Consider the following 67,081-nt stretch of genomic DNA (forward strand, 5'->3'; position numbering starts at 1 on the left):
CATAGTCAAACAACACAAATTATAATGCACAGTGGAAGCAAAAAGATAGATTTATTTCAACCAAAGAAAATGTAATATCCAAGTATCACAATGTAGCTGAAATAGATCCACAGGCGGATCAAAATAAAAAGGAGAAACTGTTCAACAGATAATGGCATCCGAGCTTGCGAGACTCTAACGATGCTAAGGAGTGGCCAGCCTATTACGTGTAGAACCTGCACTTAATCTTTTTGGGGAAAATACGTCAGTTTACACTGGTAAATACAATTTAACTGACTCAATTTGAAAATGTTTTAAAAATTGATTTGAATGCACATGGCACAAAACTTTTTATAACTTGGGATAATTAATCAAATCTAAACTTGTAAAAGAATTACATGTTTGATATGCGTTTAGTCGCCCGGTTCGTGCCGTGTTTAAGATCAATAGACACACCACATAGTATAAATCCGCGGCGGGAAACCAACGGTTATACCTTAATAATATGGACACATTGTCGGGTGTACGCCTACACCCGCGTGTCAAGGTCGTGGCCATTTCTTGAATGATGCCAAGGATATCCGGGACATGGTCATTAAACTCCCAAAGTCATAAAACAAACAAAACCAATTTTTAAACGGGTCACATTGATAATACCCAACTACTAATGAGTTAGGGTCAATTGCCCGACCAAGCGGTATTTTATATACCGTACCCCAAGCCCGTATAAGGGAAAATAAGTTAAAAGTATTTACCTGAGCAAGTATAAACCACAATAAGCAAATGCAAGTGTCTTTTACTGGTCTCCTATTCTGGAACGAAGGTTTATAATAACCTATTAGAATCCTAACGGGTCTTTTATTTAGCCGAAGCTTAGACCGGTTAGTTTCAAAGGATAAATACGGTTTAATCGCATGGAAGGCGAAAACCGGGAAGGAATGTGATTTGAGACCCAACAAGTTTGGAGACTTGTATAATATGGGTAAACTAAACACATTCTGGATTTTAAGACAAAGATGATACGGTTTGACCCGTTTCGGCTAATATGTGTAAACTAGTTACATAAACCGATCCGAACGCGGAAGTGCGTAACGGGTAACCGTATAAATCATATACAAGTTTCCTGAGATTATATGCACCAAATATGTTGTGATATCAGTAAGATATGTCCTATTATGCCCAAAATAATTTTAAACTCAAACTACGCCTCATAAGGGCATTTTGGTCATTTAAAAGGGTATAAAAGAGTTTAAATGATATTCTGATTTACAGGTCTGAATAAATCAGTAAATATACTCATTTTACTAAGTTATAACAGTAGGGTATTACTCATATGTGAATTCTATTATTTATAACCATCCTATGCACCAAAAGGGCATTTTGGTAATTTCATATAAGCCTAAAAAGTCAAAACTAGAAACCTGAGTTTACAACTTTAGTTTACTGTTAAAACATAAAAATTTACTGAGTATATCAGTAGGTATCAACCTTAATACATACAGACTAGTTTTGGTACATACTATGTCGTAAAAATGCCTAAAAAGGCGATTTGGAGCCAATTCCGGGTTTTGTATAAAAAGCTGATATTTTTAACATTCCAGAAGGCTCAGAATAATTATTTTAACATAACAAATCAGTAGAAAAAGGTTTGGGGTCAAAAGGATTTATAAAACTCATTTTATAGCCCAAAAGGGCAAAACCGGCATTAGCCGAATTAAGCTTAGAACACTAAGTTATGCTCAGCCTAAAAATAAGTAAAAATCTTTAAAATTCCCAAAATATTATTATATATCAGTGGGTATAAAGTTTTGATATAAAAATCGGGTTTAGATAGGCTACATGCTAATTATGCTAATTAATTACTAAGAAAGCTTCTAATTACGCTAATGAGCATAACTCTTAATCTAGACCTCAAACTGATGTCAAATTTTGGTTACAAGTCTATAATTCAGGAACTAAGATGTCTACCCTTTTATATTTTCAAAAGTCATATTTTATGGACATTTGGGCATAATGGTCAACATATTGCATTTAACGGAAATTTGCATAATAATTAGACAACTAGTGAACTAAGCCGTATAATCACAGAGGATTATACTAACATATTACTCGGTCCAAAAGAAGCTCTAAGGCAATCCTAAACTTGACCAAAACGGGTCAGAACTGGAAGTCAAAGCGAAAGTCAAACTATGCGACTTTCGGTTCCAAACCGGGTCTAAACAGAAAATTGTCGAGTTGAACATGTTGGGACATTAGTTACCAAGTTATTTTAATGATCAAACAGGTTGCATGTATCCTACATTGCTAATTATGAGTTAATTTGGATTTAAGCATTCTGTTGACTTTTTAAAGTATACTTTGACTCGACAATTAACATGGTTAGAGTGGGAATCTGATAATACCCTTTTAAGGGTTTGTTACCCACATAATTACCTACTTATAGGTATTTTAATTCGAGATTTGACTGAGTAATTATGGACTAATCTCGAAGTCAAACCTTAATTACGACGGTTTGACTTTTAGCTTATTGGCTAAGCTAAACTTAATTATGAATGATTAGGATTACTTACAAAGATCCTAAATAGGATTAGGGACTTAATGAGAACTTGTTTACTGTCCAGAAATGCTCCAGAGAATGCCTTGAGTGCAAATGAAAATGAACAAGTTCTTGTGTCACTACTCAAGTCCTTATATAGTGAACAAAGGAGCTTAAGATCAAGACATGGAAGTCTAGGATGGTTACAAGATCACCCCAGGTGTCCCTATGTGGCTAAATACTGCCTAGCAAGTCCCTTGTTTCGAAAACCATGACATTAAGTCGGTGTAACAGGCTGAACAGGCAGCTGTCCATTTTCTGCTGCCAGCGACAGGCTTACGGACCGTAAGCCTAAGTCCTTGCGGTCCGTATGCTCCTCTTGCGGACCGTATGCTGAAATGGTTGTGGTCCATAACCGACCTTTGCTGAAATCGCCCAGGTATGAACCTTACGGACCGTAAGCCTAGGGCAATACTGTAACACCTCGAAAATTCCTGTCCAATAAAATAAAGACACGTGTCATGTGGGACAAACGTGTCAGGAACCCGGGTCAAATAAAGATGTATGGTAGGAAAAAAAGGGGCGTCATGTTATTAAAGATACCTCTGAACGACCCAAGGGCGACATGTTATTAAAATACCTCTGAACGACCCAAATTATAAAATCCCAAGATCCTTAAATTGTTTGACAAACATCTTTTATATATTAACCGGTTGTTCCTAAATAAATAAAATTCCATCTTTTATATGGAAATTGGGTCATTAAGGTTATTACTACTAAAATGCTGATTTAAACCTTTGTATAAAGGAAATTTAAAGTAGTTAACTAACATAATTAACCCTCGTGAGAATCCAAGACTTGAAACCTTGAAGTTTCCGTCAATTTAAACTTTCACAAGATGCCAAAGTTGTAAGAGCATGCTAGGCATGCAATGGCTGAGCAAACTGGTCCCTCAACTGAAAAAGATGGCATGAGATTCGGAATCCACGAAGTTGCATGGTCAAGGCTTGAAGTTTGTAAAATTTTTGTTTTCTGGCCACCGGTTACGGACCGCAAGGCCCTGGGCTTACGGTCCGTAAGGTGCATACCTGGGCGATTTCAGCAAAGGTCGGTTACGGACCGCAATCATTTCAGCATACGGTACGCAAGAGGAGCTTACGGACCGCAAGGCCTTAAGCTTACGGTCCGTAAGGCTGTCGCTGGCAGCAGGTTTTGAACAGCTGCCTGTTCAGCCTGTTGCACCGACTTAAAATTGTGGTTTTCGAAACAAGGGTCTTGTTAGGCAGTATTTAGCCCTCTAGGGACACCTGGGGTGATCACACAACAATTGTAGACTTGCATGTTTTGATCTTATGCTCATTGGTGCACTATATAAGGGACATGAGTTGTGACCATTTGGGCATTCTTTTGCATCTTCACTCCTGGAGCTCCTGGACAGCTATCATGTTTTCTTAGGCTCCATAAACCTTCTTAGGACTCTTGTAAGTGTCCTTAACCTCCCTTAACCCTTTTTAGCTTAGTTAATTAGCTAAAAGTCAAACCATCGTAATTAAGGTTTGACTTCGAGATTAGTCCATAATTACTCAGTAATATCTCGAATTAAAAATACCTTTAAGAAGGTAATGATGTGGGTAACGAACCCTTAAAAGGGTATTTCTAGAATCCCAATCTAACTATGCAAATTGTCGAGTCAAAGCTTACTTTAAAAAGTCAACAGAATGCTTATATCCAAATTAATACATAATTAGCAATGTAGGATACATGCAACCTGTTTGATCACTAATATAACTTGGTGACGTGGGCGCGGTTATATACACATTTATTTACAGTATTTACAACCGCGCCCGACGAAATGTGTTTTATATTTATAAAAATGGTTTATACCTTAACATTAAAACACACACAACAAAGGACAAGTGTAGCCCGTCATATATGCAGCAAAGTATTGGTAAGAGCCAGATATCGATCCATGGAACACGGGCGTTATAATGTACTGAATCTTTGTCATTAGATTACCAGATAAAAGGATAGGTGAATGGTTGTTTATCTAAGTTATCTAAATTACATCTAAAACATAAATATACTACTATCTTGTTTCATAAACAACCTAAACATGCTATCTATCATATATGTCACAAAAGCACTTAATCAATTTTCCAATTTCAAGACAGTTAGTCATCCGCTAGGAGTTTTCTAACATGATGATTCTTCGGAAAGTTAACACGATAAACACTTGTTAACCACCTAAAATCATTCTTTAGCGAGCTATTGATATTCATTCATGTAAATCTTTAAAGATAAATTAGTCATCCGCTAGGAGGTTCTAACCTCACTTATCAAAGAAAGCAATACCGATGGTCACAATACAGCCACGAGGATAAGCATTTAAGTAGATCATATAACAACATATTTCACCTTTACAAGTCTTGAACACAAATCTACCATGCCAGCAATTTCAGACCAAAACTACTAAACAAGGATCATAAACCGCATGCAAGAACATGTAATCAACACCATATAATTCGTTAGAACCCTTACGTGCAAGAAAGCATTCCTAATCAAAATAAGATATATCTTGGATAAAACCAATACCCCTCTCGAGTTTCATGGTGTAAACAAGTTTACAAACAAGTGATTAATCAAGAAATAGTTACCATCCCACTAACCACAGATTCATTATCCAAATTAATCAAACATAATCAGGAACTCAACATAAATGAAACGTTCATTATATAATCATGAAGATTCAACAAGAAAAAGTACTTAAGTTTCATACAAACAAGATTACAACATAAAGTTCATTCAAGAAACAAGTTTATAACTATTATTACATAAACTACATTAAACATAAACTAACATCAGCTCAATACTTGCAAAATGATCAGAATACATGTTCAAGAACAAGGAATCGAACCATAAACAAGCAAGGAATTGATGGGTTGGATCGGTTATGCTTCCACTCGATCTTTAAGCTTCAAATGGGTCTGATCAGGACTGCTTCGTAACCCAGAAATCGCTCAGAAACATGGAGAAAAACCCAACATTTTGATCAGTAGCGAATGCTGCTATTTATAGGCAATTTTCAGTTTGGCACGGCCGTGCGGTCAGGTCTTGTCGGGTGACGTCAGTTTCAGCGATCCCGAGTCAGCCAAGTGGACTAGTGGACAAGTTGCCTGAGTCATCAGATCGGCACGGTAGTGCCGCTGGTGGCACGGTAGTGCCGCTAGTGCCACTCCTCAAAAATGTTGGTTAGAAGCCTTGATTTGGCATTGGCATGGTAGTGCCGCGGGTGGAACGGTAGTGCCGTTCATCAGAAATGTTGGTCAGAAGCCTTGATTTGGCATTGGCACGGTGGTGCCGCGGGTGGCACGGTAGTGCGACCCGAGAAACAGTCGGCACTCCTAGTCGCACTAGCAGTGCTTCCGAGATCGTAGCAGCGGCACGGTAGTGCCGCCGGTGGCACGGTAGTGCGGCTCGAGAAACAGTCGGCACTCCTGGTTGCACTAGCAGTGCTTCCGAGATCGGAGAAACGGCACGGTAGTGCCGCCGGTGGCACGGTAGTGCCAAACGTGGCAGTAATCAGAATTTTGCCCGTTTCATCAGAAATGCATCAGAATTTGTCCGTTTTCATCAGAATTTTCCTTTATGCTCCGTTTAAGACCTGAAAATATAAAAGTACCGATTTCGGTACCTAACCGTCTTGTTTTCGGTCAAAAATGCTTAAAATGGAAGTGTTTTGGGGTATAAAAACATGTATAATTTAACGTTTATCACTTGGTAATAAATGTAAGAACATGTTCCAACATGTTCAACTCGACAATTTTCTGTTTAGACCCGGTTTGGAACCGAAAGTCGCATAGTTTGACTTTCGCTTTGACTTTCAGTTCTGACCCGTTTTAGTCAAGATTAAGGGTGCCTTAGAGCTTCTTTTGGACCTAGTAACATGTTAGTATAAGCCTCTGTGATTATACGGCTTAGTTCACTAGTTGTCTAATTATTATGCAAATTTCCGTTAAATGCCCATATGTTGACCATTATGCCCAAATATTCATAAAATGTGATTTTGAAAATATGAAAGGGTAAACATCTTAGTTACTGAATTATAGACTTGTAACCAAAATTTGACATCAGTTTGAGGTCTAGAATTAAAGTTATGCTCATTAGCGTAATTAGGAGCTTTCTTAATAAGTTAATGGCGTAAATTGCATATAGCCTATCTAAACCCAAATTTTTATACAAAACTTTATACCTACTGTTATAAAATAATATTTTGGTATTTTTAAGGATTTTTATTCAAATTTAGGCTGAGTATAACTTAGTGTTCTAAACTTAATTCGGCTAATGCCGGTTTTGCCCTTTTCAGCCATAAAATGAGTTTTATAAATCCTTTTGACCTCAAATCTTTTTCTACTGATTTATTATGATAAATGTATTATTTTGAGCCTTCTGGAATTATAAAAATATCAGCTTTTCTTTTAAAAACCCGGAAATGGCTCAAAATCGCCTTTTTAGGCATTTTTACGACATAGTCTATGATTTATATGGTTACCCGTTACGCATTTTCGCGTTCGGATCCGCTTATGTAACTAATTTACGCATAATAGCCGAAACGGGTCAAACCATATCATCTTTATCTCAAAATCCAGAATGTGATCAATTTACCCATATTATACAAGTCCCAAACTTGTTGGGCCTAAATCACATTCCTTCCCGGTTTTCGCCTTCCATGCTATTAACCCGTATTTATTCCTTGAAACTAACCGATCTAAGCTTAGGCTATATTAAAGACCCGTTAGGATTCTAATAGGTTATTATAAAACTTCGTTCCAGAATAGGAGACTAGTAAAAGACACTTGCATTTGCTTATTGTGGTTATTACTTACTCAGGTAAATACTTTTAACTTATTTTCCCTTATACGGGCTTGGGGTACGGTATATAAAATACCGCTTGGTCGGGCAATTGACCCTAACTCATTAGTAGTTGGGTATTATCAATGTGACCCGTTTAGAAATTGGTTTCGTTTGTTTTACGCCTTTGGGAGTTTAATGACCATGTCCCGGATATCCTTGGCATCATTCATGAAATGGCCACGACCTTGACACGCGGGTGTAGGCATACACCCGACAATGTGTCCATATAATTCAGGTATAACCGTTGGTTTCCCGCCGCGGATTTATACTAAGTGGTGTGTCTATTAACCTTAAACCCGGCACGAACCGGGCGACTGAACGCATAACAAACATGTAATTCTTTTACAAGATTAGATTTAATTAATTATCCCAAGTTTTAAAAAGTTTTGTGCCATGTGCATTTAAATCAATTTTTACAACATTTTCAAAATGAGTCAGTTAAATTGTATTTACCAGTGTAAACTGACGTATTTTCCCCAAAAAGATTAAGTGCAGGTTCTACACGTAATAGGCTGGCTACTCCTTAGCATCGTTAGAGTCTCGCAAGCTTGGGATGCCATTCATCTGTTGAACAATTTTCCTCTTTATATTGATCCGCCTGTGGATCTATTTCAGCTATTATGTGATACTGGATATTACATTTTATATGGTTGAAATAAATCTATTTTTATTGCTTCCGCTGTGCATTATAATTTGTGTTATTTGACTATGATGATATCAACTACGTCACGATACTCCCCCACTGGGCCCACCGGTGACACGTGGAAATTAGGGGTGTGACAGGTTGGTATCAGAGCCAACACTGAGTGAATTAAACACTAGCCTTTTGTGTTTAATCTCAGTGCACGAATTGCACATTCCTCGAGTTCCGAGTCTAGACGTCGAACATAGGACAAACTCTGTTTTGTTTTGTTATTTGGTATTTTTATATATATTTTGGTCTTTTTATATATATTTTGGTCGTTATCTTAACCATGTTTGCAGGTCAAAATGCCGCCGAGATTTCTGAGAGGACGTGGCAAAGGCCCCGTTACGGGTAACGATCATGAAGCCGGACCCTCACACCGGCGAACACCTTCCATTACCATGAGTACGAGCCCGCAAGAGCCGTGGAGGCTCTATGTTGAACCCGGGAGGCGGTCGGTCTCCCTTAGTTCCTCACCTTCGTATTTGCATTCATTTGGGCCCCAATCAGAAAACGAGCCCAACAACCAACCACCTTCTTTTATACCTTTGCAAAGATCAAACTCACACCATCCTTTGACAACCCTTCACCTGTCTTCCAGAGCCGGTTCAACCCAGCTAATATCTTTCAAGAACCCGTGGGTTTTAACCCACTAGGACCTGAGGATCACTTCTCAGGGGATCACGCGGACGACATGGACGAAGACACGGATCCCGTGGAGCCTGCGTCCGGAACACCGAACCACCCCATCGAAATCTCCGATGGGTCATCTTTCCACGGATCACCTAATCGTGGTCCTGATAGCTAAGGCGAGATTCAAGTAGATTGACTGGTATTTCACCCCGTCTGAACACTCGTCCCCTTACCACCAGCAGCAGCAACAGCAACAGGATCCTTCCTAGGATTCTCGTTTCGTGGCAGTCACTCCGCCACCACCACCACCAGTGGAGCAACAACCGCCTCCGGAGCCGCCGAGGCGGAGAAGGTCAAACGCACAGTTGTCCGTGCGAGGGGGAGTCCACATCAGCACTCCCCAGCCCTCGAGTGGCAGTCATTATCCGCCACTCCAGGAAGAAGAAGAACCGCAAATGGGGGGGTCCATCAAACCCCATTCCAGAGGTCAACTCAGTGCCTATGGCACCTCCGTTGGGTTTTGATAACCCAATACCTGCACACGCCGGTTCAGCGGCGTATAACTCTTTCGAGCAGCCGGCGCATACCCATTATGACTATGCCAATGTGGACCCTTATCAGGAGGCATGGGACTACAACGCTCGTCACCCAGAGGGACCCTATGGTGGTCTTTGGACCACTGGTTACCCAACTTATGGGTACCAGCGTCCGCCACCTCCTCAACCTCTGTATCAGCCGCCGCAGCCACAGCTGGTCCCGCCGGAGCGCCAGCAAGAGGTCCTCGATAGATTGGACCACTGTGAAGTGGAAATTCGAACGGTACGGGAAAGCAACCGAGGCTTCTTTAAGGGTCTGTCGGACCTACTCAAAGGGAAGTCCAAGAGGAGGGGTCATTGAAGACCTTTTTGTTGTTTATTTATTTTAGTTGTAATCAAGTCCCTGCGTGGACTTTTTGCTTCAGTACTCAGCCCCTGCGTGGGCTTATCATTTTGTATTCTGCCCCTGCGTGGGCATGTCTTGTGGTTAACCCCTACGTGGGTTTGTTTTGATTTTCGCCCCTGCGTGGGCATTTATTTTCGTAGAAGTCCCGTTCAGGGCAAATGATGTACTGGTTTAAACATTTTATGAGATGTTCTAGTTTAAATTTTCATTTTATTTATTTATTATTAACTATGTGCATAAAACATGAAAATAAATGAAAATAATAAACAGATCTGCCGTTATATTAAAATGGTAAAATCTAAAAAGGGACAAAGACCTAGCCAAATGTTATCATAAAACAAGGCCAAGATAGTAGTTCCATAATTAGATTAAGATCCATATTAACATCTCTATTTAGGACTATTCTGCGTTAATTATTAAAGGAATCTTAGAGGTAAAACCTAGCCTATATGTCATTGCAGACAAGGCCAAGATGGTAAGACCCACATAATAGATTCCATTTATTATTAACATCTGTTAGTATGTTAACATTCTTGGCAAACTGTGAATCAGTAAAGTCACACAGGCCATCCTTTATAAAGGGTTAATTTAAATTCCCTAAATTTTATAACCGCCCCTTATGGACGAAGTGCCTATGGGCAATAATTAAGTGTCCCCTGGGACCAAGGACATTGGTAGCTTATGACTCCCTGTCAATAACAGGTGACGAGCTGTGGTTCAAACCTGAATACCGGGACTTTGTAAAATTCCGGGTTTATTATTAAAATAAATTGTCCTTGTGACTAGGTCTTATGTGCTATTATTAATGTATTTTAGGGTAATAATAAAGATCCTAAAATTTTAATAAAATTAACCTAAAATGGCAATTTAAAACCATGGTTAATAAAATGAAAAATACTATAAAACCCTCTAATTAAAACCTTGCCCATTAAATTTTAAATGTAGCAATTGAAGCTACATGGCTGGGTCGGATGAAGTGAATAGCCATCCGGTGGAAAACCACGATAATGCCAGAATTCAGTTAACTAGAGCAGAGCTTCAAGCATTAGTGGATGATGCAGTTACAAAAGCTTTAGATAGACAGTACAGTGAGTCCTCTGGGACCCGAAGTAGAACCCTGTCCACACCACATGCTAAGCCAAAGACGCATTCTGAGGCTCACAGCAAACCACCACCTACCCCACCTAAGTCTAAGAAGGATGATGACCGACATTCTTCAAATGAAAACAGTGTTCACCCCAAGAAGATTGTGTTGGATGATGCCCCACGTGCTAAGAGTTGCACGTATAAATATTTTGTGTCTTGTAAACCCCGGGATTTTACTGGGGAGAAAGGGGCGGTAGACTGCATGACTTGGCTGGATGAAATGGACACTGTTCTGGACATTAGTGGTTGTGCTGAGAGGGATATGGTTAAGTTTGCATCCCAGTCATTTAAGGGTGAAGCCCTAGTGTGGTGGAGGTCGTTGATCCAAGCCTCTGGAAAGGTTGCCTTGTACAACATGTCATGGGAGCAATTTGTTGCTCTTATCAATGATAACTACTGCCCTCAGCATGAGGTTGAAACGATAGAGTCTGATTTCCTATCGCTGGTCATGAAGAACCTGGATTGCCAGGCATACCTCACAAGTTTCAACACCCTGTCAAGATTGGTTCCGTACCTTGTGACCCCGGAACACAAAATGATCGCACGTTTCATTGGGGGTCTGGCCCCGGAAATCAAAGCTAGCGTGAAAGCTTCTCGGCCCGCTACATTTAGATCCGTAGCTGATATATCTCTGTCTCTCACTCTGGATGCAGTGAGACAGAGATCATTAAGAAATGCTGACACCGAGAAGAGAAAACGTGAAGATGATGGTTCACGACGCTCAGATAAGAAGCGAAAGGGAAACAACGACCACAAGAAAGGGTCGGGATCCAAGAAGGGTGATCAACAGTCAAGTGATAGGCCAAAGTGCAAAATCTGCAAGAAGCACCATTTTGGGAAGTGCAGGTATGAACAGAAATCCCAACCGAAGGCATGTGGGATTTGCAAGTCCTCTGAGCATAGGACCCTTGAATGTAAGAAGTTGAAGGATGCAACTTGTTTTAGTTGCAATGAAAAAGGGCATATCAAGACCAATTGCCCAAAGCTGGTGAAGAAGGCTGAAGATGGAAAGAAGACCAACGCCAGGGTCTTTCAGATGAATGTTCAGGAGGCCATCCAGAACGACAATGTCATAACCGGTACGTTTCTCATTAATGATGTTTTCGCAAGAGTATTATTTGATTCTGGAGCAGATAAATCCTTTGTGGATAATAAGTTTTGTGAACTGTTAAAATTGCCTGTTAAAGCCATTAAGTGCGAATTATGAGGTAGAATTAGCTGATGGAACAATGGAAATAGCTTCAACTGTGTTAGATGGATGTGTCATATCCATTAGGAACCACTCTTTTCCTTTATCCCTATTACCCTTTAAGCTAGCCGGTTTCGATATAGTGTTGGGTATGGATTGGTTATCGCATAACCAAGCCCAGATCGTGTGCAACAAGAAGCAAGTGGTGATCAAGACTCCGTCTGGAGAACCATTAACCATTCAGGGAGATACTCAACATGGATTTCCCGAGCAGGTGGCTATGCTAAAGGCATCCAAATGTTTGAAGAAGGGTTGTGTCATTTATATGGCACAGGTATCCATTGGTGAGGAGAAGCCCAAGATTGAAGATATTCCAGTCATCTCTGACTACCCTGAAGTTTTCCCGGGAGAACTACCTGGTTTGCCACCAGATAGACAAGTGGAGTTCAGAATTGACATCATTCCAGGAGCAGCTCCCATTGCAAGAGCACCATATAGATTGGCACCAACAGAAATGAAGGAATTGAGAACGCAGCTAGTTGATCTGCTAGCCAAAGGTTTTATTAGACCTAGTTCGTCTCCATGGGGAGCACCGATCTTGTTTGTCAAGAAGAAAGATGGTTCGATGCGTTTGTGCATCAATTACCATGAGCTTAATAAGGTTACTATTAAGAATAGGTATCCTCTGCCCAGGATCGACGATCTGTTCGATCAGCTTCAAGGAGCAAACTACTTTTCAAAGATCGATCTTAGGTCAGGCTACCATCAATTGAAGGTCAAGGATGAAGATGTACATAAAACTGCGTTTAGGACTCGTTATGGTCATTACGAGTTCCTAGTGATGCCTTTTGGGCTCTCTAATGCACCTGCCGCATTCATGGATCTCATGAATCGCGTTTGCAAGCCTTATCTAGACAAATTTGTCATCGTCTTTATCGACGACATTCTCATCTACTCGAAGAATCAAGCTGACCATGAGAAACATCTTCGATGTATTCTGAAGTTGCTACATCAAGAAAATCTCTATGCCAAATTTTCTAAATGCGAGTTTTGGCTACGAGAAGTCCAATTCCTTGGACACGTCGTGAGTGAGCGTGCTATCCAAGTGGATCCCGCTAAAGTTGAAGCTGTCATGAATTGGCAGGAGCCAAAGACGCCTACGGAGATTCGCAGTTTCTTAGGACTAGCAGGATATTACAGACGATTTATTGAAACCTTCTCAAGAATTGCAGCACCCCTGACTTTACTCACTCGCAAGAATTGCAAGTTCAAGTGGGGGCCTAAGCAGCAAGAGTCATTCGATATTTTGAAGCAGAAGTTGAGCAATGCTCCTGTGTTGACATTACCTGATGGGATTGAGGAGTTTGTAGTATATTGTGATGTATCACACACCGGGATGGGTTGTGTGTTAATGCAGAAAGGCAAGGTCATTGCCTATGCTTCACGACAGCTAAAGGTGCACGAGAAGAATTACACCACCCATGACTTGGAGTTGGGTGCCGTTGCATTTGCACTTAAGCTTTGGAGGAATTACCTATATGGAACTAAATGTGTGATCTATTCTGATCACAAAAGCCTTCAGCACCTGTTCAATTAGAAGGATTTAAACATGAGGCAGCGACGCTGGATGGAAACTCTGAACGATTATGATTGTGAAATAAGATACCATCCAGGCAAGGCCAATGTAGTCGCAGATGCCTTGAGCAGAAAGGAAAGAGTGAAGCCAACCAGAATCAATGCCAATAGCATTGAAATCAAGAATAGTTTGAATGAAAGGTTGTTAGCTGCACAGAAGGAAGCTGTGTCAGAAGCTCACTATCCTAATGAGAAGCTGGGAGTCACTGAAGAGCAGTTATCCTATGGAAAAGACGGAATCCTGAGATTAAATGGAAGAATATGGGTTCCTGTTTATGGAGGACTTCGAGACGTTATCCTTCAGGAAGCCCACAGTTCCAGATCTTCCGTTCATCCTGGAGCGGATAATATGTACCAGGATGTGAAGGCAAATTATTAGTGGATAGGCTTGAAGAAGTCTATAGCCACCATGTAGCCAAATGTCTGACGTGTGCTCAAGTCAAGGCTGAGCATCAGAAGCCGTCAGGTTTGCTACAACAGCCTGAAATTCCCACTTGGAAATGGGAAATGGTGACGATGGATTTCATCACCAAGTTGCCTAAAACACAGAAGAGAAATGATACTATTTGGGTGATAGTTGATAGGCTGACTAAGTCAGCACATTTCTTACCCATTAAGGAAACTTACAGTTCGGACATGTTGGCCCAACTGTATGTTGATAAAATCGTATCCCTGCATGGGTACCAGTGTCTATTATCTCTGATAGGGATACTAGATACACTTCGCATTTTTGGAAGAGTTTCCAACAGTCTCTGGGGACGCAATTGAACTTTAGTACAGCTTACCATCCTCAGACGAATGGGCAGAGTGAGCGTACCATCCAGACTCTGGAAGACATGCTTCGTGCATGTGCGATTGATTTAGGAGGTAGCTGGGATAGGCACCTACCTTTGGTCGAGTTCTCCTATAACAATAGCTATCATACCAGCATTCAGGCTGCGCCTTTTGAGGCATTATATGGTAGAAAGTGTAGAACGCCCATTTGTTGGGCAGAAGTAGGAGACACTCAATTATCGAGTCCTGATTTAGTCTTTGAAACAACGGACAAGATTGTCCAGGTTCGAGACCGCCTGAAAGCTGCCCGGGATAGGCAGAAGAGCTATGCTGATAAAAGGCGAAAACCCCTCAAATTCGAGGTTGGTGATAAAGTTGTGCTCAAAGTATCACCCTGGAAGGGGGTGATGCGATTTGGTAAGAAAGGTAAGTTAAGCCCGAGATATATAGGACCATTCGAGATCATCGAATGTGTAGGGTCAGTGGCTTATAAGTTAAACTTACCTGAAGAGCTCAGTGGTATTCACAATGTGTTCCACATCTGCAATCTAAAGAAATGTCTAGCTAATGAATCACTAGTCATACCACACACGGATGTGCATATAGATGAGAGCTTAAAATTTGTGGAAAAACCTGTGTCGATTGAGGATCGACAGGTAAAGAACCTTCGAAGGAAGTATGTGCCTATTGTTAAGGTCAAATGGGATGGCCGTAGAGGTCCCGATTATACGTGGGAGTTAGAGTCCACAATGAAAGAAAAATACCCTCAATTATTTCAATAAATCTCGAGGTCGAGATTTCTTTTAAGGGGGTGAGGATGTAACACCTCAAAAATTCCTGTCCAATAAAATAAAGACACGTGTCATGTGGGACAAACATGTCAGGAACCCAGGTCAAATAAAGATGTATGGTAGGAAAAAAAAGGGCGTCATGTTATTAAAGATACCCCTGAACGACCCAAGGGCAACATGTTATTAAAATACCTCTGAACGACCCAAATTATAAAATCCCAAGATCCTTAAATTGTTTGACAAACATCTGTTATATATTAACCGGTTGTTCCTAAATAAATAAAATTCCATCTTTTATATGGAAATTGGGTCATTAAGGTTATTACTACTAAAATGCTGATTTAAACCTTTGTATAAAGGAAATTTAAAGTAGTTAACTAACATAATTAACCCTCGTGAGAATCCAAGACTTGAAACCTTGAAGTTTCCATCAATTTAAACTTTCACAAGATGCCAAAGTTGTAAGAGCATGCTAGGCATGCAATGGCTGAGCAAACTGGTCCCTCAACTGAAAAAGATGGCATGAGATTCGGAATCCACGAAGTTGCATGGTCAAGGCTTGAAGTTTGTAAAATTTTTGTTTTCTGGCCACCGGTTACGGACCGCAAGGCCCTAGGCTTACGGTCCGTAAGGTGCATACCTGGGCGATTTCAACAAAGGTCGGTTACGGACCGCAATCATTTCAGCATACGGTCCGCAAGAGGAGCTTACGGACCGCAAGGCCTTAAGCTTACGGTCCGTAAGGCTGTCGCTGGCAGCAGGTTTTGAACAGCTGCCTGTTCAGCCTGTTGCACCGACTTAAAATGGTGGTTTTCGTAACAAGGGTCTTGCTAGGCAGTATTTAGCCCTCTAGGGACACCTGGGGTGATCATACAACAATTGTAGACTTGCATGTCTTGATCTTATGCTCATTGGTGCACTATATAAGGGACATGAGTTGTGACCATTTGGGCATTCTTTTGCATCTTCACTCCTGGAGCTCCTGGACAGCTATCAAGTTTTCTTAGGCTCCATAAACCTTCTTAGGACTCTTGTAAGTGTCCTTAACCTCCCTTAACCCTTTTTAGCTTAGTTAATTAGCTAAAAGTCAAACCATCGTAATTAAGGTTTGACTTCGAGATTAGTCCATAATTACTCAGTAATATCTCGAATTAAAAATACCTTTAAGAAGGTAGTGATGTGGGTAACAAACCCTTAAAAGGGTATTTCCAGAATCCCACTCTAACTATGCAAATTGTCGAGTCAAAGCTTACTTTAAAAAGTCAACAGAATGCTTAAATCCAAATTAATACATAATTAGCAATGTAGGATACATGCAACCTGTTTGATCACTAATATAACTTGGTAATAAATGTAAGAACATGTCCCAACATGTTCAACTCGACAATTTTCTGTTTAGACCCGGTTTGGAACCGAAAGTCGCATAGTTTGACTTTCGCTTTGACTTTCAGTTCTGGCCCGTTTTAGTCAAGACTAAGGGTGCCTTAGAGCTTCTTTTGGACCTAGTAACATGTTAGTATAACCCTCTGTGATTATACGGCTTAGTTCACTAGTTGTCTAATTATTATGCAAATTTCCGTTAAATGCCCATATGTTGACCATTATGCCCAAATATTCATAAAATGTGATTTTTGAAAATATGAAAGAGTAAACATCTTAGTTACTGAATTATAGACTTGTAACCAAAATTTGACATCAGTTTGAGGTCTAGAATTAAAGTTATGCTCATTAGCGTAATTAGGAGCTTTCTTAATAAGTTAATGGCGTAAATTGCATATAGCCTATCTAAACCCAAATTTTTATACAAAACTTTATACCTACTGTTATAAAATAATATTTTGGGATTTTAAGGATTTTTATTCAAATTTAGGCTGAGTATAACTTAGTGTTCTAAACTTAATTCGGCTAATGCCGGTTTTGCCCTTTTGAGCCATAAAATGAGTTTTATAAATCCTTTTGACCTCAAATCTTTTTCTACTGATTTATTATGATAAATGTATTATTTTGAGCCTTCTGGAATTATAAAAATATTAGCTTTTTTTTTAAAACCCGTAAATGGCTCCAAATCGCCTTTTTAGGCATTTTTACGACATAGTCTATGTCAAAACTAGTTTATATGTATAAGAGTCAATACCTACTGATATATTTAGTAAAATTCTATATTATAACAGTAAACTAAATATTGAAACTCAGATTTCCAGTTTTGACCTTTTAGGCTTATGTGAAATTACCAAAATGCCCTTTCGGTGCATAAGATGGTTATAATTAATAAAATTCACATATATATGATACCCTACTGTTATAACATGATAAATTAAGTATAATTACTGATTTATTCAGTTATGAAACTCTGATTGCTAGTTTAACTCTTTTATACCCTTTTACATGACCAAAATGCCCTTATGAGGTGTAATTTGAGTTTAAAATCATTTGGGGCATAATAGGACATATCTTACTGATATCACAACATGGTTGGTGCATATAATCTCAGGAAACTTGTATATGATTTATATGGTTACCCGTTACGCATTTTCGCGTTCGGATCGGCTTATGTAACTAGTTTACGCATAATAGCCGAAACGGGTCAAACCATATCATCTTTATCTCAAAATCCAGAATGTGATCAATTTACCCATATTATACAAGTCCCCAAACTTGTTGGGCCTAAATCACATTCCTTCCCGGTTTTCGCCTTCCACGCGATTAACCCGTATTTATTCCTTGAAACTAACCGGTCTAAGCTTAGGCTATATTAAAGACCCGTTAGGATTCTAATAGGTTATTATAAAACTTCGTTCCAGAATAGGAGACCAGTAAAAGACACTTGCATTTGCTTATTGTGGTTATTACTTACTCAGGTAAATACTTTTAACTTATTTTCCCTTATACGAGCTTGGGGTACGGTATATAAAATACCGCTTGGTCGGGCAATTGACCATAACTCATTAGTAGTTGGGTATTATCAATGTGACCCGTTTAGAAATTGGTTTTGTTTGTTTTACGCCTTTGGGAGTTTAATGACCATGTCCCGGATATCCTTGGCATCATTCATGAAATGGCCACGACCTTGACACGCGGGTGTAGGCGTACACCCGACAATGTGTCCATATAATTCAGGTATAACCGTTGGTTTCCGCCGCGGATTTATACTAAGTGGTGTGTCTATTAACCTTAAACCCGGCACGAACCGGGTGACTGAACGCATAACAAACATGTAATTCTTTTTACAAGATTAGATTTAATTAATTATCCCAAGTTATAAAAAGTTTTGTGCCATGTGCATTTAAATCAATTTTTACAACATTTTCAAAATGAGTCAGTTAAATTGTATTTACCAGTGTAAACTGACGTATTTTCCCCAAAAAGATTAAGTGCAGGTTCTACACGTAATAGGCTGGCTACTCCTTAGCATCGTTGAAGTCTCGCAAGCTTGGGATGCCATTCATCTGTTGAACAATTTTCCTCTTTATATTGATCCGCCTGTGGATCTATTTCAGCTATTATGTGATACTGGATATTACATTTTATATGGTTGAAATAAATCTATTTTTATTGCTTCCGCTGTGCATTATAATTTGTGTTATTTGACTATGATGATATCAACTACGTCACGATACTCCCCCACTGGGCCCACCGGTGATACGTGGAAATTAGGGGTGTGACACATACGGTCCGTAACAGCTGACCAGAACCAAAAAATTTTGCAACTTTCAAGTATTGACCATGCAATGTATAATGCCGAATTTCTCATGCTTTTACTGCAGTGTAGGGACCATTTTGCTCAACCTTTGCATGCCTAGCATGCTTCTTACAACTTTGGCATTTTGTAAAAGCTTAGATTGACGGAAACTTCAAGGATTAAATCTTGGATTCTCACAAAGGTTAAACATGTTTTATTAAGCTAGTTTCAATCCTCCTTATACAAGGAATTAAATCAGGATTTTAGTAGTAACATCCTTAATGACCCAATTTCCATATAAAAGATGGAATTTTATTTATTTAGAAGCAACCGGTTAATATATCAGATGTTTATCAAAATGATTTAAGGATCTTGGGATTTATGATTCGGGTCGCTCAGAGGTGTTTTAATAACATGTCGCCCTTGGGTCGTTCAGAGGTATCTTTAATAACATGACGCCCTTTTTAAATCCTACCATACATCTTTATTTGATCCGAGTTCCTGACACGTTTGTCTTATGACACGTGTCTTTATTTTATTGGGTATGATTTTACGAGGTGTTACATTTGGATGAGGTTGACTCGCTAGCAGGAGGGACTCTCGCCCTATTTCGAAGCGTACCTACATACATCCCAACAATGCATGTACTTGAACTCGTTCTTCTTGTTCTCTCTATATGCTAGCAAGGCATTCTTGATAAAGTCAACATCGGTTTCACTGCTCCTTGGCGCGTTCTTCGCCTTATGGAAACAAGAGTTGAATGCGGTGACGTGTGTCTTTATGTCACCCCACTTGGACGAGAGGCTATCATTTTCACGATACACCTCCGCCTTTTGCATTTGCGTATGAAATGATTTCTTTATGGAATCCGAAAAATCTTTTTTGTGTCGTGAATTCCTTATTCCAAAATATTTTAGACATTATAAAAAATTATAATAAAACTTAAAACAATAATATTGTGAACCTTAAATATGTTATATAAAAAATAACATGAATTGGATTTTGCGATTCGTCGATCTAACATCTTGTCAAAGTAGTTTCTTCTTGAACCGTCCACTTTAATTGTGTTCGTTGAACAGCCACTATTGCTTTCTCTTGATCCGTTTTTTTTCTTGTTGCTTCTTTTTTTGGCCGGTTTGGATGACGAACCACCAACGTCTTGCGGTTGAGTTTCGGGCACGAAATCCGGTTGGGAAAGGTTAACTGGAATAGATGAATCGTCGTATGGAAAGTTAGTGTATACACGGGTTCCTATATACGATGCGATTCCCGCTAGATCGGGACACGGTGAGTATACTAAACCATGTGGCGGTTGTTGCGAATGGTTGCGTGTAAAGGGTATTTGGGTCGGGTTTGGTAGTGGACGGTTTTGTGGCAGGCTAGGGTTCGGGTTTCCTTGATATCCAAAGGGGTGTTTGGGTCGTATCCACGGTTAAAAGGATGCATTGTAGAGTATTAAGTGGGTTGATTTATAAAAAATATATAGATATTATAGAAGAAGTAGAGAAGTGGTAAAAATTGTAAAAAATGGGTGGGTGTTTATAATGTGTGAAAAGGAAATATTTTTTTTTAATAAAGTAGCTGTTTGGCAACGACTAGCACCAACGGCTACATCGAACCAGCCAATCAAAGCCAGCCAAGTCACACTGCCCCCCGCCAGGCTCAATTCCCACGCCAGCGGGGCAACGCCATAGCCAACGCTAGCCCGAGGTGGTCTAGCCAGCGTTTTTGGCATTCCGCTGCCCTAACCCTCGCCCCACACCCCGCAGTCTCAAGTGAGATGAAGGGGTTCAAGGAGGGTATTAGATTACTGAAGTTGAGTCTGACAAAAAAAATGGAACCCGAAAGTTATAAAAGGTTATATTATTGGGCATACTTATTAAGTCCGTCATTGCAAAATTTTGGACCAAAAGTAGTTTTATTGTTTCTTTTTCACTAAATAAGACTAATGTACCAAGTTTTATATTAAAGAATGAAGATGCTATGTTTTTGGCTTCAAATTATGCTGTTAATAGCTGCATATATGGCTAAAAATAGTTTACTTTTGAGTATTTTTTGTGAATATTAATAAATGTTAATGGCTGCAATAATGGTTGTCGTGTTAGAATGGCTGCAAACATAATGTTTTGGCTACAGACATGGCTGCAAATATGAGTCAAATCCAGGGCATATAACTTATAAAATTAATCCTCTGTTTCGACTAATGCTTGGAATGAACTGGTTGGAAAGGGCTGTTTGGCAACTTCTGAATGGTTAAGTGTTGAACCAATAAGAGGTCTAAATCATTAAGGGACTGTTTGACAACATCTGAATGGTTAAGTGCTGAACTAGTAAGAGGTCTGAATCATTAAGTGCTGAACCAGTAAGAAGTCTGAACCATTAAGAGCTTGTATAATGCTTAACCGTTCAGAGGCAAATGTCTGACCAATTCAGATTAGAGGTCTTAATCATTCAGACTCTGAATAAATCTTAACCATTCAGAGGCAAATGTCTGAACCATTCAGACATCTGCTCGTGAAACAAACAGTCTGAACCATTAAGTGCTGAACCAGTAAGAGGTCTGAACCATTAAGAGCCTCATTAAGAGGTAAACAAACAGCCCCTAAGTGCTAAACCAGTAAGAGATCTGAACCACTAAGAGCCAGTATAATGCTTAACCCTTCAGAGGCAAATGTCTAACCAATTCAGATTAGAGGTCTTAACCATTCAGACTTTGTATAATACTTAATAATTCAGAGGCAAATATCTGACCCATTCAAATATTTGCTCACGAAACAAACAATCTGAACCATTAAGTGCTAAACCAGTAAGATGTCTGAACTATTAAGAGGCTCATTAAAAAGTAAACAAATAGCCCCTTAATTCTCGGAATGAACTGGTTGGAAGTCTAAACGTTGTGGATGAAGAAAATTTAGGATTAGTGTTTATGAGGAAAAATGGAGGGAAATTGGGTATTAAAAGGGGTGGGCTTTTAGCAGGGATTTAAAAAAGGAAATATAAAAAAATAATAAGAAATGACCATTTTACCCTTCATTAAACTGAAGTTTTAAATTATGGTTAGTTTTTTGGGCTGAAATGGCACATTTCAAGAATATCGGAGAGGAAAATGGTATAGTTTTAAAATTTGACCTGAAATGCAATAAATAGACAAATCACAGAGACATAAATGGCACTTAACTCTAAAATAATAATAAAAAAATACTCTGCTCGTTTTAAATCTTTAAGATATTGTCAATCTATTCACAACTAATAGTGTGAAACTTCACATTGTAATTTTTTCATGAAATATGATTCATAAAATTCGGAGGGTACACACCTAAAACGTGGAAGGTTAGGAATTTTTTTAACTTTTTTATTTTCTTGAAAATGACAACATGAATATTTCGGTTAATAAATTTTATATAACTTTTTTTTTGAACGGCCGACAAAAGACTTTTATTATTTGTAGCAAGATGCTACCATCAAAATTACAAAGTAGGGTTCACCAAAATGTTACAATGATACAAATCACAAACCAGTTAAACTAAATCTGCCCCATTCCTCCCATGACATCGATACCATCTTTGCACGATTCTTGATCCAAAGGTACGCCATCGACTTTATCTCGTCTAGAGTCTTTGTAGTGTTTGGGACACCATTTCTGAAGACTATCTCATTTCTCAATTTCCAAATACTCCAAACCGCCACCAATACAACAGCATGTATAATCTTTCGTTTCTTTGATGAGCCGGGACTAATCTCGTGCAAACTAAGTAGATCTTCAAAACCGAATGTTATTATTGGCGGTATTCTGCACCAATCTGCGATGTTCAGCCATATCGACTGCGCGAAGTGACACGCTGCAAAAAGATGTTCACTTGTCTCCTCGTACTCCCCACATAACACACAGAACTGGTCTTGTACCGGAATGTTCCGGGCCGAGAGTGCACACTTAGTAGGAAGCCTCTCCATATCAGCCCTCCACGCCACTATAGCAACCTTCTTCGGAACCCAGTTATTCCACTCGAATGCTCGCGCTTGGCTGTCTCGGTTTACCGAACTCAAGATCTTCTTGATACTTGCCACATTAAAGCTTCCATTTGCATCGTACTTCCAGCACCATCTATCCACCCCCACGTTCACGGCTAAAGACTCAATCAAACTTTCCAACTGTTGTAGTTGATGACACTCGTTAACATCAAGAGAGGCCCGAACCCAAGCCCATATGAACAACGGACCCGCATCGCTGAAGCCCACCCGATCCTCCACCAAGCACTGTTTATTACTATCAACCTTGAATAAATCCGGGAACTTAACATACAACGGCAACGGGTCTGCCCAACTATCCAGCCAGAATTGAATGTTTTTCCCATTCGCCCAAACCGCTGAAACCGCATTTTTTAGATCAATATCTGCATGTAAAAGGAGCTGCCTAATACTTATAATGTTCTTCCATGGCCCGGACAACGACTTCTTAACCGGGATGTCATTCCAACTTCTGGCATTGCGGTGAATTGCCCAAATTACCCCCTGCCACAATCCATTTTTTTAACGTAGACTATTATCGGCGAAAAGTGGACCAGTTCGGATTATTATCGGGCAATAACTGAGTTGAGATTATTATCGGCCAAATTAAGAAAGCTGAAATTATTTAAATCCGATTTCCCTTTTGTTAATACTCATGTAATTAGAAATTTTGAAATTCAGATTATATGTTTCATTTAATTTATCACTTACAACCATTGATTGTTATAGACGACAAAGAGGAAATAATTTTGCTATTATAGTATGTACCATAGGCGTTTATCTAGTACACAAGGACGCCTACGTGGCACCAATCAGAGGACGGAGACAACTGTCCCACGATCTCCACTTGTCTGCTGATGGCAGAAGGACAACAAGGCCGACAACAATGACACGTGGCTCCAATCAAGGTGCGCCAGCACCGAGGAACTTCTAGAAGCCACTAAGCGGTCGACGCCAGTGAGACAAAGAGCATATCCGTTATGTTGTCCGTTTCCGGCCCAAGGCCCATCAGCCCATAACCCCTTACACCTCTCCGGCTATAAATAGAGACCTCATTCCACAGGTTAAACATTCTATTCCCTCCACTCTCACTCTTAGCACTTAGTTATTCTCAAAGCAGTCGCTTATTCTCACGCCGGAGCCTGGTTAAGAGGGAAACCCCCACATTCCCCTCTTAACGAGTAACGGTGTTCTGTTTTGCAGGATCGAACCATCAAGTCGGAGCTCAAATATCCACAAGAAGATTAACCACTATGATAGAAACATAAACCAATCTCAATTAAGTCTCTAATTAGATCAGTGTTTCTTCATTGGCGCCCACCGATTTTCTCTATAACCACCCTCAGCTTCTTTTATTTGAGCCTTTGACATCTTTTCCATCCTTCGACTATGGCTGGTCAAGGAACCATTCCAGAGTTCGGTTTCGGAACCAACTCTAACGCGGCGTTGGGTGAAGGAATCCAAAACTTCCAAGCCCAACAAATCGAAGAAATCGGCGAAGTTGAAATCACCAATACTGGGGGTCCGCGCGGGAGCATCACCTGCATCACCCAAGTGGTCACCCCAGGGAACAACAGAGAAGGACCTTCGAACACAGCGCCAGTTCAAAATGTATCGGCATTACTAGGCTTACCAGAAGGCGAAACCCCAGCCTCGTGGTATGCTAAGAACATCGCCACCATCAATGCAGCATACCAATCGCTGATCGCGCAGCAAGCAGTTTTGACGGCAGAACCGTCCTTGGTCACCCCTCAGAGTCAGGGGGTGCGCCAAATGCCCCCGCCAGCCAATCTACAAGGCAGAATCAACAGGCCTCCCCCTACAAGACGTTTAAGCGTACAAGACACGCGCGATACAAGAGGGGAAACGGATAGTTACTACGACTATCCGTCGAACCTTCAACGAGGCCCTGTTCACAGCCGGCTCACGCCGCGCAACATGAACAACGAATGGGAAGAAACAGACCCGTAAGATCCCACATGGGAAGGTGACGAGGAATCGTCAGTCTTTAATCGTTTACCAAAAAACCATGAGTACTACAAGCCAAGACAACACATTGGCTACACAGAGGAAGCTGAAAGAGATTTCCGCCTGGCATACCGACCAGCGGAAGCTGCGGAGCACTCCAAGTTCATCCCGAAAATTGCACTCGCGCCGCTTTCACGAGAGAAGCTACCCCCGACTGTTGGGAAATTCAATGGATTGACTGATCCAGACGATCACGTCAGAACGTTCACGAGTGTAGGCTGCATGGGAGGTTGGAACATGCCCATGTGGTGTCATTTGTTCATTCAAACTCTTACCGGGGCGGCTCGCGCCTGGTTCGACAGCCTTCCGCCTGGAAAGATCAAATCATGGACAGATTTCAAGACGCAATTCCTGAGCTACTTTAGCCAACAACGTCGCTACCAGCGCGACACAGCCGAAGTAGAAGATATTTGGCGAAGAGATGGTGAAGGTCTTGAGGACTTCATCACCCGGTTTAACAAAGAATGTCTGGAAATAGGCGGCGTCAGTGAACAACTGATGCGTTGTCACTTCAAGAAGGCCATACGCTGCGATTGTCTCATTAGAACTATCACAGGTAAAGATGGAATGCCGAAGGAGTGGGATAAACTAATGGAGGCCGCAAAAATCGTCGCGCAAACTGAGGAGTCCCTTGCTGGTGGCAAGGGTTACTATTCTGAAGATCGATTCTCCAGACAAAACACGCGCGACAACAACAACAAGCGTAACAAATACAAGAGTAATGACTGGAAGTCTGGGAGATCAAGAGGCCACGACGACAGGCCGCGCTACAGAGAAGATGCGCGAGAAACAATTGACCGAATCGGTTACAAGAAAGCGGTCAGAGACGAAAATCGTGACAAGCACTGGACTCCGCTCACAAAAACGCCAAAGGAGGTATTGATGACGGAGAATCACGATTTCAAGGCTCCCAAGCCAATGACAAACAAGAAAGGGCAAGACCCCAACTTGTACTGCGATTTTCACAAAGATTCAGGGCACCTGACCGACGACTGTTATAGCTTGCGCCAAGAAATCGAGAGAGCGCTCAAAAGCGGTAAGCTAAGCCATTTGGTGAAGAATGTACGCAAGGAAACCCGTCAACTCCAGCGCCACGATGAAGGGAACCACAAGAAGGTCCGACGACTAGAGACTCACATGGTCAACGGACCCAGATATAGCGCGAAAGAGAAAGGCAAACGCCCCTACGAACCTTCTTGGCAAGAGCAGCAGGTTGTATTTCCGGTAGTGCGCGGCGGACCTCGCGCCACGCGTCCCGTCGTCATTACCGGTATAATCGGGCATTATGAAACTGACTACATATTCATCGACCCGGGAAGTACAGCCGACATCATTTACGAACAGTGTTTCAATCAGTTGGATGAGGAGGATAAAGCGAGACTCGAGCCAGTCGATTATCCTTTATCTGGATTTTGCAACGAGATGGTTTTTCCACTCGGCCAGATCAGTTTCCCCGTCACGTTTTCTGACGGGAAACATTCAAGAACGACGAATGTGAATTTCATGGTGATGCCGGTAAAATCAAGGCATGATGTGCTAATTGGGAGGGAAACCCAGGGCGAGTTAAACATGGTAACCTCAACGCCCCATTCTGCGATAGGGTTCCCAACCAAAACAGGAGTGGCAATCATCTATGCGAAGAAGGAAGTGATGTCAACCGAAGAAATGCGCCCAACGAAAGCGGCGAAGGTCTCCACGACCGAGCCAGAGAAATGGGTTTTAAACCGCAAATACCCAGAGCAGACTGTGACAATTGGCCACGCCATTTCGTCAGACATCCGCACGCGTTTAAAGCAATTATTGTTTCGAAACATGGATATATTTGCCTGGACCCCGGCAGACATGACCGGTGTCCCGCGCAACATCACCGAGCATTGCTTAAACACGTACCCCTCTGTCGAGCCAAAGGTCCAAAGAAGGCGCAGCCTAGGAGCAGACAAGACGAAAGCAATGAACGAGCAAGTATGTGAGCTGCTCAAAGCCGGGATCTTGCGAGAGGTAAGATATCAGAGTTGGGTTGCAAACCCAGAGATGGTTGAAAAGTCAAACGGCGGATGGCGCATGTGCGTAGATTACACCGATCTCAACAAGGCGTGCCCAAAGGATTGCTATTCCTTGCCTGAGATCGATAAAAAAATAGATTCTCTCGCGCCATACCGATGGAAGTGCTTTTTGGATTGCTACAAAGGATACCATCAAGTTCAGATGAAGCTAGAAGATGAAGACAAGACAGCGTTCAGAACTGATCTTGGAATCTTCTGCTACACAAAGATGCCTTTCGGCCTGAAGAATGCTGGCGCGACATATCAACGCTTGATGGACAAGACCTTCGCAGGTGACATCGGAAAGCATATTGAGGTTTACATCGATGATCTAGTGGTTAAAAGTCCCGAGGAGGACCAAATGTTGAAAGACATCGAAAAAACGTTCAACTCATTGCGCAGCGTAAATATGAAGCTAAATCCAGCCAAGTGTTCTTTTGGCATGGAAGAAGGGAAGTTTCTAGGCTTCATTGTCACAAACGGCGGTTTCAAGGTGAATCCAGAGAAAGTACAAGCTATAGAACGAATGCCCTCACCGCGAAACATCAAAGAAATGCAACGACTGGCCGGCCGACTGGCCGCGCTTAATCGTTTTCTCTCCAATCACGCCGCAAAGTCGTATCCCTTCATTAGCACGTTGCGCAATTGTGTGAAGAAACAAGAGTTCAAATGGACCCCGGAGGCCGAAACAGCTTTTCAACAAATGAAAGCGTGTCTGATCGAACTCCCTACCCTGACTGCACCATTTGAAAAGGAGCCCCTCGTACTGTACTTGTCCTCCTCGGATAAGGCAGTAGGGTCAGTATTATTGGTCGACAGAAACGGAGTACAAACCCCGATCTACTATGTCAGCAGGGTACTCACTGACCCAGAAACAAGATATTCCACAATGGAAAAGCTGGTTCTTGCGCTATTACACGCCTCCCGAAGGCTGCGCCGATACTTCACAGGCCATGTGATAACTGTGCTTACAAACTTCCACATCGGCACTATACTACAGAAGCCTGAGACATCAGGCAGGTTGGCAAAATGGGCCATTGAACTGGGAGGCCATAACATCTTGTACAGGCCGCGCCCAGCCATTAAGGGTCAGGTCCTAGCCGACTTCATCACAGAAGTGCCGGCCGATAAAATTAAAGAGTGCGAGCTGATAGAGACTCCCGAGAAAGATGCAACGGATGAGACTTGGATGCTTTACACCGATGGGGCATCAAATGAAGATGGCGCGGGGGCAGGATTGCGCCTAGTAAGCCCAGAGAACCACGAGTTTACTTACGCCATTAAGTTGGACTTCAAAAACACCAACAACGAGGCGGAGTATGAAGCTTTTCTGGCAGGCTTACGCCTCGCCATCAAAATGGGAGCCAAAAGCTTGCGCGCACATGTTGACTCACTCCTAATAGCCAGTCAAGTCAATGGCATATACGATGTGAAGGGAGAAGTTATGGCTTTGTACCTGGAGCAAGCAAGAGAATTGCTTCAACAATTCAAATCGCACAAGGTTATCCACATCAATCGCTCTGAAAACAAGCCAGCTGATGCCTTGAGCAAGCTTGCCTCGACTTCTTTTCAACATCTTGCCAAGGATGTAAGGATAGAGGTGCTCAAGAATCCATCCGTGCTATTGCGACAAGTGAACGTGATCGAAACGGGGCAACCATCGTGGATGACCCCAATAATCCAGTACTTGCAAGAAGGGGTACTCCCTGAAAACAGAGCGGAAGCGAGGAAGATCCAAAACAAAGCCCTACACTATGAAATGAACGGTGGTATTTTGTACCGAAAATCCTTCCTGGGGCCACTACTGCGCTGTGTGGACCCCCAGGATGTGAACTACCTGATAAGGGAAATCCATGAGGGGATCTGCGGCATTCACTCCGGACCACGGATGGTTGTCGCGAAGATCATGAGCGCCGGTTACTACTGTCCTGGTATGCATGTCGACGCACTGAAAGAGATCCGCAAATGTGACTCTTGTCAGAGACATTCTCCAAAAACACTGCGCCCTAAGAACGATCTTATCCCTGTATCCACTGCATGGCCTTTCCAGCAGTGGGGAATCGACATGGTGGGACCCTTCCCGGATGCTCCCGGCGCCGTCAAATTCATCATAGTGGCCGTTGATTACTTCACAAAGTGGGTGGAGGCCAAAGCCCTTGCTTCAACCACAGCTATGATAGTGCGCAAGTTCATCTGGGAGCACATCATATGCAGATTTGGCCTCCCGCTTAAGATTGTAACTGACAATGGCACCAACTTTGCTTCGGAAGACCTCAAGAAGTGGATGAAAGAGATGAAAATTGAACACACTGTCACATCTGTTGCGCACCCACAAGGCAACGGACAAGTGGAAAGCGTGAACAAATGCATTGTCGAGGGAATAAAGGCCAGGCTGGGCACAAGGCGACGAGGCTGGGTAGATGAGCTCCCTAGCATCCTATGGGCTCACCGAACCATGCCTAAAACGAGTACCGGCGAGACCCCTTTTAGCCTAGTCTATGGTTCAGAGGCGGTTATCCCGGCGGAGATTGGCCTACCCTCACCACGCATGACAGCGGTCAACACAGTCGACAATGAAACGGAGAGACGCCTTGACTTGGACCTGTTAGAAGAAAGGCGCGAAATCGCGCGAATCAGAGAAGCCAAGTACAAGACCCAGCTGGAAAGGTACTACAACACAAGGGTCTGCATTTGTACCTTCACTCCAGGGGAATACGTCTTTCGCGACAATGAAGCGTCAAATGCAGAACGCCCAGGGAAGTTGGCACCCAAATGGGAAGGCCCGTATCTGGTCCACGAGGTGCTGGGCAAAGGGGCCTACAAGTTACGTACCTTAGATGGCCACATCTTACCGCGAACATGGAACGCGCAACAACTGCGCAAATGTTATATGTAATCTACTTCGGCCTTGCGCCCCCTTTACTTTCCTACGTCGGCTATACGCCATTAGCAATCAATGTATGAAGGCCTAAGCGCCAATTTCTGATTTAATGAAAGCATACGACATGTTTTCTATTACATTTTTTCGTTACAAATGCATGCTAAACTTTTGATTAGCGCGAAAACACTCCAGCATCTCAGAGTTTGTTAAACAAGAACCGCCTCCAAGGTTCTCCGCGAACAAAGCGCGAGACCGGGCGGTCACCTTTTACTTAAAAGACACTTCCATTTATTCGAGCTAATTTAACCTAAGTTTTAACAGCAATGCAATAATTGCAACGGAAAAAACGAAAACGATTCATATAATGTAAACATGCGCAACAGCGCAGCATTTTACAATCAAAGTTGCCAAAAGAAAATTACAAGGCATAAACGCCTATCAACAGCCTACTCTATTCATCGCGTCGATCACCATCATCATCTCCGTCATCATTGCCATCATCATCGTTGCCATCATCATCACCATCTCCACTGTCATCACCAGCCGGCTCTTCATCGGACAATTCGACGGTAACTGGTGGATCGAGAACTGCTTTAAGACGCTGACAGCAGTCGTCTTTCTTCAAAGATTCCACAACCAGATCCATAACAGGCAAAGTAAGGTTGTCATATGAGTTTTCAGCATGTGCAAGCGCGGCTTCAGCCTGTTCAGTCACCGAGCAATGGCTCACATCAAATTCTTGCCCAAGCATCTGCTCAACATGACTGGCACATTCCAGGTAGCCCCCTCGATGTCCCACCGCACGCGCGACATCCGTGAGTGCAGCAACGGCGCGATCTAATTCGCCAGCATTAAGAATGGAGTTGGCAACCTTCAACAAAAGCGGAACATCAGAGGCAACTCGGACGAAAGTAGAAAGCACATAACAAAATTACAAACTTACCAGCACTACTCCACGAGTGCGCATCCACTCCGCCTCAGACACAAGCGTGTCAACGATGCCTTGGGCCTCGGAGTAGTTGGTCTGGGCCACATTAAGCACGGCAGTGCTAACATCACGCGCCTCTTCAGCTGTGGCAGCCTTAACCTTCTCGGCCCCCAGGTCGATCTCCAAAGACTCACATTTGTCAATCTGCTCATTCAAGCGACGTTTGAGCTCAGCAATCTCAATATCCTTAGCTTGGAGATCTTTATCCTTGCGGGACAACTGCACCTTCACCTCAGACAACTCAACCTGGAAATTGACAAACGACTTATGCCATTTTGTAAACAACATAGCAAAAAAAAAAGTGTTTTAAATAAACTAACCTCCATCTGCTGCTTGGCAGCCTTCTCACCATGCGCCTCTTCAACCTTCGATGTCAACTCAGCAACCTTCGCTTCGAGGTCAACAATCTTCTGCCGAGCCGCGTAGGCGCGCTCGTTATCCTGGGCACAAATGCGCTTGAACTCGGCCTTCTCCTTGGCCAGTTGCTGTTCAGCATTTTGGAGTTTATTTTTCAGGCCCTCGCGCCCCCATTCTTCGGCCTTCTTATCAGCATCAAATTTGGCCTTCTCCTCATCGAAGGCAGCTTTCGATTTGTCAAAATCATGCGCTCGCGATAACCCTCCCAGTCTGCTCGCTCCCTAACCATCGTTCGCCACTCGCGAACTATCTGATGATTGGCAGCGCGAGCATTGGCCTCTCCAAGCACAAAGGTTCGATACAACAATTCATGAGGTTTCGCCCTTTGCCGGTTAACCTCTGCAGGGGTGAACGAGTTCAAGAACCACTCGCGGCAAGGGCCGAATTCCGAAAAGGTATCCTTTTGCTTCAAGCTCCAGGGAGCTCGGTGAGGGGCGTCACCGCGTTCTTCTTCGGTATAAGTTTTGTAATATATGTCACCGACAGTGTCCTTCGCCCCAATCACGTTTGGGTTATAACCCCCAGCTCCACCAGAGCTCGCGCCGCTAGAAGTAAACCGACCTGACCCCTTAGAAGTAGTGATCTTGGATCGATCATGGGTCTCGACATGCGCGGAGTGGGTAGGTTTGGCGACCTCAGGCCCCTGAACATTGACAGGCTGATCCATAGCCTTCTTCTGTGCCAGCTCCTTCTCCAAGGCCTTCTTCTTCGCCTCTTCGGCCGCCTTCCCCTCCTCCGCCTTCTTCTTTCTCTCTTCTTCATCTTTCCTCCTCTTCTCCTACTCAATTTTCTTTTTCCTTTCTTCTTCTCTCTTCTGATTCTCCTCTGCCTTTCGCTGCGCCTCGGCAGCCTTCGCAGCGTCCTGAGCAGCAGTATCAGAAGACTTGATGGTAATCTTCGGCCTCTTCGACCCCGGCTCACTGAACTTGACACCCTTCTCAGGGGTCTTCTTCTTGATCTCTGTGAAAATAATACAAGTACATTAAGCAAGGAAGGTAAAAAGTAAGGAGAAGCAAAAAACATACCAGGAGAAAACTTATACAACGAGCGCAGGTTGCTCGTTTTCCCAACCACGGGAATCACAACAGCAGTAGCCGCGGAAGCCACACCAGTCATGGCCTCGCTTCTACCCCTTTTCCTGCCAACCAACTGGGCAGCAGCATCTTCTTCTTCAGCCTCATCATCTTCAGGCACAGATGGGGTCGCGCCAGCATCAGGGTTACGAGAACCCGCGCTCCCAGAGCTCTTTGAGCCGCCCGCTCCAGTTTTTGTTTTAGCTGTGCGTGATAAGCCTTCAAGTGAGTCACTGACTATAACAAAATCGTCTAAGTCACTTTGTCGAAGGCGAAGAGTACCTTTATCAGCAGCAGCGGTTGCGCGACTAGTGCCAGTCCCCTTGCTGGTCACTTCAGAATCTACCTTCGTCTTCTTCTTCTTCGGGGGTTTCTTCTTCTTCTTCTCTTCTGGGTCAATCCCCAGGTCGCGCAACACACCTGCAAAGATGTTAGACCACGAACTTAGCTTGCCGCTGGAAGACCCTACTGACTCCTCGCTGGAAAGATAGAGAATCTCTTTCCCAGCAGAAGTCACAGAGCGCAAAGGACGAGGTTTAGGAAATTGCGCACCTTCAGTCGTGGTTGGCGGCGAAGCAAAGGCACCATCAACCGGATGCATGAAGTTGCCCTTGATCTGGTCATACCAGCTCTCTTCATCATCGCGCAATGGGCGCACGCCCATAGAACCACCAAACGTGGCGAAGGCAGCTTGATACAGTTGCGCCTCTAAACATGAATGTAAATAAGTAATAATGAAAGCAAAGCACTTGGAAAAAGAAAAAGGAGATAACTGACCTTGATCGCCGATCTTCAACAACGGAACCTCCCTGCTGTTGGGTGACCACTGGTCACTCATCTTAGCCGCTACTAACACGTTTTCCCCAAACACCCGATTTGGGGTTGGGTTCAACTGCTGATACCACCGGGCATTCTTAGGAATCGGAAGGTCTTCCTTCGGTATTGCTTCAGTCCAATCCCTGAAGGGCATGGCAATCGGCAACACCTCTTCACGGATGAAGAAGAACTTGGGTTTCCAGTCATGGAAACTCTTAGGGGGGTTTAGCAGAATTTTCTTCGCCGCACCACGGCTTGCAAAAGAGAAGAAACCCATCGTCCTCTGCAACTGGTAGAAGGCCCGGAACTTATCCACAGATGGCTGGATGCCATGAGAATGACACAAGAACTCGAAGTGACGAACCCTAACCATCCCAGGTGGGCTCATCTGTGACAGATGGAAGTTGTAATGATGAAGAATATGCCCCATAAAGTTTGTAGCCGGTAACCTAAAGTTACCTTGGAGAAAGAAATCCTCATATAAGGTAATATAACCAGGTGATGCATCAGCCGCGGTCTGGCCCTGAGCCGGATACCGGGCATCCCACTCTGGTGGGAATCAGAAACTCCGAACAATCTGTTCGAAGAGCCCGAGATCCCATTTGAGGACAGGAACCGGACCTTCCTCAGCAGCAGGAACTTCTTGATGTTCTTCACTCATATCGGAAAAGAATTTCTGGAAAAAACTTGAAGGTTTGAAGAAATCTTGAAGATGTGAAGAACAACTTTGAAGATTCAAAGAAGGAAGTTTGAGAGAGAGTAAGAAAGCAACGAAGAGAAGTGAGGATCTCTCACATCTCTTCGGATATATATACCCATCGCATTTAATGCGATGGGTAACCGTGCCGCTTTCGCCGCTAGGCTAGCCAACGAGAGGCTGCCACGTCAAGCGGAAAACCAGGGGTGACGGTTACCACGCGCGCGTGGGCCTCACTCTCCTGACACGAAGTGCAACCGTCGCAGTCGGCATGATGACATCCGTGCCAGGGGTCAACTCAAACGTCGCACTCAACGACTTATCCCACCAACTTGTCAGAGTTCAAATTTCGAAGTTTCCCGCCATAAAAAGTATAAGTAACTTTAGGCAGAAGTTACATGAGCCGCGCAAGCTAAACGTCGCCTTTAATAGCCTTGCGCGCTTGATCGGACAAACAAAAAAATTCCTCAAGACCCGCCTTGGTAGCGGCGCAATTGGAACCAACAATTTCCACATGCGCCACACCAATCAAGATCAAAGGAACATTTCCCCTTTACTCTTATTTCTCTTATTTTTATTAAGTCCAGAGCTCCAACCACTTGCGTTGCGCATGGTGCAGCACTGGACTGGGGGGACTTGAAGGGGTATGGTCCCAAAAAGCCGCGCAAACCCCCGCTCAGGTTGCGCGTGAGACCATACTCCTTATTTCAGTAAACTTATTAATAAGACCCTCGCGCGGCTTACACAGCGTTCTGATCTATCCCGCGCAAGGCACCGCCCACAAGAGGCCCAGATATCAGCACTTAGCATGAAACGTTGGAACAAATGAACATACTAACCCCGCGCGGGTTAGTTTGCTGTCAACAAGAACCACACAGTAAGGAAGCGCACAGCTACCTACAGTGGTACACAAGGTACAAGTGGCAGTAAAAGGAGCCAATGAGCGTCCAGCAGACTCTGGTCAATCGTGCGCCACGATCGTCTGACGAGAAGTACACAAGGACGCCTACGTGGCACCAATCAGAGGACGGAGACAACTGTCCCACGATCTCCACTTGTCTGCTGATGGCAGAAGGACAACAAGGCCGACAACAATGACACGTGGCTCCAATCAAGGTGCGCCAGCACCGAGGAACGTCTAGAAGCCACTAAGCGGTCGACGCCAGTGAGACAAAGAGCATATCCGTTATGTTGTCCGTTTCCGGCCCAAGGCCCATCAGCCCATAACCCCTTACACCTCTCCGGCTATAAATAGAGACCTCATTCCACAGGTTAAACATTCTATTCCCTCCACTCTCACTCTTAGCACTTAGTTATTCTCAAAGCAGTCGCTTATTCTCACGCCGGAGCCTGGTTAAGAGGGAACCCCCACATTCCCCTCTTAACGAGTAACGGTGTTCTGTTTTGTAGGATCGAACCATCAAGTCGGAGCTCAAATATCCACAAGAAGATTAACCACTATGATAGAAACATAAACCAATCTCAATTAAGTCTCTAGTTAGATCAGTGTTTCTTCAACGCCTATGGTACATACTATAATAGCAAAATTATTTCCTCTTTGTCGTCTATAACAATCAATGGTTGTAAGTGATAAATTAAATGAAACATATAATCTGAATTTCAAAATTTCTAATTACATGAGTATTAACAAAAGGGAAATCGGATTTAAATAATTTCAGCTTTCTTAATTTGGCCGATAATAATCTCAACTCAGTTATTGCCCGATAATAATCCGAACTGGTCCACTTTTTGCCGATAATAGTCTACGTTAAATATAGCTTAACGGAGTTAAGTTTTTTTTTCCGAATTACAAACTGATGTTTTAGGGTTTTTTATTAGAACGAGGATCCGAGTTGATTGATGTAAAATTTACCTCGAAATATTGCTCCAAACGACGAAGACGGTGCTTCAATTCGGGTGTTTAAACTTCTAATTAACAAAAATCAAGCCGTTTGAAGCATCGTTTCAAGGTAAGTTTAACATAAACCGACTCGTATCTTCGTTCTGGTCAAAATCCATAAAACATTTATATTCGGATATCCGAAACTATCCAGAATATCCGTTTCCGAATATGAAAAAAATAATAAAAAAATAAAAATTAAATAAAAAGTTGGATTTTCGGATATCCGATTCACTATCCGAATCCGTATCCGAAATTTCGGGTATCCGAAATTCGGATATCCGAAATTTCGGATACGGATTCAGATAGTGAAATCTAGTATCCGAAAATTTCGGATATCCGAATTTTCGGATATCCGGTTTTGAACACCCCTACTTACACTTGGTATTAATTAAACTATCCAATTTTTTTGTTACATTGACGAATATTTGGATGCAATTGTAATCTTGGACATGTGTGATTGTGTTTGGAAGTTCTAACTTGAAACATCTTAGTTTTCAAGTTCAAGGCATATATACACAATCCACAATCTTCACAAGAATATCTTTTATTTAACCGGGTCTCTAGTGATCTATATACATATAAATACTCTGCGATGCATTTCCTCCGTAAATTTACTTGTAACTCGGCGTTATCTTTAAAGTACTAACCTACAACAACACATGAAGAAGACTGATATTTTTTACGTTTTGACATTAAGGGATCGAGATCGGATATATTTGCATTGGATTATGAATCAACCAAAACCTCTTCCTAATAAGAGTATCACCCGATGTTTCCTTCGTTTAAAAAGTCACATTTTCTTTAGTAGCACTATCTAAAAGGAAATATTTAGGCAGCTAATAACATGTTTTTGACATCTTTTTTTTTTTTTAATCAGAGGTACTCTTATAAAATTCTTCTACTAAATATCTCATGTCAAATATAAATTCTTATTGGGAATTTAGCTTAATAACATAAAAATAGTACATTTTGAAATACAAAAAAGTGAAAAACCACCATCATATTGTGTATAACAAGACAATCACCAAAGTCCAATGATGTCTTGTCATTTTCGAGGGGGTGAATCGTTTTGTTTCATATTCAATCCCAGTGGCTTTGACAAAATAATGCAACCATGCAACCACACAATAACAACTGAGAACATGTAAAATAAGGATGACAATGGGTCGGGTTCGAGTCAGGTATTGGTAATCCTATACCCATACTCGGTTGTAAAATCGTGTCCCATACCCGACCCAATACCCGTCGGGTATATGTCGGGTAATTACCCGTCGGGTACCGTGTATACCCGCGGGTATTGGGTATACCCATCAGTTTGTTAAAAGATATACTTTGGATTTCCAAATACATTTTTTACTATTATATTTATTGTATAATTTTATTTATGCAACAACTATAATAAATTAAAATATACATTACATGCATATAAGTTTTATCATAAATTAATAATAACTTTACAATATTTATACACTTGTATGTATATACTTCACAACATACAAAATATAAATACTTTCGTCAAATACATATGCTAAAAGATAATGTATTTTTCACATTATGAACATGCAAAAATAAATTACTAATAGATAAGGGTTAACGGAAAATAAAAATATAAATTAAAACCTTCGGGTATATAGTTCGGGTAAACAGGTATGTGGTTTCGGGTAATCAGGTCGGGTATCACCTAATCCCATACCCGACCGATACCCACGAAAATTTTTAAAACTAATCCCATATCCGGCCCAATACCCGTCGGGTATCGGGTATACCCGTCCCATTTGTGTCGGGTTTCGGGTATACCCGCCAGGCTCGGGTATTTTTGCCATCCCTAATGTAAAAGAGTGCCATCATGATAGACTATAATCACAAACCTTAACAAGTTGGGTCCATCAACCCGCCACTTACTCATCTCCACTCTAGTTAAGGAGTGTAAGCAAGCCGAGTTGAGCCCTAGTCCGCGTAAGCTCAAATTCGTTTAATTAATGAGAGCTCGAGCTCAAGCTCGGTTTGGTTTCTACATTTCTTTCTAAAGTTTGAGCTCAGCCTATGAGTAGTTTTCAAACTTGGCTTGGGCTCGACCCGTTTATCATTTATTAATTAACTCGAATTAATTATAATTATTTTTTTTACAAAGTTTATATGTAACATAATGTATGTATATATAATTATTGTTTAGTTATTTTCATCATAACTTAATAGATCAATCAATCAATCGTACTCAATATAATCTCACCCAAAGCCAGGTTATTGATAGGGTCTTGGAGAGTAGGATGTAGGCAAGCCTTAGATCTTGGGCGATAGAGAGATCGCTTACAGTGAAGCCCCTAGCTACAAATTCATATCCAGACATAAAAAGTCAAATAAAAACATGTATAGAAATATAACCAGGGGTGGATCTAGGCCACTTTTGTGGGTTCCTAGGAACCCATTCGGTTTAGAAAAAATAAGAAAAATTAGTGAGAATCTCGTATGATTTGGAAAAAAATAGCGAGAATTAGTGAGAATCTACCAAAATGAACCCAGTAAAAAAAGTTCTTAAATCCGCCACTGAATATAACCACATCAAAAGATACTAAAGATATTCGTACTAGACTACCAAAACATGAGAAATGGTTAAAACATATACTAGGAATAATTAACACATCAAAAAGACATGCATACATGCAAGGTATAATATTCACATGCCATCGAAACAGACTAAAGGACCAAAGGTCGTAATCAAGAAACTAATACAAAACCATAACATCCTCTTAGAAGTCCTTAACATTAATCATACGTTTCCACGAACTCCTATCTTCGACAATGTCCTCATAAAGATGCAAGTCTAGCAAATCATGCCTAATCCGTCCCTCCCAAGTTGATTCACTTTGCCTCTACTCCTCCCATCAACATTGAGATTTTCCACGCTTCTGGCTGTGGCTGTCAGCTGCCTCCTCCTAACATGTCCAAACCATCTCAACCTCTCCTCTTTTATCTTATCCGATATACTAGCTACCCCTTAATCTTTCCCGAAAAACCTCATTTCTTATCTTGTCCAGGTTGGTGTACCCATGTGTCTTCTTAATAACCCAACACTTTTTTCCATATAACACAGCAAGTCTAACTGCCACCCTATAAAACTTCCCCTTTAATTTAGTTGGGAACCTCTTGTCACACGATACCCTTATAGCTGCTCTCTACCTATACCATCCAACCTGAACACGGTGGGATATGTCGCTATCTATCTCCCCATGCCTTTGGACAAACGATTCTAAATACTTGAACTTAGTTGTTTAGGGAACCACATGGCCCTCAATGGTAATCTAAGTGGTCTCATCTACGCCTACACCACTGAAATCACAGTAAAGATACTCAGCCTTAAAGTGACTAATTCTTAAACCTTTGCACTCTAAAGCTACTAGCCACTCCTCTAACCTCACATTCAGACTTTGCTCACTATCCACAACTAACACAATATCATCCGCAAAAAGTAGGCCCAACGAAACCGTCTGTTGAATCAACTTTGACAACTCATCCAGGATAATTGCAAAAAGAAACGGACTCGAAGCAGACCCTTGGCGGAGGCTTATCTATACAGGGAAGAAAGCGGTATCCCTTACTGGTGCATAAACACTAGTTCTAGTCCTGAGATACATATCCTTAATTATGTCTATATATTTCCTGGGATCCTCTCTACCCTCTAAACTATCCCAAATCAATCTACATGGCACACTGTCTATGCGTTTTCAAGGTCAATGCACACCATATATAGATCTCTATTCTTCCCCTATATTTTTTCATCATTCTCCTTATAATGTGTATCGCTCTTGTAGTTGATCCCCTTGGCATGATACCAAATTGGTTTACTCTAACCCGTGTTTCCTTTCTAAGTCTAGTCTTGATTACTCTCTCCCATAATTTCATAGTATGGCCTAGCAACTTGAACCCTTTGTAATTCTCACAACATTGAGCATCTCCTTTGTGCTTATATAGAGGCACTACAACACTACTGCTCCACTGATCTCTTTCAGATTTAGGAATAAGATTGAACAAACCAGTTAGACAATGAACTCCTTCATCTCCCAAACACTTCCACACCTCAATTGGTATTTACACTTCTACTGGACAAGTCGACAATAATAGTTATTCCGGTGCTGGCTTTAAGTAATGTGGTTGTTGCTTCCTTGTTGGTGATCCACCTCTCCCTTTAAAAACTTCACTACCATCAGATCTTGCCTCCTATGCTCCTTATGTTGTTAAAAACTTCACTACCCCTGGATAAAAATTATATTTATACAAATATGTATTTAATATATTAAATAAATAAAATGATAGGCTTGTTTAGGCTCGTGAATCGGCTGATGCTCGATAAGTGAAGCTCGGGTCCGGGCTTATTTACTAAACAAGCTTTTTTTAACTTTAGGCTCGCGCTTGAGTTTGTTTAAGCTCGACTCGTTCAAACTTTTATATAGCCGATCTCAAATAGCTTGCGAATAACTTGGCTTATTTACACCCCTAGCTTTAATAAGCCTATCATCATTCCTCCTCCATTACCTTTGTAGAGTCCCCCATGCACTACGTGCATGTGTCTCGCAAATTATTAAAAGAATTTTGATATGTCACAAATTCACTAATGCGTTAAACGTTCACAAAGTATTAAAAAAAAATCTTGATACGTCACAAATACACTAATGCGTTAAACGTGATATATGAGTTATAATGTTCACAAAATTTGGAGGCAGAATAAACCATAGTTTTTGTCGCAAGAAAAGAAAAAGAAAGAACTACACAGAGGTTTTTATAACTCAATGTTCAGTCACAAATGTCTAATTTTCTAGTAGTGAATAGTGATAGACACTCACATCATCATAACAAAAGTGCAATGCTAGAGAAGATTTAGCCATCTTTTTTCTTGAGTGGATAAAATCATATACTTTAAGTGTCACAAAAAATAGTCAAAAATTGTGTTCACTACAATGTACCTAGCCAAGAGATGTTTGAAATTACTTGAGAGCTATTAATTAATATCCTGATATCTCACTGACATATCGGTTATCAGTCGATTCCCTGTAGAGATATCGGTGCAAAATATCGGTTAGAATATCGGTACTAATAATATTGGCGATATTGACTGATATTTAGCCGATATATCCCTTCCCGATATCAGTATCTTTTTTCTTAGTTCTATCAATCGTCTTTCTTCTTATTGTTGCTATTAGTGTTTTAGGTTCCTACTTGCTACAATTGTTAGGGTTTTGTAAGTTGAGAAAAGTTAATTTGTTAATGGTAGGAGAGTATACTGAATTGTTAGTGTTAACTTGCTATATATATAAGTTTAGCATAATATTAAAATTATTGATATCTCACTACGATAACCGATATCTTAAATATAGGTCGATCACCGTTATCTTATATTTTACCACATTAAGTAGTTAGCTTGAGAGCATACCTAATTTGACCTGCAAGGATGGCCGAAGCTAGGTACGTATGGGGACCCCTCCCCACATTTAGATAGCTACTAAACATTTTATTACTATTTTCTTATCTCGTTCAAAAATTTATATAGTTGTTCGGCCATAAAGTTGATTTATATATGGGTGATCTTTATATAATACTCTAATTTGCAACATTCTGTTGCATTAAAACTTGTATCTCAAGCTTGGTTGATGTCTCATGCACTATAGGTTGTACATACTGCTTAAAGTCATGTACCAGTTTTGTTGGTACTTGACCTTAACTTTTCCATACATATAACCCCCTACTTGTAACAATTGTAGAGAGAGACATAAAAGAAAAGGAGATGCAGACTTTAGAGAGAGAAAGTAAGAGTGTGAGAAAGTGGAGAGAGATCAGCAAAGAAAAAGGGATCCGATGGGTTCCGGTCGCCGGTGATGGCGGATGTCACACCACAACCGATGGCGGAAATATCGGGGCGCGACAATGAGCGAAACAGATTGTCCAAGAGAATCCATAACAACTATAGTTACCAAATATTTAATCATTACGTCCCATACCGTAACATATAAAGTAACACAGTTATTACAGACAAATTGTTCTCAAAGACAGATAAAAACTGTTTCGACAACTCATAAATTATTTAATTCGTTTCTAGACTCTCCTAGCTCGATTCCATGACATCCAACAATTAAAGCAAGCATCCTAAACACCTATCACATACGTTAAAATAACAGTCAATACACATAGTGAAAAGATGAGCATACAAGTTTAATAGTATAATAGTAGCGAATGCGAGTTTACGCATAACCAACATGTAACACGTAGAAATGCGAAGCAAGTAGGTTATCGACAATGAAATATGCACAGACATGACTGCGAGTTGTAGAATGTGCAACACATATCACCACTGTGACACGTGAAGAAATACCCTTAACAACCCCTGTCCACGACAGGTGTTGAGTCCAAACTATAGTACTATCGTTGCTAAGGTGTCAGGAAACAATCACTGTGTAAACATAACAAATAAGCATTCATTGAATAACACGTATAACATGCGATAGCGGTTAGCGTATAAAATGTGTTTGCGTTGTGTGATCGATGTGATTTAGTATAGGTAACATATGTAACACCTAAAAGTGCGTAAAGCAAAAAGGGATCGAGTATACTCACAGATCGTGTTTAATGAATAAACACAACCTTGGATTGAAGGAAGCACTGAGAGATTAGCCTGTACACAGTACGACAGTATAAGCGATGAACAGTACGTGAAACAGCGTGTCGGTAGAATAAGTGACGAAGGGTGATCTGATCGGATGACCGTCCGGACGGATGGTCATCCGGACGGATGGTCATCTGGGCGGATGACCATTCGGTCGGATGATCACTCGTTTGAGAAGGATGTGTTTGTGTATGATGTAAACTTTGAAGTTTTCGTTGTAGCATTTTGTAAAATGAGAAGTGTCTCTATTTGTCCAGCCATCCGGTCGGATGGTCATCTGAACGGATGGCCGTTCGATCGGACGGCGGTCCGTTTGGTATGTTACAAAAAGTCAAGTCCCTTGGTAGAATAGTCATTCGATCGAATGACTATTCGTTTGGAACTGATATTCTTTCAAGTTTTGTAAAAATGTTTAAGTGTTAAAAGGAAATAACAAGTCATCCGTTCGGATTGTCGTTCGATCGGATGGCGATCCGATCGGACAGCAGTCCGCTTGGCAACCTGTTCGTTTGTAAAACTTGTAAAATTTGCTAAGTTTTGAAAGTTTTGCGGTTAAACCGAGACGGTATGACAACGTGTCAAACAACGGAAACCCTATCAAGCCTAAGTCATCCGATCGGATGGGAATCACCCCATCCGATCAGTAACTGTTCTTGACGGTACTTCATAATCGACCCGTTAAGTCGGTTATATCTTAGATAGAAATCCGTTCTCAGACCGACACTTCACTAGAGAATGAGTAGAAGGCCTGAACGAGCTCAGATTCTATCGGTTTTATGTGAAAAGTTGAGAATGTTGACGAAAAGTTTGAAACACTTTAATTATGTTTAGATTTAGGAGAAATCAATGTTTAAACATTGTAGAAATCCTTTGGATCTGAGTTGTTCTTGGTGGAATGAGGTCACACTTTGGTGTTCTTGAGAACCCATGATGACATCATCCTAAAATAGCCCAAATCCACCGATTTTACGGTGAAAAGTTAAGATTTGATGGTGAAAATGATGAGAAAGTGTGTGTAGATCAAAGAAGTACAAGATTTGGGATGAAAACTTACAAGAATCGCGAGAAATCGAGAGAAAATAGGCGAAGAGTATGCTGGTCGGAGGAGGAGCTGTCACATCATGAACAGTGATGTGACAGGTGAGTATTTGTAGGTGGAGAGGAAGAAAGGCGGTGCAGATGTGACGGATCGGAGGGCCTTCCGATCGGAGGCCTTCCGATCGGATGGCCATCCGATCGGATGGTCATCCGGACGGATGACCATTCGATCGAATGGATCGAGTAAGTTAGTTTCGACTTTTCGTTTTGTGCGTTGCGCGTTGCGATGCGTTGCGAGTAAGTGATGCGATAGTATTAAACAATAGTTACACAAATAACATAACCACTAATAATCCTAAAAGTAAACCTTAAACTTCGAGTTCGCGATGAGATTGCGTTGCGTTAGAGTTGCGATTGCATTTGCGATTAATCACCTTTAACATAATTAAACATGCACAAGTAACACGTAATAGCACACACACACGTAAAACAATATCTATAACATGCGATTCAAGTTGCGATGCGATAGCGATGAGATAGCGTTTAAATAGATTAGCGGTTAACTGCGTTTATTGCATTTACTCCACATAATACAACTAAAGTAACATAAACTAAAGTATCGATTATCGAGTCAAAGTGTACAAGTAATAATTAAGCAAGGAACGACAGATCGAATTAGCAATCTTTTCTTCCTTTGACTTTGACTTCAAAAAGTCGGGTTGTTACAGCGGAGCCATGGTGCCTTTAGATGGAGCTACAACAGTGGTGGTCTAGGTGGTGTCGAGTCGGAGAAATAAACAACAGTAGTGGTGCTAGGGTTTGACAGAGGATGATGGTGGTAAGAGGCGGTGGTTCATTTGACAACTGTGATGATCTCTTCCTTCTCTTAAAACCCCCGTCTTTCTTGTCTCTCATGTCCTTATCCATTCCTCTAGGGTTCTCCCCCTTCTCCGACGAAGGAGCCGACGGCGGTAGCGATGGCCGGCCATGATGAAGACGATGGTGTTTCTTTTGTTGAGAAGTGACGGTGGTAGTGATGGCCGGGAAGACGATGGTGTTTCTTTTGTTGAGAAGTGGCGGTGGAGACAAAGATTAGGGTTCCGCGATGTGTTCTGGTATAGTTCCGGCAAATTCAGGTAAGGTTCGATTCTATTGCATGTTTCAATATTCCGTCATGTTTCAGTACTTTCTTGAATTTATATTATTAGACTCGGTTTTTATTTCTTTATGCACATCTAAGAAAGCACATGTAGGCAATTTAATTTTTAATTGACTGGGTGGGTTATTGGTTCGATTTTGGCAAAATAGGGTTATGTTTTCATCTAGATGAGTTGTTTATTGGGTTTGATTGGTGGATTCTTGTGGTTGAGTTTTAGTTTTCTGAAAAGATTTAACTTGGTTTTTGATTGGCGGCTAGGGTAGCGCCCAAAACCAACAGATGAGTACTTGATATCCTTTCTTTGACTATGGAGGCAGAATCTATTCAGATATGTAAAAATAAAGGTGCCTAACTTTGTGTGGGTAATGTCCCAGATGAGTTCCCAGCCCGTTGATGAATTATTTGATGCATTTTCTGGTAGTTTATTTTTTATTTGGCATTGCAAAGATTATATGTAACCATGAATGGTTGATTTTGATGATATTACATAGTTAAACAACTTGATATTATGGCTGAATCGAACTAATTTATACCTCTTGAAATTGTATTTAACATATGCATACCACATGCTCGACTAAATGTCTGTGAGTCCTAAACAGAAAGTTGTCATCTTGCTTTAGTATTTGCATCCCAATTAACGCCTGTTTGTTGTAGTCTTATATTGTTTATGACTCTGGCATTTCGATTTATAGTTTTGACTTTTGGATTTTCTGGTACATGAAAGGAACTTATATGGTTGATAATTGAACCACTCACTGGCTCACTGCATGATAGTATTTAACACGATTGTTAATAAACTCTTTCGTGTAGTAGGGTACATGAAAGGAACTGGATTCTAATGCTTAGTAGTATTGAAACTACTCATCATTAATACCTATCCACAAGAATAATAGTTCTGAAAACATAAAACTGAAAAGTATCTACATTACTGACATGAGATTAGTTACAAGTTTATTAGAGAGAGGGTTGTAACATTTTTTAAATCACACTTATCAACACCCTTCATGCTACTAGCCATGGTAGCATTAGGGATTCCAAGCATGACTTCAATTTCGGCATTGCTTAGACATAAGAACAACATGTTTTGGCCTTGCTAGAGTTTGTCATTTTGTCTTTTTTTTTCCTTCTTCTCAGTTTGCTTTTGAACAATTTGTGACTTCCTTTTATGCCCTACTTGATATTCTTTGAATCCATCTTATCTCTAATCAACATGAAAAACAACAAATTAATATATGATCAATCCTATACAAACTTATTAATAAATATATTACTTACATTATAAGTGGTTCTTTAATTTGGTTCTTGAAGATTAGTTTGATAATTGATTGTTGTTATGTTTGTACGGTGGTTTTGTATAAATGGTTTTGGTGATTTTGGTATTAGAGAAAATAGTTTATGAAAAGGCTTTGGTGGTTTTTGGTGTTAGAGCATACGCTTTGATTGTGTTTTCACTATAGGTTGCATCCAATTAATATAACAGTGCAATTAGTATACAAGCATGAGACATAAGGGGGGGAGGGGTGGTTCACTAGTGATAGTTTCTATCACTCACACTGTCCAATAAAATCGTGCCATGTCATCAACCAAATTTCTATCACTAGTGATTGAAATGTAGGGGGGGTGGTATCACTAGTGATGGAATTCTACCACTCCCAAATTTAAAAATATTTACTCTCAAATCACAAACAACAAGTGTCCACGTGTCCAGAGCATATGCAGATGCCTTCTTTTCTCTTTCATGAAACACACGTGTCATGCCCACATGCAACATGCAGATGCCTTCCTTTCTCTTTCAACGCGTTATACAAATAACGCGTTTTGTTTTTAACGCGTTATATTAAGTCCGGCGGCGGTGTTTCGTGATGGTTCAACGCGTTATGATGGTCCATAACGGACCACCCCGCCTCCCCTAATATAATTTGTTATTTATTTAGGAATTTGACGGTGTATCACTGGTTATTGTTTTTGGACAATCATTAGTGTTTAAGAAAGAAACTATCTTATGTAATTAACTCAATCGATGCTAATCAATGAAACCGAATAAATATAAATATAAACATAGCCTCCGCCGCGTCGCGACAGGTTGCATTTCCAGTTTCTACTAAAAGAAAATATTTATACTCTTAAATTCCGGATGCCGAACTCACATAACAACATACTTTTTTTTGTGTATGTTTTTTGAGCAACCTATTGGATAGTTAGTTATTAGTTAAAGATTTTTTTTGTAGAATCCTTTTTTCAATATATGTTTATAATTTTAGTAGTTACCTTTTTCTTTTGTTTTTATAACGTTTTCTGTTCTGCAAAAGTTTAAAACTCTATTAGATGAGTTTAACAGCAAAACGGAGTTAAATAACTAAAAGAGTTAATTGCCAAAATCGTCCCTGAGGTTTGGGCAGGTTTGCCATTTCCGTCCAAAATAACACTTTTGTACCAAATTGCTCCCAACGTTTGCAACTTTTTGCCATTTTCATCCAAACCACTAACTTAGTTTATTTTTTCTCTTAAGTTGAGGATATTTGGATGAAACTGGCAAATATAAAACCACAGGGACGATTTTGGCAATTTAACTCTTTTAAATTTTCTTTTATCTAATTAATTTTGTTACATATATAATAAAAAGAATATACATGCAATTTTTGTATGAAAAAAAATAATAGCTTTGTCACATAATTTTTATAAATTTTCATCCAACCACTAACTAAGTTAATTTTTCTATTAAGGCGAAGGATGTTTATAAATTAAGACAGAAATTAATTTCTAATTTTTATATAGATAAGTTTTATAAAAATAAAATCTACTTAAACCTCTAAATTTTATAAAACTAAAATGCTGGTGACGTTATTGAAAAAGGTCAAATAAAAAAGATCTTATCATATGTACCAAATTTGTAATTAATCTTCTACTCTTTTAAACTCGCTCCTAAGGAAAAACAGAAGCCAGTGCCCCCCCCCCCCCAAATCAAACAACGTATCGTTACCAAACCTTAAAATTACCCACCAAATTGTAATTATAATGCTATGAACCAAAAGTTTCCTTACCCAAGCCACTCAGAATAAGTATTAGTTAGTTACCCTCATAATATTAATTAAATAAATATTTTATTTCTACCAACATATTTCCTAGGTGCTCAAAACATTTAAAAAATATGTAACGTTTTACAATTTTTTTTCTATCTCTACAACTAATAAATACTAAAAGTTGTAATCGACTGTCATGTGTTGCACACCAATGATGTAAATTAATTTATGTCTTAATTTATAAAATTTAAAACATCCTTCACTTTAACAGAAAAAATAAACTGAGTTAGTGATTTGGATGAAAATTTATAAAAATTATGTGAGAAAACTATTAATTTTTTTTCTAAAAACTCCATGTATATTCTTTTTTATTATATATGTAACAAAAATAATTAAATAAAAGAAATTAAAAAGGGTTTGAGTAAATTGCCAAAATCGTTCCTGTGGTTTTATATTTGCCAGTTTAATCCAAATATCCTCAATTTAACAGAAAAAATAAACTAAGTTAGTGGTTTGGATGAAAATGGCAAAAAGTTACAAACGTTGGGGGCAATTTGGTACAAAAGTATCTAAACAAACGTGCCCAAACCTTAGGGACGATTTTAGCAATTAACTCTAACCAAAAAGAAAATTGACCGAGTTGTGTAAAATTTATTATATTATGACCATGAATTGGATTCTTATAACTTTTTGTTGGATTTGTTCAACTAATTGTGCTCTTAGTTCATATGTTAAAAAACTATTAACAAACACAAAAAATTAAAATAAAAAGTGGCGTTTTAGCTACCAATTGGTGGAAAAAATTGTCATCTAAACTTTTAATGTAAATAGGAGTTAATTACACCGTTAGTCTTTGTCCTTTATGAAAAGTAACAACTTCAGGTACCAATAGTTCAAAGTAACAATCTAAGATTTTAACTTTTGATTTTATAACATTCTAGGGCCTTAAGGCTAACGGCCGTTAAAAACTAACTGAGAACTTAGCATCCAACCTTGAACTTTGGAGAAACCACAGGGACTAACCACAAAATTAACTCTTCTAATATATAAAAAAACAAATTTTTTCTCTTATTATTTAATTAAGCCTTGTTTAATTAAGTATGTAAACCATTTTTTAAATAATTATACGTAATTGACGTATTAAAACTAATTTGAAGCCACTTCAGTAATTAGCTTACAAGTAAATTAACAAGAATATATCACAAAATGATAACCATGTTTTAGGAGTGTTTCAATTAGATCACTCAAAAAATTTGTTCTAATTAACTCATTAAAGTTTATTTTATTTGCTAAACCTATATAATTAACCTGAATGGGAGGTAAACTATCTTAGATGACATTTATTTTTTATTTTTATTAAATATATTGACAGGTAGAGGATCCTGTAAAAAAAGCCTAAAGTGTGAGAAGGGTAAGAAAGAATCTCAGCCATTAGATCTTTTGATCTAATGGTTGAGATCAATAGGGACCAAATTGTAAAATATTTTCATTAATTTGGACTGATTTGAAATATCTAGGGGCAATATAGTCTTTTAAACCCACTAGAAATTAGGTAATGCACATGTAACTTCCCCCCGTCTTTTTTAAACGTCAATAACTTTTTGTACGTAACTTTTTAAAAAAAAAAATTACACCATAATAACGAACGTTTTTTTATCTTTAACATGAGTACCATATTGATACTTATATAGAGAAAAAATATGTTTCGATCAGATGTTTAGTTAATGAATGGTGTTATATACTTGCTGAATGGTGTTATATACTTGCTGAATGGTTTATAAACTTACTGAATGATGTTATATACTTGCTGAATGGTGTTATATACTTACTGAATGGTGTTATATACTTGCTGAATGCTGAATGGTGTTATATACTTGCTGAATGGTGTTATATACTTCCTATAATTAAGGTGGCGGTTATGAGAAGTTTTTAATTAATTGAATTAATGATAAAATTACTTGTTTACCCTTTTCAATTAATTTAGATCTAATGGCTCAGATTCTTTCTTACCTTTCTCACGCTTTTGGTCTTTTTTACAATAACCTTACCCTATGTTGACATATTTTATTTAATAAAAGAGAAAAATAAAGTTAATCAAATAAAAAATAGATACACATTGTGATCATTCAGTACTGTCGCACCACCACCTAACCGTTGAACCACCACCGTGCCATCGAACCATCGCACCACCCAATCGTCACCCAACGTAGCATCCAACCGTCGCACCCCCAAATTGTTGCACCACCCAACACCGTCGCATCATCATGTCGTACCACTAGGGATGAGCACGGTACCCGTTCAGTACCGAACCGGTACCAAAAAACAGGAAAAGTGGGTACCGGTACTGGTACCGAATATACCGATACTTACCAGTGTTTTACCCGTAAATACCGGTATCGGTACCGAAAAACTGGGAAAGTGGGTATCGGTACCGAATATGCCCGGTACCGGGTACCAAATGCTCATCCATACGTACCACCACCGTACCGTGGAACCACCACCGACACCGTGTCGTGGAACCACCATCGGCATCGTGCCGTGGAACCATCCAACCATTTTTTGGTGAACACCATGCACATGAGAATTTAGTTCTTGATAGATATAAAGTGATGAATGGATGAGAATAAAGATATGCTAAACTTCATAGAAATTTAGTTCACACTAAATTGTGATGAATGGATGGGTATATGATGGATATAAACTTCATATTTGTTTTATTGTTTGATGACCACCCTCAAACTAAACTTCATATTGATCAACCATGTACAGTTTTTTTAATAAAGTTGAATTTAGTTCGTGATGGATATAAACTTTAATTTTTTTTTACTAAAATTGAATTATGTGTAAAAAGGCTTACAATTAAAAGTGACTTATTCCATGGTTTCGAGATGTTTTTTTATAACTCATATTGATCATTTTGGATTTTATAAATTAGCGTGCTTTGATTTGTCCTATTTTTTATATTTTTTTGTTAAATAATAAAAAAAAACTCAGTTAAAGAAAATGAGAAAAAAAAATTTGTGTTTTAAATACTATCAGAGTTAGTTGCGTGGTTAGTCCCTGTGGTTTCTCCAAAGTAACAAGGTTGGGTACTAAGTTCTTAATTGACAAAAATACCTTAAGTTTTCAGTTAGTATTTAACACCCGTTAACCTTAAGGCCCTAGAATGTTACAAAATCAAAAGTTAAAGTCTTAGATTGTTACTTTAAACTATTAGTACCTAAGGTTGTTACTTTCAATAAACCAGGACTAACGGCGTAATTAACTCTATTAGACAGTGTAAACATCAAATAAAAATAGGTCTTAACATATAAAATACTCTTAGCGTAAGAAGTAAAGAAAGGAAAAAAATTTTGAAATATTTTTCTCTACTACTTAAAAATGATTTTTAATTGCAAAATGTATAAAAGTCATGATTTTATTGTAGTAAAGTAATTGTTGTAGGGCAATTATACTTATCATACAATTTTGTAGAGTAATTATACATATTACATTATTACTCTACTAGTGTATAACCACGATTTTTTTTTTTTTTTGAATTCTGTGACTAAAATTTGGTGTTGTTTATCTAGTAAAGAAAAAAAATTAAAAAAAAAATTCTCCCCTCACTTCTTACGTTAAGAGTATGTTTACCGGCCCATTTGTATAATAACATAACCCCATCAAATTATCCGTTTAGTGGTCGATGTTTTTGGTCTCCCTTTAGCCTCTACGAAAAAACCTATCACATTAGCTTTCGAAAGAATTAGGCCTATTCAAGTATTCATTATAATGAAATCCGTTTAGTGGTCGATGTTTTTGGTCTCCCTTTAGCCTCTACGAAAAACCTATCACATTAGCTTTCGAAAGAATTAGGCCTATTCATTATAATGAAATCCGTTTAGTGGTCGATGTTTTTGGTCTCTAATACGTGGTTGTAAACCGGTGCTTGTTATTGTTTAACTTAACGTTTTTACGTAAGTTTTAGTTTCGAATAGCCTACTTTTAATCAAGAATGTGTTTTGCAGGTTTGATGGAGTTTAAGGAGTTTTTCGGGAGCTTTACGGGTCACCGGGTCGAAAACCGGAGCACCGGGATGCGTTACGGGTCAACCGGGAGTTCAAGAAGCGAAAATTGGAGAAACGGAGTTGGAAAGGCCGTCGGCGACGGGGGTATACCCGTCCCGGACGGGCCCTAGAAAGTCCCGTAGGCCAGAAACACCCGTATCCAGACCCTTAGGCCGTCGGCACCACTTGAAGAAATGGAACCCGTCGGCGACGGAGTCATGCCCGTCGGCGACGGGCAGCAGAAAATGTGAACGTGAATTTGAGCTTTTTGGGTATAAGGATCGATTCTTATTGGTGTTCTTTCATTAACTAGGGGAGTTACACACTTTTTGGAGTTTGAAACTTGATCTTGGAGCCTAATTCACCTACCATTACATCTCCAATTACACATCTATCATTACCATCATTGAAGATCATCAACAATCATCATCACCATCTACACAATCAATCATTCCACAAACCCTAATCCTTCCACCATCACCATCCATCACCAACCTTCATCATTCACCAATTATCCAATCAAGCTTCCAGATGACTCCATCCGCATTCCAAACATCCGGTGATCAAGTTGCATCAACCATGAGCGGCTAATCATCTCGGTTTCACCCCGGTGTAGGTAGTTGTTAATTTTAGGGTTTCGAATTGTTCTTGCTTTAACTTAGTGACAATTTGTATTTGATTTTTGAAACTCTTGATAATAGTGTTAGATTTGTTGCGAATTCGTGAATTGTCGAGCGATGTTAAAAGTTATGACTTCGCGAAATGGTGATATGTAATTGTGCATTATCATTGTTAGGATTTACTTGTTTTGATTACAAAGTGTCTTTTTGTCCGTTCTTCGGGGCGTTGATAGTTAGTAGCACCTAAGTCACGGTACACTAAATCCGTTAATCAAATGCATTTGAGTTGAAACTAAAACTTGTAGAAATCCTAGGTTAGCAATTACCAAAACCGGGTGTGATTCCTTTTTATCATTATTGTTCTAGTATCCAAATTTCTTACAACCGTTAAGTAATAGTTGTTAATTAATTAATCCAATTTCAGTAGTCCAAATTCACATCTTTCTACTAAGCAAAAATACAAAAATATCTGGCAAGCTTCATAATTGTGACAATTCTTTATAATTCAGTCAAATCCATACACAAACCACATACTCTTCGTGGATCGACCCCTTACTACCACTAACACATTGTTAAGGGTAATTTGGGCTTATAAATATTATCTTTGACCGGAGCGCGACACTCCGATAAAATTTTGGCGCCGCTGCCGGGGAGTGCGTGCGCTTTGTGTTTGGATATTGTTTGAATTTGTGTGATTAACTGTTTAAGCTGTTTAGCTTTCTTTTTGTATTTGTCTTTTTCCTTGTTACGTGGGGTGTGTACTTGTGCAGGTTACAGGTAGTGCATGCATACGCGGAACTCCGGGAGGACTTCACCTTTAGTCTACGAACCGGAAATCGAAAGACTCGCAAGAAGGAACCTAGCAAGCTGGTTAGAAGCAACTCTTGCTTCTAATCAAACCAACCAAACACCACCACTCACGCCGACCATTGAAACCGATTCAATGGCGAATCAAAACTCTAATAAAAACCAGAACCAATTCCAATACCGGAGCAGCTTTAATCCCGCTCAAAACACCCAACCTATACCTCAAGAACAACCGGGTGGTAACACCAACGCTAGACCACCCACTCCACCTTTCCGAAACCAAAATACCAACAACACCCAACGAACACCTCAACAACAAACTCTTCACCGACAAGCATCGTTACCTATCAACCTTGATGATCGGAATGTCAATTCCGATCGTAGAGGTAACTGTGATCGCGGCAATCCCGCAAATGAAGACCCGTTTTTCAACATCCACGATTTAAGGAATGCAATCCCCGATGATGAACCGTATAGTGTTCCCGGTTATCAATCGCCGAAACATGTAAGCATTCATACGGAAAATTCGGACGATGGGGGGTACTACGATGATCGGGTTAACGATGACGAAGATTGGGGCTACGTGAGTAGGGGAAACATCTACAACGCTAGAAGGTATGATGATGAGGAATTTGGCTACCAAAATGCCAATTACGTTGGGGACGATGAATACGGTTACGGAGGTGGCAGAAATGATGGTTATGGGAACAACCGTCAACCACGGAACAATAACCAACGAAACCGGAATGATGGGTTTTATAACAACAACAATGCAAACCCTAACCGGATTCCTCGTTTCGTGGGAGGTGGTAACCCAAGGGATAATCGAAGGGAAGATCGAAGAGATGATCGAAGAGGTGAAAGACGGGATAATAGAAGACCGGTTGATCAAGAAGTTAACGGTCCACAACGTCGTCAACAACCTCCACGGGGAGTGAATGACCGTTTCTGACCGATAGTGACCGAGAATAACTCTCCGATAGTGTGCGAAAGGAGAATGTTTGATTGTAAACCGCACTACATCAATATACTTCCCCACTTTAACGGGAGGTCTAATGATGAACCATACACACATTTAACGGAATTCTCTTCCATTTGTGATACTATTGGGGGGCACAATTTCGCACTAGAGGAAGTTAAGCTTCGGTTGTTTCAATTTTCGTTGAAAGACAAGGCAAAACAGTGGTTCCTTACACTTCCGGCCAACAGTATTCGAACTTGGGAACAAATGCAACAAGCATTTTTGGATGAATACTATTCTATGGCAAAGACCGACGATGCTAGAGATGAAATTCGGTCATTTCGACAACTTTCGAGTGAGCCTTTACATGAAGCATTTACCCGATTCAAGGAGTTGATGAGGAGATGCCCACATCACCAAATAGAAAAGTGGGAGTTGGTGAAATGTTTTGTACGGGTTTTGGACGACGCAACTTGGAATCGTCTCGAGTCAACAAGCAATGGTACACTCTTGAGCAATCATGAAGATGATGATTGGGAATTTTTGGAAAGGATGAGCAAGCGATCCAAGGAAAAAGAATCGGCCGATAGAGCAAAAAGACATCCAGTTTCCCGGTCACTCCCCGATCTCGATTCCAAAGACCGGATTTCCACCTTAGAACGGGAAATGGCCCAACTGAAGAAGAAGAAAGAAGTGAACGCGGTTCAATTCGAGGTTTGTGAGGAGTGTGGTGATATTGGACATAGAGCGGAACAATGTCCAACGGGGTCGAGTGGTTACACTGAAGAAGTCAATCAAGTGTATGGAGATAGAAAACAGTATGACATGAACTCCAACACTTACCATCCGGGTTTGAGAAATCACCCCAATTTCCGATATGGCAACGCTTCAAATCAAATGAACCCGAATTTCCAGTCGGGTAATCAAGGAGGAAGTGGGTCATCATATCAAAACCGTCAAGGTGGTAACCAAGGAGGTTACCAACGAAATTACAACCAAGGGTACCAAGGTGGGTACCAAAAGAGTTATAATAATCAAGGCGGTAACGGGAATGGGTCGAACAATCAAACCGGTGGCGATGACTTGAGTGCCAAGATGGATGCTTTGCTAAACATGCAAAAAGAGTCTCAAAACCAAATAAAAGAGACTCATAATGATGTTAAAGAGATAAAGAAGGCAAACGAGATTCGAGACAAAGCACACGAGGCATTGGCGAAACAAGTGGGTCAACTAGCGGAAGAAGTGGCCCAGATAAAGGGAAGCATGGGGAAGCTTCCAAGTGACACCACGGTAAACCCTAAGCATCAAGGGTCGAGCTCGAGAAACCCACGTGAGGTACACTTAAGTGAAATTTCTTTACGTAGTGGTCGAGTCATAGATAATGGTGTTAAACCACCATCACCCCAATTTGTTGAAGGGGTGGTGGAAGATGCGAGTGAAGATGAGCGTGAGGATGGTCAAACGGGTCAAAATAAAAATAATTTGAAAAAGAATAATGTTACTCCCGTTGAGACCATTCCCTTCCCCAAGGCTAAGGAAAAGGGTGTGGAGGCTAATACCGCCCCTTATCCCGAAGCATTGAAGGGACCTATGAAAAAAGTTGTAAACAAAAGAGGTCCACAACAAGAAGAGTTGTTGGAAATTTTCAAACAAGTCAAAATTAATTTACCTCTTTTGGATGCAATTAAACAAGTACCGTCGTATGCTAAGTACTTGAAAGATTTGTGTACCCAAAAACGCACTCACAAATTTCCAAAAAAAATAGATTTAACCGAAAACGTGAGTTCGATTCTTTCGGGTGCACTTCCACCTAAGCTCCAAGATCCGGGTGCGCCTATCATTTCAATTCAAGTGGGCGATTTTAAAATCAACCGGGCACTTCTAGATCTTGGCGCTAGTGTAAGCATTTTACCGGATAGTTTGTATGACCAATATGAGTTTGGTCCACTTCAATCGTCAAACACCACCGTGGTGTTAGCCGATTTGACACCTAAACTACCCCGTGGAATTGTTTCGGATGTGATAGTGAAAATCGAGGACTTTTACTATCCGGTGGACTTTCTTGTGCTTGATTATGTGGCCAAGGACCCAACCAAACAACCTACGGTGATTTTGGGTCGACCGTTCTTAGCAACCGCAAATGCTCAAATTGATTGCAGAACAGGAACGGTTGACATGACATTTGGAAACCGAAGGTTGAGGTTGCATGTTTTTTCTGGACTTATGAGCCCTCCAGTTGATGATGAATGCTATATGGCAGACATTGTTGACACGTGTATACCTCTTTGCGACACAGTCGTTTATGGGGAAAACACAATGGAGGATTGTTATATGTTTGACAGGTCACAGGTGGAGGTGGAGCAAAGCATGGACGAGGAAGTAAGGAGTTTGGAGGTGCTTGCGGTTAGAGAAGGAAAACCGACATGGACGCACCAAGTTGAAAGCTTACCGGAGAGCATTGATACTAAATTGAAGCCATCTTTAGTAGAGCCTCCGGAAGTGGAGTTGAAAGCATTGCCAAAGCATCTCAAGTATGCTTATGTTGGAGAAGGCAATACTCTCCCGGTTATTATTGCATCGAATTTAACCGTGGAGCAAGAGAAAAAGTTGATGGAGGTATTGGTCATCAATCGGGCGGCGATTGGATGGACCATTGCGGATTTGAAGGGTATTGTCCCTCGGTGGTGATGCATAAAATCATCACGGAAAAAATGTGACTCCTGTTCGAGATGCACAAAGGCGGTTAAATCCGAACATGCGGGAGGTCGTGAAGAAAGAAGTGTTGAAGTGGCTTTATGCGGGTATCATTTACCCAATTTCGGATAGCCAATGGGTGAGCCCAACTCAGACGGTTCCCAAGAAAGCTGGCATACAAGTCGTCAAAAATGACGCAGGTGAAGAGGTAGCCACTCGGCCGGTAACCGGGTGGCGAATTTGTATTGATTATAGGAAGTTGAATACCGCAACTTCCAAAGATCATTTTCCTTTACCTTTTATAGATCAAATAGTTGAGAAATTGTCGGGGCAAAAATTTTATTGCTTCCTAGATGGTTATTCCGGTTATAACCAAATTGCCATCCATCCGGAAGATCAATCAAAGACTACATTTACATGTCCCTACGGTACCTTTGCATTTAGGCGCATGCCGTTTGGATTATGTAATGCTCCCGCCACCTTTCAAAGGTGCATGATGAGTATCTTCTCCGATATGGTGGGAAAGTCTTTGGAAATCTTCATGGATGATTTCTCAATTTTTGGATCATCCTTTGAGACTTGTTTGGACCAACTAGATAAGGTGTTGAAAAGATGTGTTGAAACTAGTTTGGTCTTAAGTTGGGAAAAGAGCCATTTTATGGTTCAAGAGGGAATTGTGTTGGGACACGTGGTGTCAAGTCGTAGGATAGAGGTTGATCGTGCTCAGGTGCAAGTTATATCCACTTTACCGTATCCCACGACTGTTAAAGGTGTTAGGTCGTTTTTAGGTCATGCGGGGTTTTATAGGCGGTTTATTAAGGGTTTTAGTGATATAACAAAGCCTTTATGTAATTTGTTGCTAAAGGACCAACCGTTTGACTTCAATAAAAATTGCCAAAATGCTTTTAACAATTTAAAAGAGAAGTTAGTGGAGGCCCCAATCTTGCAATCGCCAAATTGGTCTTTACCTTTTGAAATAATGTGTGATGCAAGTGATTATGCGGTGGGGGACGTGTTGGGACAACGGGTTAACAAGAAACCTGTTGCCATATACTACGCAAGTAAGACTCTTTCGGATGCGCAATTGAATTATACAACCACCGAAAAAGAGCTACTTGCGGTGGTATATGCATTGGATAAATTTCGGTCTTACATATGGGGTAGTAAAGTGATTATTTACTCTGATCACACTGCAGTTAGGTACCTCATGGAGAAGAAAGATGCGAAGCCGAGATTAATCCGATGGGTGTTGTTGCTCCAAGAGTTTGATTTGGAGATACGGGACAAGAAGGGTATTGAGAACGTGGTAGCGGACCACTTGTCCCGACTGATGGTTGAAGAGGATCCGAAGGCCTTAGAAATCAATGAGTCCTTCCCAGATGAGCATATAATGAAATTGGATAAATTGCCATGGTATGCTAACATTGTCAATTATCTTGTTACAGGTGATATGCCGGCACATTGGGATATACGGAAAAGGCAACACTTCATGTCCCAAATCAAATATTATCGGTTGGAAGAACCGCATTTGTGGAAAGAGTGTGCGGATCAAGTTATAAGAAGATGCATTGATGACGAAGAGATTCCAAGTGTCTTGCAGCATCTACATTCATTTGCATGTGGTGGTCACTTTAGTGGTCACAAAACGGGTCATAAAGTGTTGAATAGTGGCCTTTATTGGCCTACTATTTTCAAGGATGCAAATGAGTTTGCCAAAAATGCATAGAGTGTCAAAAATTAGGGGGTATTTCAAAAAGGGATGAGATGCCCATGCAACCAATCCTTGTAGTCGATGTTTTCGATGTATGGGGCATTGATTTCATGGGCCCATTCCCCAATTCCTATGGCAATTTGTATATCTTGGTGGCCGTTGACTATGTGTCAAAATGGGCCGAAGCAATAGCCTCCAAGACAAACGACCATTCCGTAGTATGCAACTTTGTCCAAACCAATAGTTTCTCAAGGTTTGGGATTCCTCGTGTCATCATAAGTGATGGAGGATCTCATTTTAAAAATTTTCGGTTTGGAAAACTCCTAAAACGGTTTGGTGTTGACCATAGGATCGCTACCCCCTATCACCCGCAAACAAGCGGGCAAGTTGAGGTGTCAAATAGGCAAATCAAAGAGATTTTGCAAAAGACCGTGCGGGCGGACCGTAAGGATTGGTCAATTAAGTTGAACGATGCTTTATGGGCCTACCATACGGCACATAAGACACCCATAGGCAATACACCTTACCGGTTGGTCTACGGTAAAAACTGCCATCTACCGTTTGAACTTGTGCATAAATCGTTATGGGCTATTAAAGAGGTTAATGTGCAATATGATGATGCAGGAAAAGAACGGAAGCTCAAATTATGTGAGTTGGAGGAGCTACGGGAGATGGCATATGAGTGTGCGTCCAAGTATAAGGATGGGATGAAAAGAGCGCATGGTGCCAAGTTGAGGAAGAAAGAGTTTGAAGTGGGTCAAAAGGTGTGGCTCTACAATTCCAAGCTCAAATTCTTTCCCGGAAAGCTCCGAAGCAAATGGATGGGACCCTATGTTGTCACCCGGGTCGGACAATTGGGTGATGTTACTATCGAGGACCCGAAGGACGGGGTACGGCAAACGGTAAATGGTCATCGGCTAAAACCGTTTCTCGAGGGTAACGAGAAAGTGGATGCAAACAAGGAATCGGTAAGCTTCGTGGTAAGTTTCCCGGTTTACGAGGTCGAATGAAAAGGACCGGTAACACTTTGTGTAAAGTTATGTATAATTTTTTTAATTGTTTGTGTGTTTCGAGGATAATCGTTTTCAATTCCTACTAATCTTTCTTGATTGTGTGAAGTCCAGACATTACGAACGGGTCATGAAGATACAAGGTATGTTTTTAGACTTGTTTATGTGTATTGAGGACAATACACGATTTTTTTTGGGGGGTGGTAGGGCCATTAACGATGTCCATGTTTAAAAATTTTAATTTATAAAAATTCCCAAAAAGATTTTTAATAATTTTTAGGAGTTTTTCGTGTATATAGTCCCTTTAGAAAAAATGCACAAATTTCCTCATAAAAAAAAAAGTTTTTGAACCCCGTCGGCGACGGGTGTGGTCCCGTCTGGGACGGGTACGGGATAAGCCCGTCGGGTAACTTTTTCCGTATCCAGGTACTTAACCCATCGGACCTAGGAGTCAATTTCATTGCCCGTCGGCGACGGTCTGGGACCCGTCGGCGACGGGTTGCCGTTGTGAGTCCGGTCCTTGTTCGTTTTTTTGACGTAAGAAATCGACTTAAACACCTTTTTCACCTAACCAAACACCCTCAAAACTCAAAATTACCCATTCACTTGACCCACAATCACCCTACATCATTCTCTACCTCATAATTTCCCTGCTCTCTCTCTCCTCACCTATACATCTTCTTCATCTTCTTCATCTTTTACTCTCAAAACCCTAAAACCTTCAAGACTCCATAACTCTCTCAATACTTCACCAAATCAACTGATTTTAGAGTCTATCTTGGGTAATTTTTCAAGAGGAACAAAACCCCCAACACGGTTTTCATCAATTCTTGCGATTTCGCGAGATTTCTGGGCGTGTTACTTAGGGTTTTTGAAGGGGTGTTCATCAAGATCTTTGTTTTACATCTTTTCACAGTTTTTTCTTGTTTCAACAACACAAGGTATGGATTCTCTTTAATCTTATGCTTGATTATCATGCATGTAATGTTTTTCCTCCGAAGTTTTAAACTTTTTAGTTTAAGAGTAGGTTGTTTAGACAATGTATGTTGTTCTAGCATGAATTTGAGTAAAATTAGTTGTTGTTGATGGAATTTGAGCATGTTTTAACTATAGTGAAGTAATTACACTGTTATGAACATGATTGAACATGAAGGTGATGTCGACTTTTGTGAAATTATAAGAAATTGTAAGATTAACAATGAAATTGATAAGTAGATGATAAAATTGGCGACTTTGGAAGTTTAAAAATGCAATTTTACTTTCACTTGTTAGTTTTTCAACATTACACCTCATGTTCAAAGTTTGGGAGTTTAATGAGGGTTGAATTTACATTGATGTTTGCTTGTTTGTGATTGTAGTTATGGCGGGTGGCAAGAGACAAAAGACTACAGGCCAAGCTTCATCATCCGGGGTTGGTTCTTCTTCCGGTTTAATACCGAAGAAGTGGGAGCAAATAAGCTCCGTGGAGGAGAATGATCCGAGGTTGTACAGGCAGGATTGGGAGTGGGCGAAGTTTAGGGATAGCCAAAGTGCTAGAATTTGGGATGACGAGAAGAACAAGTCGTTGTCCCACTATCAAGACAGGAAATTAGAGGCTAAGTTGTGGAAGTGGAAGATGGTGAACGGTGTGAACACTTCAATTCCAACAAGGGTAATATGCGAACGGGTTGTGAATGTAGAAGAATTCCGTCAAATTGGGATTGTGCAGATGTTCAAACGTCTAGGATGGGAAAGTGTTCTTGATTGGTGTGAAGATAATACCTCCAGGATATACTTGTCGGAAGTATGTGAATGGTTATCCACCTTGAAGATCGTGAACAAGAATGAATCTCCATCACAGTGGAAGTTGGTAGGGAAGACTACTCGAGAGAACATGACAATGTCTTTCGAGACCATGAATCGTATTGCTCGTTTCGACTCTTTGGGAGTACAAGCGTATGATTACCCATCCATCGAGCATTTTTTGGATAATCATTTGAACAACAACGATGCTGAGCAACTGATAGATGTTATTTTACCAACCCACCAAGGGGGAGAAATGAAATGAAAGCAAATGTCACTTGAGGGAAAGATTCTTCAAGGGATTTCTGTTGAGAACATCTTGGCGAGGTTTGGTTATCGTGGAGGTGTTCGAGTAAGTGACTGTAGGGTGGTGCACGCCTTACTTTATGGGACTCCAACACTGTCGTGGAGACATATAGTGATGATGAACACGTGGGCTACCAGGGAGTCGTCCCAGAGGCGGTTTATTCCGTATGCACGCCTCATTAGCGCCATGATTGTGCAACAAAATTGTTTACCTCTTGAGTCACTATGGGTTTCTAAGCCGGTGGAGGAGTTTAACTTGGCGTACATGCGGAAGAATTGGAAGATAGAAGTTAAGTTCTCGGGAAACAAGTACGTTGTGACCGATGATTTGGGCAACAAGTATGAGATCCGTACTTCCGGGGCACCACCAGTAGTGGAAGAAGATGAGGAAATGGGTGAAGAAGAGGAGGAAGTTGAACCCTCCGGTGCACAAAGACCAAGGCAACGATATATGCGGCCACAGAGGGAAATTAACGCAGATGTGGCGGGTTTTGTGACCAGGAGACGGGTGCCCTCCTACAAAAATTTTGACCGAGGGCAGCAGGAGATATATGACAATGTCTCCGCGTGCATAGGTGAAGGACAGGAATACAGTCAAAGAAGAGAAGCTTGGGAGGGGTCCCATGGATCCTCAATGCAAGGGTATTGGGCAGCTCAAGAAGCCCATAGAGAAAGAATGAACAAGTTTGTGGAAGAGCAAGAACTGTTCCAAGCAATGCAAAGATCACACATGGAACAGTTGGCAAAGATGCAGGAGGATGAGGCAGCCCGAAGACGGGCATGGGAAGAAGCAGAAGCAGCGCGTCGACAGGAAGAAGAAGAATTGAACCGACGCCGTTGGAGTGCCCTGTACGTCTCTCAACAAATGGCAATTAATAACGCCAAAGTGCTGCATGATCAGGAGCGGCACCAAAGAGACTACCAAGCCGGCCTCCCATACGCCGAGCACTCGGGGTGGACAAATTACCCCGATCTTCCCTACCCACAAGGCCCATCCGACCCGACTCCACATTGGCCCGAAGCGGTAGGATCTAGCTTCATTCCGATCCCGTACCAACCGCCGTCTCAAGGGGAGCAAAGCCCCCTAGATAACTATAGGGAGATGTTCGAGGCCCTCACTGGTTATCCATACCAACCCAACCCGCCAATGGATCCAAACGAGCGATATCAGCGGTAGAGGTATGGTATATTTTATGTTGTTGTTGTTGTATATTTTGTTCCTTTATGTCTTGTCGTTTTTATTTAATTTATGCCTAGATAAATGAACTTTGTGGGTGTGTTCCCTATATAACCCTCACGAGACCTACTCGTCCTCCCAAGCTATTGGGGGGTTTAAAAGGGCTTGTTGCATACGCTAAATGCAACCGTGATTCCTACGAAAGTGAGTTAGGCTTGTTGTTGTTGTAAAATATTTTCCACATAAAATCAAAGTGAGATAATTCATGGCTTGGTAATGTGTTCATAAAAAAGGGTAGAACTAAGTAACTAACAAATTTTGATGGTTGTGAGAAGCATGCTTCTACACAAGGATTAGAATTTGTAGGTATAACGGGTTCGCGGGACAACCATTTTTATGAAGAGACGAAGGATATGAGCATCAAGCGATAAAAATCAGGTGCATGTGTTTCTTTTTACTTTGATTGGTAGTTTAGAATAAGTGGATTGTAATGTGTATTTTAATTTCCGGGGTGAAAAGTTGGGAAGGTTAGTCGTGTCACATCCTTTGTGCATTTTTAAAACTCTAGTTCTTACACATTGCGGACAATATGTACTTCAAGTGTGGGGATGGGGGAGTAGTAAAAATTTTCGATTTTGACCCGTTCATTTAAACACTACACATTGAGGACAATGTTTACCTCAAGTGTGGGGATGGGGGAAAATTTCAAAATTTTTCAAAAATGTCTTGTTTTCAAAGCGATCTTAAAAGCACAAGTAACCAAGTCAACGAAGGATGGCACAGCCCATTTGGTCTTTTGTCATGGTCAAGTTCAAATTAATAACATGACGGGTATTTAGCGGGTGGTTATTTGGGAATAATCCGCCTAAGAAACTAGTAGATCATGCATATCACATATCATACCCTTATACGTGAGGTTTGAGCCATTTTTACATCATAGAGTTACATTTACATGTTTCTTTGTTGAGTGGACCATTAGTCGCGTATTGTAGAACTTGCAACTTTTGATACGTTTGAGACTATAGACCAAATACAAGCACGAGAATGATTAAGGCATTAGGTAAACCTTTTCTCTTAAAACCATTTTGCTATCCTTACCCGAACAAACTCCCTAGTCGCCCATTTTGAGCCTAAACCTTTCGTTGGCCACCCTATAGCCCATAAACCTTAAACCTTTTCTTTCTAAACCCGTGTGATGAAAATTCGATTATAGGAGTCACATTTGTATAGTTATTCTTGATTGTTTGCATTTTTGCGAAAAAAAAAAGAGAAAAACAGAAAATACTATGAAAAAGAATTAAAAATTGTTGAAGAAAAACACAAAAAGAAGTGTTAGTAGTTGTCGAATAAAAGGGTGAAAGATTATTGCCCATAGTTGATGTTTATATTTAGTTTTGTTTAATTTAGTGGTTTGTAATAAAAATCGAATTTTCATCACCATAGCCACTTTAAAATGTCCTATTCCCTACCCTTAGCCTAGCCCCGTTACAACCCTTCAAAGACCTTTTGACTTGTGCTTAGTATTTGTGTTCGGTGGTGGAGAATGATTGAGTTGCAAACCTATGCGGGTACGTGCTCTAATCGGTTTTGAGCGATTAATTGTTGAAATGTTAATACATTATACACGTTAGCAAATTTTAAGCCGAGTGGAGAGCACATTGTGAGGGATATGCATGAGTTGTTAGTTTTACGGGCAGGTTAATCTTGGATAACCATTAGTATATGTGATTATTCACTTAACCGGTAAATATGTGAAATTTGTAAAGAGTTTGAACTTTTGTATGACAATAGACCTTAACCTCCGTCTCGGGAATGGGATGTATATTCGTTGTTCGACCCACGTGAAAGTGAAAAACAGATTTGCTTGAGGGCAAGCAAAAGACAAGTGTGGGGATGTGATACGTGTTTGTAAACCGGTGCTTGTTATTGTTTAACTTAACGTTTTTACGTAAGTTTTAGTTTCGAATAGCCTACTTTTAATCAAGAATGTGTTTTGCAGATTTGATGGAGTTTAAGGAGTTTTTCGGGAGCTTTACGGGTCACCGGGTCGAAAACCGGAGCACCGGGATGCGTTACGGGTCAACCGGGAGTTCAAGAAGCGAAAATTGGAGAAACGGAGTTGGAAAGGTCGTCGGCGACGGGGGTATACCCGTCCCGGACGGGCCCTAGAAAGTCCCGTAGGCCAGAAACACCCGTATCCAGACCCTTAGGCCGTCGGCACCACTTGAAGAAATGGGAACCCGTCGGCGACGGGGTCATGCCCGTCGGCGACGGGGTCATGCCCGTCGGCGACGGGCAGCAGAAAATGTGAACATGAATTTGAGCTTTTTGGGTATAAGGATCGATTCTTATTGGTGTTCTTTCATTAAATAGGGGAGTTACACACCTTTTGGAGTTTGAAACTTGATCTTGGAGCCTAATTCACCTACCATTACATCTCCAATTACACATCTATCATTACCATCATTGAAGATCATCAACAATCATCATCACCATCTACACAATCAATCATTCCACAAACCCTAATCCTTCCACCATCACCATCCATCACCAACCTTCATCATTCACCAATTATCCAATCAAGCTTCCAGATGACTCCATCCGCATTCCAAACATCCGGTGATCAAGTTGCATCAACCATGAGCGGCTAATCATCTCGGTTTCACCCCGGTGTAGGTAGTTGTTAATTTTAGGGTTTCGAATTGTTCTTGCTTTAACTTAGTGACAATTTGTATTTGATTTTTGAAACTCTTGATAATAGTGTTACATTTGTTGCGAATTCGTGAATTGTCGAGCGATGTTAAAAGTTATGACTTCGTGAAATGGTGATATGTAATTGTGCATTATCATTGTTAGGATTTACTTGTGTTGATTACAAAGTGTCTTTTTGTTCGTTCTTCGGGGCGTTGATAGTTAGTAGCACCTAAGTCACGGTACACTAAATCCGTTAATCAAATGCATTTGAGTTGAAACTAAAACTTGTAGAAATCCTAGGTTAGCAATTACCGAAACCGGGTGTGATTCCTTTTTATTATTATTGTTCTAGTATCCAAATTTCTTACAACCGTTAAGTAATAGTTGTTAATTAATTAATCCAATTTCAGTAGTCCAAATTCACATCTTTCTACTAAACAAAAATACAAAAATATCTGGCAAGCTTCATAATTGTGACAATTCTTTATAATTCAGTCAAATCCATACACAAACCACATACTCTTCGTGGATCGACCCCTTACTACCACTAACACATTGTTAAGGGTAATTTGGGCTTATAAATGTTATCTTTGACCGGAGCGCGACACTCCGATCAGTCTCCCTTTAGCCTCTACGAAAAAACCTATCACATTAGCTTTCGTAAGAATTAGGCCTATTCATTATAATGAATTCCGTTTAGTGGTCGATGTTTTTGGTCTCCCTTTAGCCTCTACGAAAAACCTATCACATTAGCTTTCGAAATAATTAGGCCTATTCATCATAATGAAATGTTTTCACAACCTGCCACATTAATTTCTAGTATGATCAATTGTCAAATTAAAACAACTCTCTTCAAGTCGTGCTTACCATGTTGGCTTACATTCACATAATCAAAACTTTTCGTGTATCCACACAATTTCCATTGAAATTTATTTAGTGACCGCCAAACATGTTCGTAATTTATTGCTAAGATATTAGTAATATTCTAAAAACAATGGAAACAACGTTTTATCCATAGATTACCTGTAAGTTTTGGAATTAAACCGTAAGGGTGTGGATAGCTCTATGAATCGTGTAAGGATCACTTTGAGATTAAAATATTTTGATGGTACTTTTAAAAATTCTTTTTGATAATTCATAGAGAAAATATGACCAAGTTTGCAAGTTATATTATAAAACAACATGCATGCACCAGGATTAGACCAAAGATTCATCTTTTTAGTAGGGAACCATCACAACATTTTAGTTGGCGCTTAGTGGTTAACGTTTATGACTATGGCAGTTATTTAGTTACATCGTGAAATGGAGTTCTCTAATAAATTTGCCACTAATCTTTTTTAATACACAAACCACACATATTCAAAGCAAACAAAAATATCGTGATATAATTCGATAACATATATTGTGAATGGCTAAATTGAAGTACGTGGGTGACTATGATCTTCATTGAGCCTCGTCCCATTTCTTAGGATCCACGCTTCATGCCGTTACAAGTGCTTAGCTTGTGTGGTGTATCAAGATGTACAATGTAATGTACTATAACTAGGTTAGGCATGGACTCTAGGGCTTGTTAAACCGGGGATACTGTGTTTATATATAGTATATCATTATTATTAACACAAGCGACAATTAGAGAGGTAATTAGGACAGATAT

The 67,081-nt window shown here is 40.6% G+C and overlaps 1 protein-coding gene and 1 long non-coding RNA gene across 2 annotated transcripts; one reads left to right on the forward strand and one right to left on the reverse strand.

Moving 5' to 3' along the window:
• Positions 1-22,407: 22,407 nt before the first annotated feature.
• On the reverse strand, positions 22,408-26,564 carry LOC110944385. Its single transcript, XM_022186048.1, has 2 exons — positions 26,511-26,564; positions 22,408-23,409 (listed from the first exon to the last, which is right to left on the reverse strand). Exons 1-2 carry the CDS (start codon positions 26,562-26,564, stop codon positions 22,408-22,410), a joined length of 1,056 nt encoding a protein of 351 aa, XP_022041740.1.
• A 17,580-nt stretch (positions 26,565-44,144) lies between these two features.
• LOC110863743 lies at positions 44,145-45,108 on the forward strand. Its single transcript, XR_002549335.2, has 2 exons — positions 44,145-44,576; positions 44,858-45,108. It is a non-coding gene; the product is annotated as an uncharacterized LOC110863743 (long non-coding RNA).
• The last annotated feature ends 21,973 nt before the right edge of the window (positions 45,109-67,081 follow it).

Source organism: Helianthus annuus, chromosome 6 (genome assembly GCF_002127325.2).
Source record: "Helianthus annuus cultivar XRQ/B chromosome 6, HanXRQr2.0-SUNRISE, whole genome shotgun sequence".
NCBI classification, from domain to species: Eukaryota; Viridiplantae; Streptophyta; class Magnoliopsida; order Asterales; family Asteraceae; genus Helianthus; species Helianthus annuus.

Bases quoted from the DNA above. Each gene is read 5' to 3' on its own strand.
- LOC110944385 (XM_022186048.1), bottom strand. From the start codon at position 26,564: ATGATTGCCACTCCTGTTTTGGTTGGGAACCCTATCGCAGAATGGGGC. The intron at 23,410-26,510 runs GTTACCATGTTT...GGATTGTGGCAG, and splicing joins TCGCAGAATGGGGCGTTGAG to GGGGTAATTTGGGCAATTCA.